The 71,713-nt window shown below is 44.7% G+C and overlaps 2 protein-coding genes and 1 pseudogene across 2 annotated transcripts; all 3 read left to right on the forward strand.

The window, feature by feature from the left end:
- The first annotated feature begins 8,632 nt into the window (after positions 1–8,632).
- Septin14 (septin 14) lies at positions 8,633–31,522 on the forward strand. Its single transcript, XM_051161399.1, has 9 exons — positions 8,633–8,711; positions 12,552–12,669; positions 13,281–13,476; positions 15,829–16,015; positions 18,981–19,145; positions 24,603–24,699; positions 25,675–25,843; positions 29,049–29,181; positions 31,343–31,522. The coding sequence occupies exons 1-9, from the start codon at positions 8,658–8,660 to the stop codon at positions 31,520–31,522; spliced, it is 1,299 nt and encodes a 432-aa protein (XP_051017356.1). The 5' UTR covers positions 8,633–8,657.
- Positions 31,523–37,244: 5,722 nt separating this feature from the next.
- Positions 37,245–37,973, forward strand: LOC127203150 (GTP-binding protein SAR1a-like; annotated as a pseudogene).
- Positions 37,974–55,088: 17,115 nt separating this feature from the next.
- LOC127203373 (zinc finger protein 11) lies at positions 55,089–57,219 on the forward strand. The gene has a single exon (XM_051162144.1). The coding sequence runs from the start codon at positions 55,089–55,091 to the stop codon at positions 57,090–57,092; it is 2,004 nt and encodes a 667-aa protein (XP_051018101.1). The 3' UTR covers positions 57,093–57,219.
- Positions 57,220–71,713: the final 14,494 nt, after the last annotated feature.

A 71,713-nucleotide genomic window follows, 5' to 3' on the forward strand; every position in this document is an offset into this window, starting at 1 on the left:
ATAGGAAAGACTTTACATATGAAAGACCCAAGTTCCTCGAGGGACACTGGGTAAAGACGTCTTGGAGAGGGGCTCGGCCAGAAACAGTGAACACAAGGAGTTGACTGTAGCCCATCCTCTCCCGGGACACTCAGCACTTACCAGGTCTCCAAAGACAAAGGGCACTCAGGGCGGCTCCGCCCCATGATGCAGCTGCCCCTGCAGCTTGGACCCAGGGAGGGAAAAGGTGCTGAGGATGCTGACAGTCCTGACGCTTGAGCCAATGATGCCCTGTGTTTGGGCCCCTGGGGCTAGATTAGCTGCCTGAGGTAGGTCTTTCCACCTGTAGGAGCTCAAAGGCTACCCAGCTGGGGTTTCGGATTTTTGAATGCACATGTGCCCGCGGTGTGAGGCCATGCTCTTCCCACTGTGTCCCAGATTCTAAGGGGCTCTGCTAGGCAAGTCGGCCCTTCCCTGGGGAGCTGCAGACCTCCTAGTCTGAAGGAGGGTCTGCTGAGTCTTCTCCCTCAGCCTTACACAGGAGTTCCTGTTCTGAGTGCCCCAAATGGGTGAGCCCAGGACCTGGTGGACCACCCTTGTCAATCAGAACTGTACCCTTTGCAGATGTCATTCTCCCAAAGTGACAACTCAGCTGTGATTCACCTCATCCTGGAGCCATCCCCACATTCCCCAGCTGTTCATTTTACGTTGATGAAAACTAAATACATGAAACATCTAATTACAGGTCCACTGAATGAAATTCGTGTGTGTGTGTGTGTGTGTGTGTGTGTGTGTGTGTGTGTGTGTGTGTGTGTGTTTTCATGAGCAAGCTTTTGAGGGTTAAGACCAGACCTGAAAAAAAAACTTCTATACTGAATTATATCCCCTGTCCTTTTTTCATTAAACTTTAAAAAGATTATTTATTTAATTTGTATGAATGCTTTGCCTGCATGTATGTGTTTGCACAATGTGCCTGGTGCTTGCTGACTTCAGAAGACATTTGACCCTTTGGTCCTGGAGTTATGGATCCCCATAAGAGCAAAAAGCACTCTTAATTTCTGAGCCATCTCTTCAGGCCCACGATTTGTTTGTTTGTTTGTTTCTCCCTCTCTTCCTCTTCTTCCTCCTCCTCCTTCTATTTTGTGAAATAGGTCTCTCCATGGTACCCAGGCAGGACTTGAACTTGCTATCCTGCATCAGCCGCTTTTTACATTTTTTTTTTCTTTCTTTCTAAGACAGGGTTTCTCTGTGTAGCCTTGGCTGTCCTGGACTTGATTTGTAGATCAGCCTACTATAGGGATCCGCCTGCCTCTGCCTCCCTAAGTGCTGGGATTACAGAGGTGTGCCACTGCACCCGGCTCTGCTTCAGCCTCTTAACTGGCTTTGCGGGTCTGCAGCATCAGGCTCAGCTACAGTGGAATTCTTGCTTAGCTAGAACTCACAGTTAATGGGTCAGTGTTCCTTCTCTATCCTACACCAGCCCCTCGCCCCTTTTCTGTTTGCTCTGAGACAGGTTTTTGCTAACCTAGGCTGGCTTGGCATTCGTGGCACTCCCAAGCACTGGGATTACAGGCATGAACCATCATGGCCATATTAAGCTTAGCACTCTTTATTACTAAAGTCGAATGTAAAGGGTGGCTTGCCAACTAATGCTGATTATAACCAGATTTTACATCTTTCATCTTTGAAAAGCTTTTCAGATAGGAACTGTCAAATACTGGTCCACGGGCATACCATTTAACTTGAGTGTGTTCATTGCTTGGACTGCATTTATGCAGCTCTATAATGTTCTTCTGTGGATGCTCGCCCTTTGGCGTGTCATTCATGCTGGCTAATGACACTCACTTGAAGCTTAGGTGGGAGCTCTTCAGCCACAGAAATGGCTTTTGAAATACCACAATATCTTTTCAATGTCATAGAAGGCTGAAACTGCTACAAGAACTACAGTTTGAGCCTGGGAAATAGTATTTGTTACTTCATCAAGGCAGCCAACTGGAGCTGGCTGGTAGCCATCAAATCCCAGCAATCCTCCTGTCTCCATTCTCAGAAAACAGAATTACAGGTAAATGGTGGTTAGTGGGATCTGAACTCAAATCCTTATGTACGCATTGCAAGCACTCTTATTCACTGAGTCATCACCCCAGAACCTTCTTTTAAAAAGAAGATGGTCAAGCCGGGCAGTGGTGGCACACGCCTTTAATCTCAGCACTTGAGAGGCAGAGGCAGGCGGATCTTTGTGAGCTCGAGGCCAGCCTGGTCTACAAAGTGAGTCCAGGACAGCCAAGGCTACACAGAGAAACCCTGTCTCGAAGGATGGGGGGGAGGGGGAGAGAAGAAGCTGGTCACTTTGCATCTTATAGAGCAGAAGCAGGCGCAGATGAACACTGGGCAACGCCAGACCTGAGGCTGGGGTATGGTGGGCCTTCCCACCTCAGCCGGCATGTTCAGAGGCATCGAGGCAGGCTAACCCTAGTTTCGATAAGCCTTACAGCCTCATCCATTGACTCACTTCTTAGGTATTTCTAGGTGCTGTTGGTTTGACAGTATAAATCATTATGCCCACTAGGACTGAATATACCCTCAAACGTGAGTCAACCCCAAAATCAAAACAAAACAAAGAAACCACCCTTGAGCTGCTTTTGTTAGTCCAGTCTCCCCTCCAACTCCCCCCTAATCCCCCTCCACCCTCCAGCGATGAAAAAATAACTAACACAAGGGGCTTCCAAACAGCAGTTCACCTTGGAGTCAGACCATGGGTTCCTTCTCAAGGCGACTCTGGCTTCAGCACTTTGGAGCTTTTTTGGGAGATAAGTGAGAGACTTTTTCCCCCCAAAGAAAGACAATTGTGCCTGTTTCGGTAACTCCCCAATCCCGGGAGGCTTGGGAAACTTCCCCCAGCTGGGATCTCAGCATCTTTATGGATAAGAATGTTCTGGGACTCCCTTCTAAGCTTATCCCGGCCAAAAAGGAGTCTCCCCCGCCCTCCCAGATAGGGAGCAAGGATGGCAGATGTCAGGATTTTTTGTTTCCTTCTGTATGCGATTGCAGTCCTGTTTCTGAATCTTACAGGTTCCCTCTCATGTTAATGTCCAGTTGTCTTTCAGGGTCATTGGCCTCAGGGTGTGGCCACAGAATTGTTCTTACTATTCTTCCTGGTGGAGGAGGAGGTGGGGTGGTGAAGGATGGGGTGTGTGTCTCTGTTCTGCCCTCTGAGATCCCGTAGTAGTTTTCCTCTTCCTCCAGCTTTGTTCTCATCTGCACCCTCTCCCTCTGGCTTTCCCTTTCTCATCCTCCATTTGTTTTTCCTTCAGAGTCTTGTTATGTAGCCCTGTAAGTACCTCAAGTAAAACTCACTAAATATCTGAAGCTGGCTTCAAACTTGAAGTTCTCCTGCCTTGCCTGATGTGTGCCACTATGTGTGCCCCAGATGTTGCTATTATTTTTCAAGACAGGGTTTTTCTGTGTAGCCCTACTTGTCCTGGAACTCACTCTGCAGACCAGGCTGGCTTCGTTGAACTCAGACATCCACCTGCCTTTGCCTCCTGAGTCCCGGGATTAAAGGCATGTGCTACCACTGACCTGCTCCACCATGGTTTTTGAATCACTGGTGTAGATTTCAATCCAGCAGAAAAAGCAAAGCACATGCCAGCATTGCTAGAAAAAAAGAAATAGAAAAAGAAAACAAAACAATTTCATAGGTACCCTGAAACAAACAGGAATTTCTAAGGGCACAGCAATCATATTTTGAGATAACTTGCTCTATATTTAAAAAGCATTTCCTCTTACTTTTAACTGTGTGTAGATGTGTGTGGTTACACGTGGGCATGTGCATATGAGTGCAGGGTTCCATCGAGGCCAGAGGCGTTGGATCACCTGGAGCTGGCGATAGAGAGGGTTGTGACCTGACTGATGAGAGTGCTGGGAACTGGACATGGGTCCTCTGGAACAGCAGCAAGTGCTCTTATCCACTGACCCATCTCTCCAGCCTCCATCTGCTCGAGATTTACCTACTAGAAGAACACTTTTCTTTGTGTAAGGGACTGGCAATTAGCCTTTATTCGTTTTGTTAATGAGACGTAGTTGGAGTTTTTTGGGTTTTTTTTGTTTGGTTGGTTTGGTTTTTTGTTTTGTTTTGTTTTGTTTTTTTTCAAGACAGGGTTTCTTGGTGGAGACCTGGCTCTCCTGGACTCACTTTGTAGAAAAGGCTGGTCTCAAATTCACAGTGATCCGCCTGCCTTTGCTTCCTGAGTGCTGGGATTAAAGGTGCGTGCCACCACGCCCAGCCCTAGTTGGAGTTTATTAAAACACATTTTTAGCCTAGATTTGTTTTTTAATAAGCGCAAGGATTAAGAGAAAGAGAGGCCACTGGGAAGAAGGTAAGACTCCCAAGAAAGGATAGGTGTGGCCTTCTCAGAGGACAGTTTCAGTCACATGATTAGGAATGCAGAGCTTGCACTTTAGCAGACTTGTCACAATGTCACCAGCGATGCAGAGGCCGCCACTCTTCCTTTTGTAGTTATTGACTTCAACTTCTTCTGTTTATTTTGAGACAGGGTCTCTGATAGCTCATGTTGGACTCACACTGACTGTGCTGGGTCGTTTTGTTACCTTGACACAAGCTAAAGTCATCTGAGAGGCGGGAACGTCAGTTAAGAAAAATGCCTCCGTAAGATGGGGCTGCAGGCAAGCCTGTGGGGGCATTTTCTTAGTAAGTGATTGATGGGGAGGGCTCAGCCCATTGTGAGTTGTGCCATCCGAGTGGTCCTCAGTTTTATAAGGGAACAAACTGAGCAAGCCAGAAGGACCAAACCAACAAGCAGCACTTTTCCATGGCCTCTGCATCAGCTTCTGTCTCCAGGTTCCTGCCTTGTGTGAGTTCCTGTCCTGACCTCCTTCAGTGATGAACAGCAATATGGAGGTATAAGCCAAATAAACCCTTTCCTCCCCAACTTGCTTTTTGGTAATGGTGTTTTGTTGCAGAAATAGAAACCCTAGCTAAGAGAAGTTGGTACCAAGATAGTGGGGGAATTGCTGTCACATACCTGGCCATGTTTCCGGGGGAGGATTTTTGGAAGGACTTTGGAACGTTGGGCTAGAAAAGTCATTGAGTATTGAGAGTGCAGTGAGCTGTTCTGTTTGAGCTTTGAAAACAATGTTGAAAGAAGTACAGGTGATGGAGGCCTGGCTCGTGAAATGTCAGCGGAAACCAAAGGCTCTACCAGTCATGTACCTGAAGAATCTTCGATGTCTGCTCAGCTGGAGCTAAAGAATCAGCTGTTATTAACAAGAGACCAGAACCACTAAAATGAACTCTTCGTTTTACTGGGATCAGTGATGCTTAGAATTCAGCAGCGATTAAAAAGAGACCAGCACAGGTGGTGGTGGCACAGGCCCTTAGCCTCAGCACTCGTGAGGCAGAGGCAGGCAGATCTCAGTGAGTTTGAGTCCAGTTTGGTCTACAAAGTGAGTTCAGGACAGCCAAGGCTACACAGAGAAACCCTGTCTCAAAACAAACAAACAAACAAACAAACAAACAAACAAACAAACCCAGCATCATGGAGGTGAAATCTTCTGGGAAGTGTTTCCTAAGAGTCAGCAACACAGAAGCTGTGTTCCAGAGGCCTCGATCCCGGCAGCTGATCTTGGTTGTAAAAGTCACCCAGGCGGTGCTGGGTTTGAAGGCACGGAGGGGCCACGGAGAGCACAGATGAGGCCTAGCACCGTGAGAGGCCAGGAGAGGCCACAGGTGAAGATGCAGCCTCAGTGGCAGCTGAAGGCCCAGGACTGAAGGAGTCAGGCTGAGAAGCTGAGGCCTGGTACAGTGAAGCAAGACCAGGAGAGGTTATTGGTGAAAGTGCAGCCCAGTTGCTGCAGAAGACTCCAGCATTTTGGAGATGGCAGTACCATGGGCTGACCACCAAGAACAGCAGCAGCAGGAAATGGAGCCTGCTGGACCTTAAAAGACAAGCTGTGTGCTGCAGAGGGCAGAGCTGGAGAAGTGACCCAAGGCCCAAGGTGAGTGAAGGCCAGATATTGGGCATTACTTTGATCTGATTGTGACTGTGCCCTGGCATTTTCCTTTTGACGTAAGGAAATATTTAACTTAGTTTTGGTTTTATAGTAGCCCACAGTTGAGAGACTGAATTTTAAAAGAGATTTTAGGTTTTAAATGAGACTGTTTTTTTAAATAAAGAGATTGAATTTTAAAGGGTTTGAATTTGTAAAGACTGGAAAATTTTAAGTTTGCAGAATATTTTATATGGTGGTGTTATTAATGTGTGGTCTTGGGGACGAATGAGAAAGGAAAAAGGCTGTAGCTTAATTTTGTTGTATTTGCATGTCGAGTGATAAGGGATCAGTTGTGCTGGATTGTTTTATGTCAACTTGACAGAAGCTAAAGTCATCTGAGAGGAGGGAACTCAAGGAAGACAATGCCTCCATAAGATAGGGCTGCAGGCAAGCCTGTGGGGTATTTTCTTAATTAGTGATTGCTGAGGGAGGGCCTAGCTCACTGTGGATGCCATCACTGAGCTGGTGGTCCTGAGTTCTATAAGAAAGAAGGCTGAGCAAGCCATGGGGAGCAAGCCCGTAAGCAGCATCCCTCCATGGCCTCTGCATCCCTCAGCTCCTGCCTCCAGGTGCCTGCCCTGTTTGAGTTCCCATCCTGACTTTCTTTGATGATGAACAGCAGTATGGAAGTGTAAGCTGAATAAACCCTTTCCTCCCCAACTTGTCCCCCCCCCCCCAGGGTGTTTCATCACAGCAATAGAAACCCTAACTAAGATATGGACTAAACATCAGATAATGGTCTTGAACTCCTGATCCTCCTGCCTCTGCTCCGTCCCCTTAAGCGCTGAGATTATAGGCATATGCCACCAAATCTGGCACTTAACTTTATATTCTGAGAATGGGTAATTATAAGAAGTTATGAAACAATCCCCTTTTTAGTTTTTGAACATTATTGATTGCAGATAAGGACTGAAAATCATGACAATGGCCAACATTAAGATTATAGTAGGCCGGGCCTTGGTGGTGTGCGCCTTTAATCCCAGCACTCAAGAGGCAGAGGCAGGTGGGTCTCTGTGAGTTCAAGGCCAGCCTGGTCTACATAGTGACAGGCCAGGACAGCCAAAGTTACACAGAGAAACCCTGTCTCAAACAAACAAAAACAAAAAACAAAACACCAAACAAACCAAAAAAAGTAAATAACAACAAAAAAGAATCTACTAAATATATACAGAAATTTCACATGTGCTAGGGTAACGTACAGTGGAACACAGGCCATATGTGAGAGGATCTTATTTAGCATCAAGGAAACATGAGATAAACTAATATACTACTGCGGAGTAATCTCAAGGCGTGTCAAATAAAACAGAACCACTCTTTGTTTAGTTTCACAGTACACAAATTAAAAACAAAAACAAAACCAACATTCCTTAATGGGGCTTGGAGAGATGGCTCAACAGGTAAGAACATTTGCTGTAAGCTGGGCCTGCCAGTGCACACCTTTAATTCCAGCACTCAGGACTTTAATTCCAGCACACAGAGGCAGGTGGATTTCTGAGCTCAAGGCCAGCCTGGTCTTCAGAGAAAATTCTGGTTTTTTTTTTTCAGAGGACCTGGATTTCCTAGCACTCACATGACAGCTCACAAGTGATTGTAATTCTAGTTTCAGGGCACCCAATGTCATCTTCTGACCTCCAGGGTACCAGGCTTGCACATGGTGCATATGTATACACACATACATGCAGCAAGACACTCAAATGCATGAGACAAAAATACATAAATCCTTAAAAAAAAAAAAGTCTCACATTCTTACTATCTTTTTGCTGTACTCAAAAAGTAGGTTAGCGTGGCCTTCTCATGCCGTCCTCCTTAGAACTCGGGACAACACTCTTTTGTGCCTTAACTCCCTTGTTCCCAATTGTTGCAAACGCAGTTGATATTAATTTGGACCAAATCTGCAGATCCCGAGGGAGAGCACAGCAGTCTCAGAGTCCACTCGGACCGCGCATTTCACAGCCGAGACCCGGATCAAGTAAGTTGCTTGACATTCCTCGGCCTGAAGGTACCGCAGGAGGTAAATTGCCAGGCACAGTGCTAGGTGCCTCAAGCAAGGTGCTTCGTAAATGAACAAAAATTAATGGGTTGGGTTTGGTTCCTAAAGAATGCGTGTAGATTTTTAGGAGCCTGCTTTCCTTTTTACAGTGGTCCCTAATTTCGCCTCTTTTCAAGTCTCCTTCAAACTCCGGCTTCAGGTGTAAGCTCCTCTGGGAACTGAAGTCATCCTCAGTGTCTGTTTTCTCATGCTCAGCAGAGCCGTTTAAATGGAGGACTGAGTATGGTGCTAAGTGTGTACGGAATGTCTCAGTGAAATCCATGGCCGGCTAGAACAACCCACGAAGAAGTTATCTCAGGGACGTCTTGGATTTTGAGAGAGCTTCTCTTTCTCTTCATTTTGGGGGATCGTTGGCTAAGCGATGTTGCTTTATAGGATGGCACATTCTCGAGCATGCACAAGCCAGTTTAGGATAAAAGATCCGACTTCTAACAGGTCAGAGGTGTGACAGTTTGTGGCAGTTTCCATGTTGGATTCTCTAATGCTGTAAGGTTAAGGAATATGACCTCTGCAGGTGGACCTGACAAAGCTTGCTTTCTTTCAGCCTTTTCACTCTGACATGGCAGAAAAACCACCGAACATGCCCACACAAACACCTAACAATGAAGATACAGTTAAGTACATCTTTCATTTATAACTATGCATCGTGTACTTCAGTAAGTAGTTTCAAAATATTGACTTTTTTTTCTTTCTTTCTTTTGTTTTTGTTTTTGTTTTTTGAGACAGGGTCTCTCTATGTAGCCTTGGCTGTCTTGGACTCACTTTGTAGACCAGGCTGGCCTCGAACTCACAGCGATCTGCTGCCTTTGCCTCCCTGAGTGCTGGGATTAAAGGTGTGCGCCACCACGCCGGCTCTGTAACATGTTTCTTGACTCTGTTGATCTCTGTGTGTGTGTGTGTGTGTGTGTGTGTGTGTGTGTGTGTGTGTGTGTGTGAGAGAGAGAGAGAGAGAGAGAGAGAGAGAGAGAGACAGACAGACAGACAGACAGACAGACAGACAGACATTATTCTCATCAAAAAGCAAAGGAGATTAAATCAAAATTTAAAATCTCTCTGGGGTGTTATGAGCTTCATATCACTGTAGCGAAATACTTCATGGAGAAAGATGTACAGGGACCCATTCGCTGTGCTCCGCTCTTCGTACTGTCCCTCCCTGGCCCCAGATGTAAAAGCCAAGGAAGGGTAGGAGACCCTGTTACAGCAGTGTGGGATCTGCCTCTCTGACAGCTACCTGCGTTGGCCACGGGGTCCCTAAGACCGGGGCATTCTAGTTAGTCAATCTCCTGTCAGATGAATAACTAGAAAAGATTTTTTCCCATTCTGTAGTTTGTTTCTCCACGGTCAATCATTTTCTTGGCTTGGCAGAAGGCGTCTAATTTATTGCAATCCTAGCTGTCAATCTGCCTCCCACAGCTCTGGCATTCTGGGACTTAGTTCCCAAAAGTAGCTGTGTGAAATGACTTGCAACGTCTCTTTCTCGCGTCCCCCAGCTGGCTCTCTGAGCTGCCAGGGTTCAAGCGAAGCACTGTTCATTTATGTTGTTCATCACAGGCTGCTTTCTCATCACCAGAGGTTCTCGGTAGGTTCGTATCAGATGTTTCCCACCAAGGGCAAACTGCTGAGGGCTCCTAGTGACAAGAAAGTCGGGAGTCGTGACTCCTAGAGAAACAAGTTCGGGGTCTTCTCAAGATAGTTCCCCAATGTGCCGCTGTGAGTATCATCCTAGAAAACACAGGATTTTTTTTTTTTTTTATATCTTTGAGACAAGGTCCTTCTGTGTAGCCCTGGCTGTCTTGAACTCACTCTGTAGACCAGGCTGGCCTCGAACCCAGCGATCGGCCTTCCTCTGCCTCCTGAGTGCTGAGATTAAAGCTACGTACCATCACCGGCCTCGCTCAAGAACACAGAGCCAACTGAGTGCCAGTTTCTATTGGGATCCCATTGCCAGTGTCTGAAGAGAGAGCATTTCTGCACAGCACCACTCCTGCCATGGTCCACCTAGCTTCTCTCTCATCTCTGGCCATGTTCTCTGCAGTGTAGCTGCATATTCAGCTCTGGGGCGCCCTCTATTCCACTGTCTAAGGTCTCTCCAAGCTTGTCTGAACTTCTTGGCGGCCCTCCAGTTGTTCTGATTCAACCTGCAGGAGAAACTGGTGCATGCTGGGTGCCCTAGTCTGCCATCTTGGATCTAATGTCACTTTGCACTTGTGTAAGGTCTGTTATAATGTATCCCTTCTCATCTTTGATTTTGTTTACCTAAGTCTTCTCTGTGTTTTTCTTAGTCTAGCCAAACCACATAACTAGTTAAGTATACTAAAACATTTTAAAATTCTTTGTCAGACATTTTTTCAATATAATTTTTTTGGGGGGGGTGTATTGCTAGAGAGTTACCATGTCCTTTTGGAATTGCTGGGTTACTTTAAAAAACATATTCCTTACAGCCAGGAGTGGTGGCACACACCTTTAATCCCAGCATTTGGGAGGTAGAAACAGGTGGATCGATGTGAGTTTGAGGCCAGCCTGGTCTACAAAGTGAGTCCAGGGCAGCCAAGGCTGTAGATTTCTCATGCACCTGCATTCATATTTGTGCATGTGGTAGATCAGTTGTCTTGAGCACATTTGTCCCAGTCTATATCTTGGTGTTTTCAATTTGATGTGTGTCTTGGCTTTGGCTCCAGTTTGACATGACACATCCTCTACAGCATCTGTGGCTGTTATTAATGGCATTTGGCGGCGGGGGGTGGGGGGGGTAGTTGATGCTGTGATGGGTTTAAAGAGAACTTGTTGGTGAGGGACACAAAGTGGGGGCATTCTAGCTGCTCAGGCAGGTGTGAGGCTCACAGCCATGAGTGTGTGGTACTCTTTCTGTGGCTAGTTTGACAATGGTAACTGTGGCACTGAGTGTGACCGTTGTGAGTTGAGCTCTGCTCATGGGACAGGTTACCAGCAGCTCCTGCAGTGGCGAAGATTGGAAGCACCTGCCCTCAGTCCCAGCAGTGTCCTGGATGTCCACCAAACTGCCTGTGGAATGAGGCCACTGTGGTCTAGTTTGATAATCACTCTATTGTAGTCACCACGTCAGTGCTAAAGGACAAGCCCAGCTAGGGTTTTTTTTTTTTCCATTTTTTTTAAACCTTCAGTTGATGTCACCTTGAACTGTCTGGGATGTATCTGAAAATGACAGGCTGTCTTTTCCCATAGGCCTCATTATTGGGACCAGGGCCATTCTATCTAGTTCTTTTGACAGTCACCATCTTGTGGGCAGGCACTATAGGATTCTTCCCGGGGATTGGAGTGTTGGAATGTGTGTGTGTGTGTGTGTGTGTGTGTGTTCTACTCTTCTAAACTAGTGATCTTAACCTTCCTACTGTTGCAACCTTTTGGATTTTGAGACAGGGTTTCTCTGTGTAGCCCTGGCTATCCTGGAACTCGTTACGTAGACCAGGCTGGCCTCGAATTCAGCGATCTGCCTGCCCCTGCCTCCAAAATGCTGGGATTAAAGTTGTGCATCACCACCGCCCAGCGACAACCTTTTAATATAGTTCCTCATCTTGTGACCCCCCCAACCATAAAATTACTTTGTTGCTACTTCGTAACTATAATCTTGTTTCTTTTATGAATCATAATGTAAATATTTCACATGCAGGATATCTAATATGTGGGCCCCAAAGGGGTCGTGACCCACAGGTTGAGAACCACTCTCAAGTTCACAGCCACAAGGGTGGCAATCTTCTGTTACACCCTGAGCCCACAGTCTATCAACTGCGCAGCCCTGGAGTAGAACCAAGGTTCATACTGCCGCGGGCTGCCTGGTGTTCAGGCTGATTGCTGACCCAAGATTCCTGCAACAAGTCATGGGTGATAGAACGGATATCTATAGATTGTAGCCACAGGTCTCCTTTTGACCCTGCGGCTTTAATATTTTGATCCAGAGGGTCCATTAGAGGACACTGGTTTAAGATGGGATTGTGGTAATTCCCTAGTGTTAGCTTTTACTCACCTGGCACTGGACTCTAAGCTGGAGTCCTATGCTCCCCCCCCCCACCCTTCCCCACCTTCATTTTCTTAATATAGATACACACTACAGTAATACCAAATTTTTCTTTTAACATAGAAAAGCCATTGCTATTTTACAACAAAACCATGGTGTTTCTCATGGTGTTTTTTCATCTTCAATTTCTTCTTAAATTTAGAAACAGCCTCGTAGAGTATGATCAAAGGTTGGCTTAACTTACTTAGAACAATAGCATCAACATCTGTATGAGGGTTTTTTTTTTTTTTTTTTTTTTTTGGCCCAAATTCACTCCATACATTTGCATCAAGAAGACAATACAGGGATAGCCAGTCCTGTTTTTTTGTTTTTGTTTTTTTTAAAAACATAATCAGTGTTGTCTTTTCAAATGATGTTATTTCTGATTCTAACTAGAATGCTTTTATTTCTGTTTTATCCAAGCAAACTGAGAACATCCGTTGCTTAGCCACTCTTGAACATTTTGGGTTTGAGTGTTTGCCCACTCAGATGGTGAACAGATCCATCCAGAAAGGATTCTCTTTCAATATTCTCTGCGTGGGTGAGTACCAAACGCCACATTCAAATTGTTTCATTTGTCTCCTATTTGTCTAAACTAATAACAAACAGCATGGTAGCGACGATGTGAATTCAAGACCATTTCTCCATATTTATGTTGTTGTTTTTTTTTTTTTCTTCCTCTTAGCCGCACTGTTTAAATATTGAAGAACATTTCAGCTTAGCCTGTGGGCAGTTGTCTTTAATCCTAGCACACAGGACTCTGAGCAGGCAGATAGATATCTGTGTGCCCTAGTCAGCGTTCTATTGCTTTGGAGAGACACTGTGACCACAGCAACCCTTATAAAAGGAAGTATTTAAGCAGTGTTTACTTACAGTTTCAGAGGCTTAGCCCATGGTCCTCACGGCAGGGAGCATGGCATATGTGGGAAGAAGACAAGGAGCTGGGGAAATAGCTGAGAGTTCTTCCTTCCTGTCCACAGGCACCAGGAAGAGAGAGACTCTGGGCCTGGCTTGCACTTTTGAAACCCCAAAGCCGGCTCCTGGTGACACACTTCTTCCAACAAGGCCCCACCCTTATTAATCCTTCTCAGATAATGCCACTGCCACTTAGGCTGCTAAGATTCTTTGATGGTACGTTTATGTTCACTGCAGGAGAAACTGGAATTGGAAAATCAACGCTGATCAACACACTGTTCAATACCAACATGAAAGAGAGCAAGACCTCCCACTTCTATCCAAAAGTTGGACTTAAAGTGAAGACATATGAACTTCTGGAAAGAAATATTCCACTGAGATTGACTGTTGTGAAAACAGTGGGATATGGAGATCAAATAAACAAGGAAGCCAAGTTAGTGGTGTCATATTTTTAAAATTAATTAATAAAGTTAGCATAAAAGGCATTGGGTTTCATTGTGACATGTTTTCTTTAAAAAAATAGGTAGAGATCACTCTTTTTTTTTTTTTTTTTTTTTTTTTTTTTTTTGAGACAGGGTTTCTCTGTGTAACAGCTCTGGCTATTCTGGAACTTGCTCTATAGTCCAGGCTGGCCTAGAACTCATGGAGAGCTACCTGCCTCTGCCTCCTGAGTGCTGGGATTAAAGGCGTGCGCCACCACTGCCTGGCTGGTAGAAATCACTCTTATTTTGTAACCCTTTCCCTTTTTTTGAGATAGAATCTTACTATGTAACCCTGACTGGCCTGAACTCCCTATATAGAATCAAGCTGACCTTAAACCTACAGATATCTGCCTGCCTCTGTTTCCCAAGTGCTGGGATTGAAAGTATGTGCCAACAGGCAATGTTTTGTTACTTTATTTAAAATCCTTCTCATCTTAATGAATTGCCTTCTTTTTGCCAGACTAAGTTGTAATATTTTTTTTAAAATATTTTTTCAAGATTTATTTATTATGTATCCAGTGCTTGCCTGCATGACAGAAAAGGGCATTAGATCATATTATAGATGGTTGTGAGCCACCACGTGGTTATTGGGAACTGAACTCAGGATCTCTGGATGGGTGGTCAGTCTGAGCCATCTTTCCAGTCTCAAATTGTAATATCTTTTTAAAAGATTTACTTTTATCAATTTAATTGCATGTAAGTATCCGTGTGTGTGGGAGCGCGTGCGTGTGTGGGTGTGCGTGTGTGCGCGCACACACACACACTTCAGCGAAGCCTGGTGGCAGATGTAAGGTACCTGTAGAGGCTATAAGCACTGGGGCCTCTTGCAGCTGGGGTTACAGGAGGTTGGGAGCCACCTGATAGGTGCTGGGAACTGAACTTGGGTCCTCTGGAAGAACAGTATGTGCTCCTTAACCACTGAGTCATTTCTTCAGGTCTAAATTGCAATATTCTTCTATGGTAATTGATGTCTTTCCTTCTAGCTTTTAATTCTTCTATCATGAAGTAATACTCTTGTGAAATTGATGGTTTTATATATCTAGTGTAGTTGTATTATTTAAAATGTTTCTTTTATAAAACGGGTGGTTTTGCTTTATGTGTGTCTGTGCACTACATGCACTCCTGGTGTCCCTGGAGGCCAGAAGAGAGTGTTAGGTCCCCTGTAACTGGAGTAACCGAGGGTTGTGAGCTGCCATGTAGGTGCTGGGAATCGAACCTGGGCCGTCTGGAAGAGTGGTCTTAGCTGCGCCATCTCTCCAGCTTGTTCTGTCCTAGCTCTGTGTGTAAATGACATCAGATGAGCAGCCTAAAATCAGCCAGGACAGGAACATTCGGACCACCCAGGCCAGCAAATTCTTTTTATTTTTGTATCTTCCTTACAATGTTTTTCAAGACAGGGTTTCTCTGTGTAGCCCTGACTCTCCTGGAACTCATTCTGTAGACTAGGCTGGCCTCGAACTCAGAGATCTGCCATCTTCTGCCTCCCAAGTGCTGGGATTAAAGGCGTGCACTACCACGCCCGGCTTGATGGAGGCATTTTTTTTTCTCAGTTGAGTTTCTTCTTCCCAGATAACTGTAGCTTGTGCTACTTGACCAAAACAAAACAAAACAAAACAAAAACAACACAAAAACAACAACAAAAAAAAACCAACCGGGACAGCTATAGAGCCAGCAAAAACTCACCCAAGGTGTCTTCTGGGGTCCACCCAGAGGCTTTAGGGAAGAAGTTCTTTGTTTTTTATAGCTTCAGGTTTTCAGCTGTCACTACTGGCTAAGCCCCTCCCATCTGCACCTCCACCCCTATGCAGCAGTCTCTTTGGGTCTTTGTGGTGTCTTGCAGGAGAATTATTACTGGAGGGTTCGGATGACTTTTCTCAAATTTCGGTTCTTTTTTTTTTTTTTTTTTTCTCCTTTGAGACTGGGCTTTGCTATGTATCCCAGGCTATCTTTGAATTCACTAAGTAGTCCAGGCTAGTCCTATTCAGAGCAGTCCTTCTGCCCCAGCCTCCTGGTGTTAGGATGACAGGCATGTGCCACTATGACCAGCTTCAGATTTTAAAAATTATGTCTGTAGTTCCATTTCCCTTAAAAGAAAATCACATTTTTCCCCTTGGATATATGATTCTACCAACGGAGCTATATCCTCTCCAACCTGGAATTATGTTTTATGACCATGAAGTGCATTACTTTTATGAAGTGGCAAATTTCAGTGCACAGTGTTGGTAAACGACCAAGACATCAGATTCTGATCTTATTAAAATGCTGCTAAATGTTTAAATTTATCTTATTTTATTTTATTTTAGCTACCAGCCAGTAGTTGACTACCTGGACGCTCAGTTTGAGGCCTACCTCCAGGAGGAGCTGAAGATCCAGCGCTCTCTGGCCGACTATCAGGACTCTCGCATCCACGCCTGTCTTTACTTCATTGCACCCACAGGGCATTCTCTCAAGTCCCTGGACCTGTTAACGATGAAGAACATCGACAAGAGGGTATGTCTGATGCCCCGTCAGCCTTCCAAGGTTCAGCGTGCCTTGAAGCATTTACGTGCAACTGCCCGGCATCTTATGATATGTGCATATATTTGAATATTTTTTCTCTTGCTCTTGAAAGCATTTGAATGAATTTTCTAGGACGTCCCTAACAAAATGCCGGAGAGTGGATGGTTTAAACAAATTTAAAAAATGTTTTCACATAGTCCTGGGAGCTTGAAAATCAAGGTGCCAGCAATTATCTCCTTGGTTTGCAGAAGGCTGCCTCTTTACTTTTTCTCACGTGGCCTGTCTTCTGGTGTCTGTTGTACAACATTTTTTTTTTTTTTGAGGCAGGGTCTTATGTAGCTGAGGCTGGCCTTGAACTCATTATGTAGCTGAGGTTGGCTTTAACCTCCTGATTTTCCTACCTCAGTTTTCCAGTGTTGGAATTAAAAGTATGCACCACTACACTAGACCAAACCTTCTTCTAAGGTTGGTAACCAAACTGGATTAGACCCCACTATAGTAACAGTCTTAACTTTGACATTTCTGTCTATAAATACTGATACATTTTGAGGTGTAGAGGGTTAAGATGTTAATATATACCATCTAGAGGGAGGGAGATTTAACATTTGATAGAATTCATCTTTAGCTGTCATTCCAGGTAAATTAAATTAAAACAGTGACTCCTTGGAGCCTGGCATGGGATGCATGCCTGTAATCCCAGAATTCATGGAGATGAGATAGGAGGATACCTGTGTGTTTGAGGCCAGCCTGGGCTACAATAGTCTACAGGCAGCCTGAGTTACAGGGAGAGATTTCGTCTCAAACAAACAAACAAACAAACACAATAGCAGCAGTAACCAAAATATGCTCCCCCCCCCCCCACATTTTACCTGTTTGGAGAGATAGAGGAAAAAGACTAAAATATACCCTGATTTTTTTCTGTGATTAAATTCTACTCAGATGACAGTCCTTTGTATATATTTTAAAAATCGAATTTACCATATGGTACTATAAAATAATCCTGTGAACCTTTGGTACCATTGATAAAATGAAACATGAAACTTTTCTGATTCTGGCTTCAGATACTCTCAGAGGAGACTCAGAATAAGAAACATGCAGGTAGCTGCAGCCTGCTATATTAAAGGAGACCTCCAAAACAAAACCCCGAGGGATCCTAAGAGACACGTGGACTTGCTTTGTTCACAGAGGGGCTTGCTTTGTAGCTCAAGTTGTCCGAGAATTCATGATCCTCCTGCCTCAGCCTCCCAAGTGTTGGGACTACAGGTGTTACCATACCAAGTTGGACTTCCTTTGACAGACTTCTTATCCCCATGGTTTTAGAAAAATCTTAATGTTTTTGTGAGTCCCTGGTATAAGGACAAGATAAGAACCTTGCGCTAGGTGCTAGAAATGATGGCTCAGTTCTTGAGAGAGGGCATCCTGTAGTTGGGTGTGGAGGGGCTCTAGGCTCACACCCACAACATGTGTCTACAGCCACAGTGATGTGTGTGACTTTCCCTCTTACCTAGGATGTGCCACAGAAATGGTCAGGTCCTTAAAGACCTCCATGATCCTGTGCTTCTGCCCCAAAGCCCTCAGCCTGTTCTCCAATTTGTACAGGGGGACCATCGCTTTATGGGAGAATTAGCTGAAGGCTAGGCTCACCCTATTCATAAGGAGGGATTGGACAATGGATGGTGGGTGTTTTACCTCATGTTCTCAGTCTCTTTAACACCTCAAGTTTAAAGTTTTCATCTGCTCCTATAAGACCATTAAGTTTTCAATCTTAAAAATAACCACTTATACCAAGGCTTGTGTTACTATGCATGCCTTTAATCCCAGCACTCAGGAGGCAGAGGCAGGCAGATTGATGTGAGTTCAAGGCCAGCCTGTTCTACAAAGTGAGTCCAGGACAGGCAAGGCTACACAGAGAAATTTTGTCTCAAAAACCAACCAACCAACCAAACAAACAAACAAGAATGCCAAACCCCCCACAAAAACATGACTAGTTATAGTTGCATAAAGACACATGCTAAACAGTTATAGCCTTTTCAGAGAGATTTTCCCAGACCAGGACTTTCATTTATGACCGTATACACTTCTCCATTGCTTGAATTTCTTGTGAGAGAGAGAGCGCGCGCCAGACAGAGTGTGTTTGGAAAAACATGGGATTTGAAAAAACTGTGATTTGAGAATTCTGAAATAAAAGCAACTGACTTAAAGCTGATATTTATTCATTTATACCATATTACAGGCTTAAACAGATATAGCTATGAATTAGGAGACAGACAATGGTTAATATGAATTTATGGACAAGGGATTGCTTGAATGACATCCAAGAGAAAAACTCTCCCAGCATTTTAATGACAGGTCTTTTCATCATTCAGTTTGAGAAGTAATTGGGTCTACTGAACCTTACCATTTAGATTATGCTAATTCCAGAGCCATTGGGGGCATGGGGATTTTAGAAATGAAATGAGGGCAAGACTTCTAAAACTAGCCGGGAGTGGTGGCGCATGCCTGTAATCCAGCACTCCGAAGGCAGAGACAAACGGAGCTTTGTGTGTTTAAGCCCAGCCTGCTCTACAAAGTGAGTTCAGGACAGCCAGGGCTATTACACAGAGAAACCCTGTCTCAAAAAAGATAAAAACCAAACCAAAACAAAAAAGAGTTTTAAAAAAGAGTTCTGATAAAAGATGAAGGCTCAAAATATAGCTCAGGGGTAGAACATTTACCCAGAACAGTCAAGGCTTAAGGTTGAATCCTCAGTATTCCCCCAAACAAGAAACTCTTGGTGGCTGAGAATGACAGGGCACATCTGTGGGCACACCCCACACTCTTCACTGAATGCCATAGAAGATCCTGTCATAACAGCAACAGCAGCAGCAACAAACCACATGCATACATTTTTCCCCACCAGGAGTGGAGAGTTTAGGGTGAAAAATAGTGAAATTTGATTCACCTTTCTTCTCAACAGGTGAACATCATACCACTGATTGCCAAAGCCGACTCACTTTCCAAAAGCGACCTACAGAAATTCAAGAGCAACATCATGAGGGAACTGGTGAGCCATGGAGTTCAGATATATCAGTTCACGGCAGACGACAGTGAAGCAACTGCTCCAGAAAACACATCAATGAACGTAAGCTCCGTCTGTTGAGCGTGAGTTTCCCTTCACGTGTGGGGAGGAAGCACAGTGTGTAACATTTCCTGTGCTTTATTGTCATTTGTACCCTGCAAGAGACCGTTGTACAAGAATTGCCACATGAACGACAATGTGATATGGATGGTTTATTGAATGCCTGAACACCTTTTTCAAGGTGATTGTGGTCAAGGCCTCAGAAAGGACTCAGGAGCCTAACTGTCACATCAACCTGTTTTCCAGAGTCAGTTTATAAAGGAAAAAAACCAACCAACCAACCAACCAACCACAATTAGCTCATACAGGGGGCCAGATGGTGGAACAGGGTGGTCAGTTCTGATTCAAATTATTTTTCTAACAAGAAGTTCTAGCTAACCTTGAAAGTGTGCCTGGCAGTTGGGGGCAGCTGTGCTTACAGTTGGAAAATTTCTTGGAACAACAAGGCCACAGTTTCTCATTGAACATAGACATAGTTTATGGTGAACCTGACCTTGTCCAGAGATTCTTTTATGTTAGCAATGAGCTGAGGTGATATGGCTGGTGGGCCTGAAATAAAAATGCCTATAGTTAGGCTACCCAAAAGGAGCAGGCCTCAACAGAGTCAATAAACAATATATTTTCCCTCAAAGTACATGGGGAAGTGTTTTATCCCCTCCCTTCTTCTCTTCTACCTTTCCCTCCCTCTTTCCTCTCCCTCCCCCCTCCCTCCCTCCCTCCCTCCCATCCTTCCTTGGCAGGGTTTCATGTGGCCTAAGTTGGCCTCGAATTTACTGTGTCACATATAAGAGTGACCTAAAATTCCTGAATCTCCTAATTTCACCTCCTGGGTACTGGGATTACTGTTTGAGAGTTGTATTGTAGATGTATTTGCTGGCACTGGAATCCACCACTTAACATTTTTATTGGTATGGTTTTCAGTAATACTCTCTATCTGTTGTAAAGAGGAGTTTCCATGATGAGGGCTGAGTACTACACTTATCTGTGGTTGTAAGAACAAATATTTAGGTGGTAGTTATGGATTAATCTGGTTTAGTAAAATGGTTTTTTGTAAGTTCTCCAAAATCCATGACTTTACTGGCCCTAGGTAGTTGGCTAGACTACCAGACATAATTTCCTTCTTGTTAATCAGATCTGAAGTCCAATTAGAGAGCCATTGGTTATTGCCAAGGTATGCATACTATTACTGCACTTTTAGAGCTATTGTTCCATTCTGGTTTTTGTGGTTCATAGGCATCACAGTTGGGCAGGGCTTTTGGTTGCTTCCTTCCACTGGAAGCTTGCATGGCACTTTCTGGAACCATAAAAGAAAGACCCTCATGGAGGAGGCTTTCAGGTCAGTTCCAGCTCAGGGGACTCTGGACCTTACGTCTGAAGTGCATAGTGTCTTCGGCACCAAGGGCTATAGGAATAGCTTGTAATGTTTGGGAGTTCCTTGAGCAACCCTGGACTAGCAACTCAAAAGAGGTCTTCTCATGCTTGGTATTGGGGTTTTGTTAGATGGTCTTTGGATAGGGAGCCCAGATGGGAAAATACCATTTAAGCTACATATGTATGTTTATGCACCAACTTATGTATATTGTAGGTATACTTATTATGTGTTTCCTCTTCTAGTTATTGTCTTCAATTAGAATAATGTTTTTAAGATTTACAATATTGTACGTGTATCAGTACTTTGTGTGTGTGTATGTGTCCATATACTACATTTGTGTGTGTGTGTGTGTGTGTGTGTGTGTGTGTGTGTGTGTGTGTGAATATACTACATTTGGGGTTATTCCACATTTTGGCTATTATGAAGAACATTATTATAAACATTTAAGTACAAATGTTTGTGCTGGTATATAATTTCTCCACTATCTATAAGCAATATCTATATCTAATCATTTGAAGACCTGCTGTATTGGTTACCAAAGCACCTGCCCCAGGAGTTTCAATTATATTTCTTCACCTTAATTCATGCTATATAAGTTTTAAAATTTTTGACTAAATTACTCAGTATGAGTGGATCCCACTGTAGCTTTGATTGGCATTTTGAGCAACTGCAGATGTGAAATATCTTTTTATAGGCTTGTGCATATTTTTATGTCTTCCTTGAGAGAAAGATATATTCAGATTCTTTGTTCAGTTTAGGTTGACATTTTGACTTTTTGTTATAAGTTACAAGGGTTTCTTATATCCTCTTTTTCTATTTCATTCTGTTTCCTGTGAAGAAGCTTACGTTATTCCACCCACCAGTCTTCTTATCCTCATTATCCAATCTCTCTTTATAGCCCCTGACTCACCCCCTTCCCAGACCCCATCATCACTCTGATACATTTAAATTGAAAAAGGAAAACTCTTTTTGCAGTAGCATGGATTGAACCTAGCTTCACACATACTAGACAAGTAAGCAGTGACTGCTCGCTCCATCTCCAGCCTGAGACTGAGCTTGCTTTCCTCCCTCCCTCCGTCCCTCCCTCCGTCCGTCCGTCCCTCCCTCCCTCCCTCTTTTCCTTCCTACCTTCCTTCTTTTTAAAAATGATTTCTCTGTGTAACCTTGGCTGTTCTGAAACTTACTTTGTAGACCAGGCTGGCCTGCATCTCAGAGATCTGCCTGCCTCTCCCTCCTGAGTGCTGGGTCAAATATGTGTGTTACCATGCCCAGCTCTTGAATTTTCAAAATTCTCGTATAAGAGACTATACAACTCTTTTTCTTTTCTGCATCTGATTTATTTCAATGAACATTAATGCCCTCCAGCTCCATTTGCTTGAAAATACCTTATTATTTTACATGCATGTCGGCTGGTGCCCATGGAGGCCAGAGGAGAACATCAGCTCCTTTGGAACTGGTGTTACAGATTATTGTGAGCCGTTATGTGGGGACTTGGAATTGAACCTGCATCCTCAAGAAGAGCAGACAATGCTCTTAACCATGGGTCCCTCTCTCCAGCCCCATCCAGCTCCCTTTTGCAGTAAGTGATAGGTCTTATTTATCACTAAGAGTGCATATACAGACTATGTTTTCTTGATCCTCTCACCCATCTATGGACACCTTATTTTGATTTGCTGTCTTAGCTATATTTGAATAATGATACAATAAATATAGGTGTCCAGACACTCATTTGCTGTGCTGATTTCTTTTTCCTTGTATGTATAACTAGAAATGAAATAGTTGAATCACATTGTAGATCTATTTTTAATTTTCTACAAAAGTTTTGTTAACTGCATTGGTTTGTGTTTATGCAGTATGTGTTTGTGTGTGTGTGTGTGTGCATGCACGCACAAATGCACACATGCCATGGTGCACATATGGAACTCAGAGGACAAAATTCTCCCTTCCTACTGTGTGTGTTCTGGGGATAGAACTCTGGTCCTCAAGCGTGGAGCACGTGCCTTTATCTGTTAAGCTGTCACACCATCTCAGTTCAAAAGTTCTTTTGAGGTTATTTATAGCTGATAAATAAAACCGTAAGAATCACATATGAATAGGATACCATGTAATATTTGGATGTATTCATATGTTGTATAACATCTAAATCTAGTCAAGAATATTTGGGACAAAAACTTCTTTCAAAAGCCTCCTCTACGGGTTTTGGAAATGGACAGTGTACCTTTGACATTTAAAGTCACTCTATTCTGCAAGGCACCATAGAAAATTTTTTTTCTTCTGCGTGTATGTGTTTGTTAATGTGGGCAGGCAGGTGCTTATAAGTGTGTGTGTGTGTGTGTGTGTGTGTGTGTGTGTGTGTACGCGTGTGCACGTGGAAGTCAGAGCACAGCCTCTGGTGTTGTTTCTTAGGAGTTGCCTGCCTTTTATTTTTGAGACAGGGTCTCCTATTGGCTGGGATGTTACCAGGTGTGTTGGGTTGGCTGACTGGCAAGGCCCTGGATCTGTATGCCTATTCTTATTTCCCCAGTGCTGAGAATACAAACATGTGCCACCATGCCTGGTTTTTTTTTTTTTTTTAATGTGTGATCAGACTCAAAGCCTCATGCCCACACAGCAAGCACTTTATCAATGAAGTTATCTCCCTGGTCCTCCCGAAGACATATATGATACTGGCTTTTGCTTTGTTTTGTTTTGTTTTTCGAGACAGGGTTTCTCTGTGTAGCCTTGGCCATCCTGGACTCACTTTGTAGACCAGGCTGGCCTCGAACTCACAGGGATCTGCCTGCCTCTGCCTCCCAAGTGCTGGGATTAAAGGCGTGTGCCACCACGCCCGGCAACATTGGCTTTTTAAAAAGTATTTATTATGCTGTGCCCTTATTAACTAATAATAATTTTTTGAGACAGGATCTCACTATTTAGCCCAGAGAATCCTGGATCTCATTCTGTAGACCAGCCTAGCCTTGATCCACCTGCCTCTGCTTCCTGAGTGCTGGGACTAAAGGTGCAGACCATTATGCCCAGCTTAATTTATTTTTATTTTTTATTTAGTTATTCATTTTACATCTCAATCGTAGCCTCCTCCCTCCTCTCTTCCCCATTCCTCCCCTTTGTCCCTCCCTCATCCCTCTACCCCGCATTCGCTGCCCCTCAGAAAAGGGGAGAATATCCCCAAACCTGCCCTTGCACTTTGAGTCTCATTAGGACTGTGTACTTCCTCATTCACAGTGTCCTGGCAAGACATCCACACCAGGGTGAAGTGATTGAAAGGTGTGCGACTGAAACCTTGTCAGAGACAGCCCCATCCCTTTCTGGGAGACCCACATGGAAGCTAAGCTGCCTGTTACGTATATATGTATAGAGGGTCTAGGTCTAGTCCATGTCTGGTCCTTGGTTGGCCCAGCTTAATTTTTATTTTATATATATATATATATATATATATATATATATATATATATATATATATATATATATTAAGGATAGTTTTTAGCTGAGCATGATGGCACATGTTTTTAATCCCAGCGTTCAATAGGCAGAGACAGCTAGCCTGGCCTACAGAGCAAGTTCCAAGACAGCCAGGGCTACAAAGAAAAAAAAAAAACAAAAAAACCCAAACAAAACAAAACAAAACAAAAACCCCAAAAAACAAAAAACAAAAAAAGCCGGGGGAGGGGGAGAGATTGATTGAGAGAGAGAATAGTTTTAGTATCAATTAATAAATATTATCTTAGTGTTTAGAGTAAAGATAATGTGAGGAGAAATATGTATATTAACAATTCAATATATATTTTTTTTATCTTTGTACTGCTCACACCAGGGTGCCTTGCTTTAGGAAATACTAGGTAGGTCATTTCTTAATTATATGCCATCCTGAGATTAAGGCTTATAAAAATCAGTTAGCATATATTTTCTGCTAAGTATTGAAATCTGATGCAGGATAGATTATTTGCATGGTTAAATGTATTATACCAGCCTCACCTGTGTTCTTTCTATCAATCACAGAAAGAAAAGAGCAACATAGTAAGCCATGTTGTTTGGAGGGAGTTTAACTTGTATCACTTCTTTAAAAGCTTGTATCATTTTAATTTGCTTAGGGAATATTACCTTTTGCTGTGGTAGGAAGTATGGAGGAGGTGAAAGTCGGAAAAAGGATGGTCAGAGGTCGTCATTACCCGTGGGGGGTTTTGCAAGGTAAATATGAAATCGTGTCTTATGATGATTAAATCCAATATATCCTGCGTCATCTGTAGTCTGAAAACAGCATTTTGATCTGAGCCAGCATTGATAACTCTAGCCAATTTGTAGGTCAGTAGTTGCTAATGAGAAACGCAAATTCCCTTTCATTTAAGCATCCGCTTAAAGCAGCGGTTCTCAACCTTCCTAATGCTGTGACCCTTTCATACAGTTTGGTGAACCCAAACAAAATTATTTTTGCTGCTACTTCATAAACTGTAATTTTTCTACTGTTATGAATCATAATGTAAAGATCCGATAGGTAAGCTGTCTGATATGCGGCCCCTGTGAAAGGGTCATTTGACAACCCCCCCCGTGGGTCGTGACCCACAGGTTGAGAAGTGCTGACTTAAGCATGTCTATGATTCATTCCGATAGGAAATTGTCAGCAGCTGACTTACATCCATATCTACCGAGTCTTCTTGTTTAACCAACGTGCCACAAGCGCACTGACTCTTTCTTCCTGAGTGTTGGGACTCATTTTAACAACACTGAAGAGTACATATTAGGTGTCACATGTACTACCACCTGGGTCCACCTGCCCATCATGGCACCGCCTGCCGTGAGCTGGGCCCTCCTACATCAATTAGCAATCAAGACAATGCTCTACAGACACGCCCACAGTCCAATCTGAGGGGGCAATTCCATCCCATGTATGTCAGGTTGGCAACCAAGGTCAGCTATCACATAAGCTAAATCAATAGGAGGAACAATCAGGAAGCTCAAAAATGTTTTGAAATATGCAGATGAGAGAGAGAGAGAGAGAGAGAGAGAGAGAGGGAGAGAATGGAAATGAATGAGGAAAACTTGGCGACAGCACTAAAAAGAACAAAACATTTGGGTTGAGAACACCAAAATGGCAGAACACTTATTCAGGAAAACAATGACCAGAAACCCTCCATGATGAATTTATACTGGTTTTATTTTGACTAGTGGAAAATGAAAATCATTGTGACTTTGCGAAGCTCCGGAATCTGCTTCTGTGTACTAATATGGAAGATCTGAAAGACCAAACCCACACCCAGCATTATGAATGCTACAGGAGCAACAGGCTGCAGAAACTGGGCTTCCGTGATGTGGGCCCGGACAATCAGCCTGTGAGGTGAGTGAAGACACCGCTAGTGGGCTGGTGAGGGGGCTCAGTCATGGGGAGTGCTGGCTGCTCTTGCATTGGGCCCCAGGTTCAGCTCCCAGTACCCACAGGGTGCCCCGTAGTCATCTGGGACTCCAGTCCTAGGGGATCCAATGCCCTCTTCTGGCTTGTGTGCGCACCTGGCATGCACAAGCTATGTAAACATGTGTGCAGATAAACACCCATACATATAAAATTAAAAGGAAACAAATCTATACAAAGAAACTGCTTGTTATATCGATCATTTGTGCCCTAAAGCCCACAAGGGGTGCTCATTCAAGATTAAGGATGTGGCTCCTCATGCATTTTTAGGGTGGTTTTGTTGTTGTTGTTTGGTTTTTGTTTGTTTGTTTTGTTTTTCAAGTTTTTTTCCCCCCTGTGTAACAAACAGGTCTGGCTGTCCTGGACTCGCTTTGTAGAACAGGCTGGCCTTGAACTCTCAGCATTCTGCCTTCCCCTGCCTCCCTGAGTGCTGGGATCAAAGGCATGCACCACCACATCTGGCTGAGTTTTTAGTCTTTGGATACAGATGGAGACACGAGGAGCAGCATCAATGACAGGGCTTATTTAGATGCTAGGGCAGTAGTTCTCAACCTGTGGGTCACGGCCCCTTTGGGTCAATTTGTAGCAATGAAAAGACATCTTGCACAGCAGATATTTACACTACAGTTCATAACGGTAGTAAAGTTACAGTTAGGCAGTGGCAACCAAAAATAATTTTATGGTTGGGGTCGCAAGGAACTATGTCAAAGGGTCACAGCATTACGAAGGCTGAGAACCACTGCACTGCAGTGTGTCCATATTGCAAGTTTTGAACTGTGAACTCCAGGGAAAACATGGTTTTTTTTTTAAATTTGTATTTGTGCAAAACAGAGGCTCGTGGAGGAATAATTAAGTATTGGCATTTATTAATAAAATTGACAAAGGGTTTGAGAAGAACTTTCTGGAAAGGCAGTTATATAAGGTTGGGCAGGAGGTGGCTCCACAGTTGAGAGCACTGGCTGCTCTTGTAGGGAAGTAGGTTCAATTTCCAGACCCCACATGGCAGCTCACAGATGTTTGTAGCTCCACTTCCAGGGAATCCAACACCCTCACACAGACAAACATGTAGGCAAACACTAGTGCACATGAAATAAAAGTAAATAAAGAACATTTATGTCAGAGTAATAACATTTTGGCTATGAAAGCATATATACAGTTCTATTGGAATATATTCATGTTGTAGCAATATGGCTTTCTGGAGACAACCAAGATTGGACCATCTTTGTCTGTGCATGTGTATCTGTGTGCATGTGTCTTGTGAGACAGATTTCTTTCCTGGAGAGACGCAGTACATATACACATGCACACATGCTGACACGCTCCCATGTGTAGGCATAGACACAGACACTCATGGATGTACACACACGTCAACTCACCCCAGAAAGGGATCCCGGGTGAAGGGTTACTAACAAGGAGCAGGGATAACTCGTGGCCAGAAAGGCTACCCAAGCACTCATGACAGCTCATGGAAATTGCAATGCTGGAGCTCTTGGAGCTCTCTGGGAGCTTGCAGGCAACTCCAGAGTCCAAACATGTCCCTTCCCACAGAGTCTCCACCCCCAGCAACAGGTGACTCCCATTTATATGGTTGGTAGGGGCTCTCAGAAATCTCAGCTTTGTTGTTGTTGTTTGGATATGTGATCTCCTGTTTACCACCCTCATAAGTTCCTGACTCCTTCCTGGGGTAAATATTTCTGTTTGTAGGGAATGTCACAATTGAGAGGACCGTGCTCTACAATGATGTGTTTGTCATTGGGGGCCAGAAGTCCGTGTTGATGGCTTCATCAATCACTCTCTGTCTTATTTATCGAGACAGGTCTTTCATTAAACCTGGAGTTTGTGGGTTTGCCTCGGCAATCTGGCCACTAAGCCACCGCAATCCTCCTGAATCTGTTTCCCAGCCCTGGGATGATAGGCATATACTGCTGAAACCTAGCTTTGATCTCTTGTTTTCATTTGCATTCTGAGGATCCAAACTCCAATCCTCGCGTGAGTGTGTGTGTGTGTGTGTGTGTGTGTGTGTGTGTGTGTGTGTGTGTATGTGTGTCGGGGCCACCAAATAAACCAATGCTTCTCAACCTCCCTAATACTGTGACCCTTTAATACAGTCCCTTATGTTGTGCGACCCCCCCAACCATAATATTATTTCATTACTCCTTCGTATCTATAATTTTGCTATTGTTGTGAATCATACTGTAAACAGCCAATGTGCAATTCCTGCGGGTGTTGAGAACCACTGCACTGAACCAGCTCCTCTTTCCTGAACTGCGTTAAGTGAATGATATTTTAAAGGATACCTTGCTTGCTTTAATTGAATTATTTAGAAAAGAGTCTCATATCTTAATTTTTCTAAAACTCTGTTGTCCAAAGATAGGAACATGTAGCTGGACGTGGTGTCACATGCCTTTAATCCCAGCACTTGGAGGGTAGATGTGGGTGAGGCTCTCAAAGTTGAAGGACAGTTTTTCTTCCTTGCATCATGAGTTCCAGGTCAGCCAAGGTTGCATAGTGAGACTTTGTCTCAAAAACAAAACAAACAGAACAAAAAACCCACCACTATTAACAACAGCAAAACCCCTAGGGAAATAAAATATCAGCTGCAGGACTAAGAAATCACTGATGTAGGGTTTCAATTTTTTGTTTTGTTTTGTTTTTTGAGACAAGGTTTCTCTGTGTAATAGCCCTGGCTGTTCTGCTCTTGCTTTGTAGACCAGGCGGGCCTCGAACTCAGACACCCGCCTGCCTCTGCCTCCCAGATGGGTTTGAAATTTTAGTGGTTCATCATATAATCAAATACTACCAGCTTTCACATCACATCATATAGAAATCTATGGCGTTGCTACACAAAATATTGGCGAGTGTCACTTTGGAAACATAGATATATAGCTTTCATGCTGATTCACATCAGCACTTAAAAACAATTAATTTTTTAACATTTATTTTGTGTGCATTTGTGTGTGCATGAACGCAGAGGTCAGAGGACCACGTGCGGGAGTTAGCTTTCTCTTTCCATGTGGGTCCCTGGGGATCAGCTCAGATCTTCTGGCTCCGTAGCGAGAGTCCTTACCTGCAGAGCTTCTCACTGGCCCTTTATTAGCACTTAAATATAAGAATAACAAACTTCCGTTCTTAGTTTTCAAGACATGTATGAAGCCAAAAGACAAGAGTTCCATGAGCAGTGCCAGCGGGAGGAGGAAGAACTGAAGCAGACCTTTGTGCAGCGAGTGAAGGAGAAGGAGCTGACCTTTAAGGATGCTGAAAAGGAGGCACGTATGGCCCACCTCAACTCCATTCTCCCGAGCTCCGCTTCTCTGGGGATGTATTCGAGAGATTAGTGTGGTTTTTATTTCGGAAGAAACTTTCCATCTCTCTAAAAGTAGCTATTCACTACACAGGATCTTGAGATAGCCTTTATTAAATTATAGGCTGAAATAATATTTTCCCCTGTTGAGCATTTTTGAGTTTGTCTTCTCAGCGCCCCACGTCTCTGACATGATCGGGCAGGCCTGCATGCTCTCCTTTCACCAACATCCTCTTTTGCTTATAGCTCTTCCAGCATGGGGTTGCATGCTGGGAACCCTACAGTTTGGAGATTGTCTTTACTAGTTAAGGTTTTATTGTTGTGGGGGGACACCATGGCCACAGCAACTTTTATAAAGGAAGCCATCTAACTGGTGCTGGCTTACAGGTCAGAGGCTTAGTCTATTACCGTCATGGTGGGAAGCATGGCAGTGTGCAGGCGGGTGTGGTGCTGGAGAGATAGCGGCGAGTTCTACATTGGGATCCACAGGCAACAGGAAGAGAGTGCCACACTGAGTGTGGCTTGAGCATCGGAGACTTCAAAGCCCACCCCCAACAAGGCCACGCCTCCTACTAGTGCCACTTCCTATGGACCTATGGGGGCTAATCTTATTCAAACCACCAAAGGAATCTTGGAGGCTGCCCCATCTTCATAGCTCCATTAGGCATTGTCCTAAGTGGAGCCCCTCTGTAGTAGCTCTGATCCTGTGACAGGCTCCCAGGCTACCCATGACATTCTTTGAAATCTATGTGAAGACTTCTTGGTCTCAGCTGTTGTCTCATGTATGCCCATAGAATTAGTATCACCTGGTAGAACCTATGATTTATAATATGTATGTTCAAGAGCATCCGACGGAGCCGTACCTGGTCTCACTTGATACTGGCTGGGATCACCTATGAATACTGTGGCAGTACACAGCAGTGAATCCTGAGGTCACGGGGACACTTGTCCAGAGAGCTTGCCTCCAGTCCTCCCTCAAGGCTATTCTCCATTGTGTTGAAGAATTAAAGTTGTTTCTAACTATATTAGTCTTTTTAGCAAAGGGTTGCTTGGAAAAACCCTGCTTTCTCATTTTACTACACGCAGTTTCATAAAAGCCATACAACAAACACCTCGTGTGCTTTACTAGTTAAATAGCTCATTTGTATGTACCAGCAAGCCTCAGGACCTGAGTTGAAACCTTGTAATGCACATGATCAGGAAAGAGAGACCTGACTCTTGCGAGTGGTTCTCTGACCTCCACACTCACACTGTAGCGTCTGCTTACCCCACCCCACCTGAGATAACTTAATAAAAAAAAATTTTTTTTTACACATTAGGGGAGGTTAGTTTGATACCAACTTTCTGCATTAGGTTTTAATGTATGAGACCAAGCCAGAATGGAATTGCCCACACTAAATGATGTCTAATCCAATTAAGCTTCAAAGTGGACTGGTTTTGTTCCAGCAGGCAGGCTCAGCAAGTAAGGGTGCTTGATGCTGAGCCTGGGACCTGAGTTAGATCCTGGAACTTCCACAGTAGAAGGACAGAACAAAAATATAGTTAACTAGTGTTTGTTTGCTTGTTATTATTATGTATTACATCTGCAGGCCAAGAGAGGGCTTATAGGTGGTTGTGAGCCACCATGCCATTGCTGAGAATTGAACTCAGGACCTTTGGGATAGCCGGTGGGGCTCTTAAGCTCTGAGCCACCTCTCCAGCCCCTAGTTAACAAGTGTTAGTACAATAAAACTTCGCTTTTAAACCTGTATGAAAAGCAGCTTTCAAACACCTACCTGGATTTTGCTCTTGGTTTCTGCTTTCTGTACCCCTCTTCTGCCTTTAAACTCCCACTTTGTTCATCCCCTTGATACCCTCATTATAGTTTGTGTGATATAAATATTAATATAATAGGCCCATTGCCCAACTGTAAAAACAGAAACTGAAGCCATTTATACTGTGAGGCTTAGGTGACTGCTAATGACTTCCAAACATTGAGGAGTAGAGGAGTGGTACCCTTGACCCCTTTTAAGGGCTTCCGTAACCCCAGCGGAGGCCCAAGGACTGATTGTAAATGAGTGTGTCTTAGGTCATACTCTGCCTTGTGTGACTCTCTGTGACTCCGGGATTTACTTCCCATCCTATAGCTGCAGGACAAGTTCGAACACCTGAAGAGAATCCAGCAAGAGGAGATCCTGAGACTGGAAGAAGAGAGAAGAAAGTTAGAGGAGCAAATCATCGAGTTCTATAAGATGAAGGCCGCCTCTGAGACAACACAGGCTCAGGTGTGTACCAGCGTTAAGAAGGACAAAGAGCGTAAGAAGTAACTTTCTCTTGCTATCCCGCTTGATTTAGAGCCCCATAATCCTCTGTCCATATGCCCACCAGCTTGTCTTCATTGCAGATTCTAATTCTAATTTTTTCAAGAATTATGTAACACATGTCATTCTCCACAAAAGTGTCAAATACTTGGAAGGAAGATAGTTTGTATATCTCATTAGGTGATGCAGCATGGACCAGCACTTAGCAGCACCCAGTAAAAAGTGTATTAGTCAAGATAGCCAAAAGATGTGGTCACACAGAGGGCAGCCCTTTGTCATAGATGTCCTTTGACTCCCGTGGTAATTCTTACAATTCCTGCCTCCTCAGAGTTTTTCCTTTGTGTGTGTGTGTTTTGTTGTTTGTTTGTTTGTTTGTTTTTGAGACAGGCTTTCACTTTGTAGCCCTAGCTAGCCTGAAACTCTTTTATATAGATCAGGCTGGCCTTGACCAGTGATCCTCCCCTGCCTCTGCCACCTGAGTGATGGGATTATAAGCATAAACCATCATTCCTGCTCTGTTGAATTTTCTTCAGGATGCCTTGGCATAAAGCAAATTTATAAAAGGTAATTATTATTCCCTTCCCAAATTCTACTGATAACAATTCTTGATAACTTTAATTGCAATAGAGATTATGCTTTGATTAGAATTCCTATGCACAGGCGTCAGACTTGTAGAAGTATAAAGTGAAAGATTCAAAACCTAGATAGGAGCAGAATATAGTGATAATATTATACATTAAAGATTTTGGCTATATGTAAAATACATAGTTATCAAAGTATGCAGTATGGGATTTTTTTTTTCTGTTTAAAAAAATACCTTTTATATCCCAAGGGATTTTTAGGGCTTAAAATGTTTTTAGTCAGTTACTTATTTAACGTTTTGATTGTGAGCCTAGCCTTTAAAGACCGAACGATCTCTTTAGCCCCATTTACTCATCTGAATGTGGTTGACCCTCACCATGGCTCGTTCTGTTTCAGTGCAGCCTCTGAGGGCCTTTGTCTCTGTGCACTTCAGCTGCATTTAGATCAATAAGTTCTTACAGTCCCGAGTAAAGTACCGTTCTAATGAAATGTTAACATTGCATCCATTTCAAATGCAGCATTTTAGGCTTTCACTATATAGACTCAAAGTGCTTTATAACTTATGCATATAATACCTTCACAGAAGATTTTTATGTGAAAAGTAATGAGAAAACGAAACAAATCCACAATTAGTCTCGCATATGTTGGTAAGTCATCTTAAGATGGCAAAAGAAAGAGATGTAATGCATGGATATCGTAGTGGAAACTGTATAAGAAAACAATCTTTGTTCTGATCATTTATAGGTCCACTCCTAGGCCGAGAACAACTTTTGGCACACAGTGGATACTGTTAGTAGGAAAAAAAAAATAACTCCAGTTATAATGTGCTATCTGTATTCTATGTATAGATAGTTTAATTTAGATAATTGACTTTTAAACATATTATAGTATATTACTGATTTTCAACATGGCTGTGAGTTTTATTTTGCTGAAATACTTTTATATTACCGTTCTCTAATGCAGTGTTTTTAAAATTGGAACCTCCAACATTCAGTAGATCGAATCAATAAAATTCATGTTGTGTCTTTGATATTTTTTTTTTCACCCCTCTTACCAAATTACTTTACGAAGGTAACTTAAAGGAGAAATCCTATTTTAACTCATGGACACGGGTTCAAGCTTGTTATGGTTGGGAAGGAATGCAGGGCAGCTCAGCTTCCAGCATGGCGGGTTAGGAGACAGAGACCAAGACAGAACCGGGCTAAGACACACTCCCACTGACCAAATTCTTTTAATTGCTTCGCATTTCCTAAAGCTTTCTTAACCTCCCAAGATAACATCACCAAGCGTGTCCCAAACATGGAAAACGTGAACATATAGGGGAAATTCCAGATCCAAGCCGCAGCATTCCCCCAGTGGACCAACACAGCACAGTCATCCCATAATACAAGATGGATTCACTCTATTTACAAAAGTCCCCTAAGCCATATCAAGTCTCTTATTTCCCCAAAGTCTAAGTCCATAGTCTCTCCTGTGTCTAAAAAAACAAACTCCTTTCTGTGATCCCCTGTAAAATAAGATAAATAAAAAACAATATTATATATCCAAAGGTAAAATATCAAAGATCAAATCTCTCTAGAGAGAGGAGTTGGGAGCACGGAAAGGAGGAATCTGGCGAAACCAAGACTGAAACCCAGCGGGGCAAGCGCCATGCTCAGCATTTGTGGCACCTGTTGGACTCATCTGAACTCCAGTGGGTGTGGTCAGCCTCATCCCTGTGGCCTTTGCAGCGAGGCCTCCTTCACACCCAGCTTCGAAAACACCCTTTGTTCTCTGCCTCTGCGTCATGGATGTTTTAAAGCTTTAGAGCGCCCCCTTTTGTTTGTGACGTGATCCTGCAACGTATCCCCTACATGGTGTGAAACTGGTCTAGACCAGGTTGGCCTAAAAGCGCAGGGATCTACCTGGCTTTGCCTCCCAAGCACTGGGATTAAAGGCATACATGCGTCATCATGCCCCGGTGTTTAGCTTCACCCCTGCTGCTTCCGTCACTGCCCTCTTCTGTAGTGAATTTGACCCTGATGCACATCGGCTGCCTTCTAAGCCCTTCCTTAAAAATCCCAGTGGGAGTCATAGTGACTCTGCGTGCCTACAAAACCAGCACCCCGTGCATGACATCGTGATCAGCTAGCAGCTGGAGTGGTAGAGAGTCCCTCTTGGAGCAATACCACAGCAACTTCTAAGTCCTTGGGAATCTGAATCCAGAAAAACACTTCACTCCCTTGGGTGGTCTTGTGGTAGTGGGGTGGCCTCAGTGGTGCCCTCTTCTCAAAGAGAAGCCTTTCAAATGAGTTGACAACCTGATATGGAACCTAAGGTAAGGTGGCATTTGACCAATTCCCTAGTGTCCCACACAAAGTGCTTGGATTCTCTTCAATGGACACAAATCTCTTCAGCAATAAACTTTTCATGTCTGTGACTTTTAATTTGAAGCTTTTCTGGCCAGGCACCATGGTTTTCAAATCATTATGTGCTTCCCCCCCCCCCCCCCCCCCCCCCCCGTCCTCATAAAATTCTTACTGCCCACCTGATTAAAAGTAGTCTGCAATTACCATGCCACATTTAAATGTTATGCTGTCTTGAAATTCTCTGGCAAGTTTAATTATTTCAACACTTTTTTTTTTTTAAATCTTGTTTCTGTTTGTTTGTTGAGACAGGATTTCTTTTTTAAAATATTTATTTATTTATTATTATGAATACAATGTTCTGTCCGCAAGCCAGTAGAGGGCATCAGATCTCATTATAGACAGTTGTGAGCCACCATGTGGTTGCTGGGACTTAAACTCAGGCCCTTTGGAAGAGCAGGTGGTGCTCTTATCCACTGAGCCATCTCTCCAGCCCCCCTCCCCGTTGTTTTGTTTTTGTTTTTTGAGACAGGGTTTCTCTGGCTAGCCTTGGTTGTCCTGGGCTTGCTCTGCAGTGAATGTGGGAGTGGCACATCTGTACTCAGCATGATGCTTGCACTCCTTTTCAGTTGATACTTAGGAGTGCGCCTTCTGGATCCTGTGGTGTTTTCATGTTTGTTCAAGAACATGTATAGTATCCTCTCTACTGGCTGTCCTAATTTACAGCTCCACCAACATTGTATAAATGATCCCCTTTCTCCACATCCTTATCAGTGCATGCTTGCATTTGTTGTTGTTATTGTTTTCAAGACAGGGTTTCTCCATGTAGCCTGGCTATACTGGAATTCACTCTGCAGACAAGGCTGGCCTCAAGAGCCGCCTGCTTCTGCCTCCGAAGTGTTGGGGTTAAAGGCGTGCACCACTGCTGCCTGGCTACATGTTTGCATTTTTATATTAGACATTCCATCTGTAGTAAGGTGACATTTTCTTGTGATTTCCTCGTAATTGGTGATGTTGACCATTTTCTTCATGTATATTTTTTGATAGTAGGTCCTTATCAATTTGTATTTGTGCATGATGTGTGTAGTGTATGTGTGGTGTGTCTATGTTGTGTGTGTGTGTGTGTGCCTGTTTGTTGTGTGTCTATGAGGTGTGTTGTATGGTATGTCTCTCTAAGAGGTGTGTCTGTGGTTGTATGTATGGGTGTGTGTGTGTGTATGTGTGTGTATGTGTATGTGTGTGTGTGTGTGTGCCTGTTTGTTGTGTGTCTATGAGGTGTGTTGTATGGTATGTCTCTCTAAGAGGTGTGTCTGTGGTTGTATGTATGTGTGTGTGTGTGTGTATGTGTGTGTGTGTGTGTGTGTGCCTGTTTGTTGTGTGTCTATGAGGTGTGTTGTATGGTATGTCTCTCTATGAGGTGTGTCTGTGGTTGTATGTATGGGTGTGTGTGTGTGTGTGTATGTGTGTGTGTGTATGTGTGTGTGTGTGTGCCTGTTTGTTGTGTGTCTATGAGGTGTGTTGTATGGTATGTCTCTCTAAGAGGTGTGTCTGTGGTTGTATGTATGTGTGTGTGTGTGTGTATGTGTGTGTGTGTGCCTGTTTGTTGTGTGTCTATGAGGTGTGTTGTATGGTATGTCTCTCTATGAGGTGTGTCTGTGGTTGTATGTATGGGTGTGTGTGTGTGTGTGTATGTGTGTGTGTGTATGTGTGTGTGTATGTGTGTGTGTGTGTGCCTGTTTGTTGTGTGTCTATGAGGTGTGTTGTATGGTATGTCTCTCTAAGAGGTGTGTCTGTGGTTGTATGTATGTGTGTGTGTGTGTATGTGTGTGTGTGTGTGTGTGCCTGTTTGTTGTGTGTCTATGAGGTGTGTTGTATGGTATGTCTCTCTATGAGGTGTGTCTGTGGTTGTATGTATGGGTGTGTGTGTGTGTGTGTGTGTGTGAGCCAGAGGCTGACTCTGTCTTCCTCTGTTGCACATGGAGGGTTCTCCTTTGCTGCCTCTGGGCGTTAGGTACAGTAGACTGTGTCAGAGGCACCACCTCGTCTAGCCCTGCACAGTCCAGCCGTACTCCACACGCGGTTCAGCCTCATCCCAGAGCGTGCTCCTGCTACGGGGCCACTGCCCACCTTCCCACCTGCCTGTCCCTCCACATGCAGCTCTTGCTGTAAGCCTGGCTCAAGCTCAGAGGGTGCAGGGCTGTACTCTATCTGTCACGCATGCTGCTAGAGCTGGCTCTTGCATCCTGACAGGTGCTAAGCTAACACCATAGCTCTTTTTTATTTTTATTTTTATTGACTACATCTGGAAAGGGCTCTGGGTTGAGTGAATAACCTCCATACTTAGTATGTCTTTTTTTTTTTTTTTTTTTTTTTTTTTTTTTTTGCCGGTGAAAAATTTGCATAACATACTGAGGGAATAATGCCTGCATCTTTAACCAAAAAAAAAAAAAAAAAAAAAAAAAAACCTTAAAGCTATAATTTATGCTTTTGTGACCCGTGGCTCAGGAAGTAAGACCTTTTAGAAATACATGAGCAAAGCACTTTAGCCCTCTATATATTTCTTCCTTATGAACTCTGGGACACTGAACTGAAAGACTCAAGACATACACACTGGGGCTTCTTTGAACTTAAATCATATCCACTAGTTGTATAGAAGAATGTGGAGGCTGTGGAAAATCCGGCTGTGGTAAAGACATGAGACCCAAGAATAAGTTCAAGGAGGCTGGCGGTCCTGGGTACTGCTGGTCTGTGTGTCCTGAGGGAGGCTTGCACCGCCAGCCACCACCAGAGGAGCATCAATAATGTCTTTCATCTTTGAGTGGACCTACAATGGCTTCAGCAGTGTGCTCCAGTTCCTAGGACTCTACAAGAAATTGGCAAAGGTCGTATTCTTAGGTTTGGACAATGCGGGCAAAACCACTCCTCTTCACATACTGAAAGATGACAGACTAGGCCAGCACGTACCCACACTGCATCCCACTTCAGAAGAACCGACACTTGCTGGAATGACTTTCACCACTTTTGATCTTGGTGGACATGAGCAAGCGCGTCGGGTTTGGAACAACTACCTCCCAGCAGTTAATGGGACGGTTTCTCTGGTGGGCTGTGCGGATCCTTCCCACCTCATGGAGTCCAAAGTTGAGCTTAATGCTTTAGTGACTGATGAAACAATCTCCAATGTGCCAGTTCTTATCTTGGGAAACAAGATGCAATCAATGAGGAAAAACTCTGGGAAATATTTGGGCTCTATGGGCAGACAACATGAAAGGGGAGTGTGACTCTGAAGGAGCTGAACGCCCGCCCAATGGAAGTATTCATGTGCAGTGTGCTCAAGAGGCAAGGCTACGGCGAGGCTCTCCGCTGGCTTTCCCAGTATATTGACTGATGTCTGGACAGTGAAAATAAAGAGTTTTACTTCTGGACTGATCCTATTCACAGCTTCCTCATGGACTTTTCTAATAGAACAAGGAAAGCTCTCCAACCATATCTGGCATTGAGAAGCCACGCATCTCTGTCTACGCCCATTGCCCAGTGGCAACATGTGCTCTTCTCCACTCTCGGGAAGTAACACTGCCTGTTTGCTCGTGCAGGTCAATGTGCGGGGACATGGGCTGGCAGGATTTGCCAGGGAAAGCTGGGTGCCATCATAGGACACCTGAAAAAAACACATCTCACCACTGGTTGATTTCAAAAGAAAGTGATTCTATTTTTTAAAGAAAGTGTTGTTAATGTAATTGGTATCCCTTCTCTAACTTTTTGAGTTCACAATTTACTTGGTCCAGATTTTCTATCCTTTTTTTTTTTTTAACTAGTAAACGAAATTTAGATGCTTCATAAAATTATGAACAGACAGCGCTTTCGAAGCCAGAGCTCTGCTGTGTAACTGCCTTGTTGAAGGTGGCACTTGAGCACAAGCGCCAGGAGAGGGCAGCCTTGTCCTTACCTGGGGGCTTTGTCCCTCATCTGGAGTGGGTAAAGTGTCATTGTCACATTGTCAACTTTACTTGCAGTTACTGGTTCCAGCAGGCTTTGCTTTTATACTGTTGTGGAATTTCATCTCTTTGTGTAGCACCTTCCTTTTTTCACCGTAGGGATAAAAAGTAACTTTTGCCTTAAAAAAAAAAAGTTCAAGGAGCAGTATGATTGGTCAGGAGACAGAAGGACAACCTGAGTGCGAGTCCCAGAACCCATGTAAAAGTGTGAGTGTGAGGGGAGAATCAACTGGATGCTGTCATCTGGCCTACACACTCATGCATGCGCATGCAAGCGCGTGCACACACACACTGTGCACTTTCAATATACTAAGAAAAGAGCCAAACTCAGAATGAACGTGAGGTGTTTCTTCCAGTGCCAGCTCACATTTCCTTGTGTGGCCTGGCGTCAGCGTCAGTCCTGGATTACAGCAGGACCATTTTCACTGCACCTGCTGTCATGCCAGCATCACCAGTGAAACTACCTGAAGCGCCTTGGCTGCTATTCAGGATGGAAACACGGGGCTGTGAAGATGACCCAGTGGGGAGAGGGTTTGAGTTTGCACATATGGGCTGTGAAGATGACCCAGTGGGGAGAGGGTCTGGGTTTACACGGATGAGGACCTAAGCTCAGACTCCCAGGTCCCAGGTCCAAAACTGTTCTGCTTAGGTTTCTGGTGATGTGATGGGATTCCATGACGAAAAGCATCTTGGGGAGGAAACAGTTTATTTCACCTTAAAACTCTCAGGTTGGGCTGGAGAGATGGCTCCGTGGTTAAGAGTACCATCTGCTCTTCTGGAGCTCCTGAGTTCAATTCCCAGAAACCACATGGTGGTTCACAACCATCTACAATGAGATCCAGTGGTGCCCTCTTCTGGCCTGCAGGCACACATGCGGGCAGAACACTGTATATGTAATAAATAGATAAATCTTAAAAACAAAAACAAAAAACCAACAGCCAACTCTCAGGTCACACTCCGCACTGAGGGAAGCTGGGTCAGGAACTCAGGCAGAAACCCAGATTCAGGAACTGAATCAGAGGCCAGGGAGGGGTGCTGCTTACTGGCTTGCTCTCTGTGCCTTATTCATCTTCCTTTTTTTGTGCTACCCAGGGGTGGCACTGCCTCCAGTTGTCTGGGCCCTCCCAAGTCAAAGATTAATCAAGAACATGTCCCACAGACTTGCCTACAGACAATCTGACAGAGGCCTTTTCTCAATGAAAGTTCCCTCTCCCCAGATGGTTTTATCTTACGTGAAGTTGAGAAAAGCTAACGAACTCAAATTCCCGTGCAGTGATGTGGGATGGTTATCTGAGGGTGTGATGCCAAGGCAGGCAGAGCCCTTGCAGCTCATGGGCCAGCTAGTCCAGCCTATGGGCTGACGTTCCAGGCCAACAAAGGACTTTGTCTCCATCGGGGAAGGGCAAGGTATAATGTCCCTGAATAGAGACATCTGAGGTTGTCCTCTGACCTCCATACTCTCACAGTGCACCTATACATGCATAACACACACACACACACACACACACACACACACACACACACACACAAATATTGTACGTTATAAAGTATGGATTTTTTACTGCACACAGCATTTTTTGCTCTTAGGAAAAATAATGGTTTTCTGGGCATGGTGGTGCATGGCTATAATCCCAGCACTTAGGAGGGACAGGCAGGTGGATTGCTGTGTGTTCGAGGCCAGCGTGGTCTTCAAAGCAAACCCAGGACAGCCAAAGGCTACACAGAGAAACCCCATCTCAAAAAAAAAAAAAAAAAAAAAACCCAAGACCCAAACCCAACCCCCCAAAAAAAGATAGATGGGAGAGAAAAACAATGGCTTAATTATTATGGAAACAAATTTTTAAAAATGTTTTCAATATGTAAGTATCAGAGCAGTACCTCTTTGAGTTGTGTTGTGTTAAAGTATTCCATTTTAAAAAGTCTCATCTTAGCTGGGCGTGGTGGCACACGTCTTTAATCCCAGCACTCGGGAGGCAGAGGCAGGTGGATCACTGTGAGTTTGAGGCCAGCCTGGTCTACAAAGCAAGTCTAGGACAGCCAAGGCTACACAGAGAAACCTTGTCTCGAACCCCCCCCAAAGTCTAACCCCCCAAAGTCTAACCCCCCCAAAGTCTAACCCCCCCAAAGCCTAACCCCCCCAAAGTCTAGCCCCCCCAAAGTCTAACCCCCCCAAAGTCTAACCCCCCCCAAAGCCTAACCCCCCCAAAGTCTAACCCCCCTCCCCAAAGTCTAACCCATCTTGCTAGATATGGCGGTGCACACCTTTAATCTCAGCACTCAAGAGGCTGAGGGAGAAGAAGGTGGGTTTGTGTGAGTCTGAGGGCAGCCTGGTCTACATAGTGAGTAGACCAGTGCTACACAGTGAGACCCTGTCTCAGATAAAACAAAAATAAGATAAAATATTAAAAACTGCTGTTTGGGCTGGGTATAGTGGTACATGCCTTTAATTCCAGCACTTGGTAGGCAGAGGCATGTGGAACATTGTGAATTAAAGGCCAGCCTGGTATACACAGTGAGTCCTGGACAGCCAAGGCTACACAGAGAAACCCTGTTTTGAAAAAAACAAAACAAAAACAAAAACAAAAACAAAAAACTAATAAAATTGCTGTTTGGGCTGCTGACTTGAGTTTTATAAAAATTTGTTAAATGAATTTTTGATTAGCATTAGGGCAGAATTTCCAATGATTTGTGAAAGGCCCCGTGTTAGTTACTGTTCTCATTCCTGTCAGAAAATACCAGAGAAAAAGCAATATCCAGAAGGATGGGTTCATTTTGGCTCACAGTTTGGTGGTCTCGTCCATCAATGCTGGAACTGGCTAGAGAAACATGGGGAGGCTGGCCTGTAAGTGGAAGCTTTGGTACCTTTAAAAACTCAGTTATGTTGTGTGTAAACATGTTTTTGTTTTAACCCCAAGTGTGGGGTATAGGGCTGCCTCTAGTTTGTCCACAGCCTTGTGCGGCTCAGAGAGGGGCCATGGTTTTCACCAACTGCACTTGGTTTAATTCTGAGGACATTGAGAGGATATAAATACCAGGGCCCAGAGAGAGAAAGGGATGCTTCAAGGGGGGGGGGGCGCTTCAAGGAGATAATTGGGGAAGAAAGCCGCTGCTTTGTTTGCCGTTGCTGGACTGCTAGACATCTTGATGACTGAGACTGGCATTGCCCCCAAAGAACCAGACGACCCTAACAAGCTGGAATTAGTAAAGAGAACGCAGCCCTCTCTCCCCACTAAGCTTTCTCTCCTACCTAGTGCTGGAGTGGGGGTGGAAGGGAAGTAGAAGTATAAGAAACCTAAATTAAAATAAATAGAATTTTTAAAAAATTAGTGCTGGGGCTGAAGAGATGGCCCAGTGGTTAAGAGCACTGTCTGCTCTTCCAAAGGACCTGGGTTCAATTCCCAGCCACCACATAGCAGCTCACAACTGTCTGTAATTCCAGTTCCAATGGCTCTGACACCCTCACACTAAAGTAAAATTAAACAAATTATTTTTTTAAAAAAGTAGTGCTTACACTGGCTACACTAAACCCAGAGTCAGAAGTAGAGAAATGAATCCTTGCACTTAGGGTTTCTATTGCTGTGAAGAGACACCATGACCATAGCAACTCTTTTTTTCTTTCTTTCTTTCTTTCATTCTTCCTTCCTTCCTTCCTTCCTTCCTTTCTTTCTTTCCAAAGGCAGCATTTATTTTCCCAAATTCTTTCATCTTAACAAGGACTGAGAAATTACATAAAATGAATGGCATAAATCTTTAAATAAATAAATAAATCTTAAGAAAGAAAGAAAGCAAATGAACAAACATGAAGCTGGTTGTGGTGGTTCATGCCTTTGATCCCAGCACTCAGGAGGCAGAGCCAGGCAGATATTTGTGACGTCAAGGCCAGCCTGGTCTGCAAGGAGAGTTCCAGGACAGCCAGGGCTACACAGAGAAACCCTGTCTCGAAAAACAACCAACCAATACAAAGCAAAAGCACGAAGTTACAACTTTAAAAGTTAGAGAAAAAGAATGTCAATATAGGATTCTGTATTCATCAGAGTATTCTTTTCAGAACAAAGTGGAAGTCATGTAGACATGCCAGTTGCTTATCACAAGGCCAGAAATAAAAATTGAATTTTGCAAATACCAGATATTTCATAGGGATTTGAAGCAACTATAAAGACATACAAAATATACGTTGGTCAAAATACATTGTATGAAATTCTCAAAGGATTGCATATATATATATATATTTTTTTTTTTTTAAATATCTGTGCAGCAAAACCCTGTCTTGAAGTGGTAACTTGCACTGTCAGTCAAGGCTGCGGGTAGCCGGGAAGTCTTCTCCATGTAGGCCCTCTATATTGAGAAAAGGCCCTGGTGACAAGCTTCAGCCTTGGAGGGCTTTGTGTGGGGCGCTGCCAAGGTGGAGTCTGTTTCCTATCAGCACTTCCGGGACCCTCCTCGCTGCTCAGCCTGTGACCTCATCACTTGGACTCACAAGAAGGACTCCAGGCGTCTTGGAGTCCAAGACACTCCCAGAACACAGGTCACCGCGGAACCCGGACACCCCGGAACGAGACACTGCGGAACCCAGAGACCCGGGAACCCGGACTCCCCGGAACGAGACACCGCGGAAACAACCGTTCTGGAATCCGGCCATGGTGAGTCGGGGTCCTGGTCTCGGAGTAGCGTAGCAAGGGCTGTGCGGCAGCTGCAGCCAGTGCAGGGTCGGCGGCGAGTCCCGGGTCGAGTCCTTCTGGGGCGGCCCTGACGGCTCTCAGCGAGGGCACAGGCCTGGCAGCCCAATGGCGGGATCTTGGGGATACCCGGAGTCCCCGAGTGCTGGTCCTTCCTGAGAGGAGCTCTGAGCTGGGGCCCTCGCTCCCCATTTCTCCTGAGCATCCTGAATTGTTGGGCAGCATCCAATCAGGATAGTAAATTCCTAAGAATTTCCCACGCCAGCTTCGTTTCTTCACATCAAACCGCCCCGCGTAGATTTCAAACGGACTCGGTGCCTTTTATTACCCCGCCCCCGCCGCCTTTTACCCCTGCACATCAGGTGGCAATTTGAAAGGACTTGTTTTGTTTTCGTGGACTTTGCCCCAGAGCAGAAAGCACAGGGTAGGTAGACTCCTGGTAAAAAAACAACAACAAAAAAACAAAAAACATTTTCACATCCCACTTCCCTCATCTTCCCTAGGCACAGGCACTTTATCAAGCTTTATTTGGGTTGAGCTTTCCGCTGACTGACTTTAGAGGTGATGTGTCTTCATCCTCCATTTTTAAAATTTTATTTATTTATTTATTGTATTGTATTGTATTTCAATACTTCCTGACATCAGGTGCTGATCCTCTCTGTTTCTGGCCGCCACGTATCAGGATAGGAGTTGTAAAGGTTTCTGGATTCTGTCCTAGGGAGGTTCCTTTGAGCATGCAGCCTTTAAGGGGGATTCCAAAGAGATAGGGGACCCTTTGGTATATGTCTGCATTTGTTTACAGATCTTGACTACTTTAATATTCTAACTGTGTCCTCACCCTTTTGTAACTTGTGGGTCGTACAGTAAGTCAGTTTTAACTTTTCTTCTGAAGAGATTTTGCATTATTCTTTAAAAATTCTGATAGCTGAGTGTGGTGGCACACGCCTTTAATCCCAGCACTTGGGAGGCAGAGGCCAGCAGATCACTGTGAGTTCGAGCCCAGTCTGGTCTACAAAGTGAATCCAGAACAGCCAAGGCTACACAGAGAAAACCTGTCTCCAAAAACAAAAACAAAAACAAATAAACAAAAAAAATTCTGACAGTCAGTTTGTCATCTTGCCAGTACTACCTAAGTCCCCCCTTTATGTTCCCTGAAACACCCCCTCTGGTTTTTTCTTTCTTCTCCTAATGACAGCTCTTCAGGTAGCCCATATTGGCCTAGAAGTTTCCTTGATTTTTGCTGATGCTTCCTGAGAGTTGGGCTGTCTTTTTGGTAACAGGCCTCCTAAAGGCTGTGCCCAATCCTGGGTTAAATTGCTATTGCTCCTGGAAATATATATAATAAACACTTCCTAGAACTGTGATTTTTACCATTTCTACCTTATGACTACCCCATGTCTGTGCTCACACATGTATTTATAGCTGCTCACTGCCTGAGGTCTAGGGAGAGTTTTCACCTCCTCTGTTCCCAAAGCTTGGCAGTTCATACATAGTCCCTTCAATGAGTGATGGAAGGTTTGGGTCATACTGGTTTTTTGTTTGTTTGTTTGGTTTTTGTTTTGGTTTTTCCAGGTCTGACATCAGGGCAGTAGGCGCCCATTGTATATGTATCATGCATATTCTGAGTTTCAACATGGTCTTCTTTTTTGCTAAAATGTATCCTGCCTTCTCCGAGCCCATTTACATGCTAGGTTTCTATTGCGAGCCGTGATTGCTTCAGCAAAAGTGTAATGTGCTTTTGTACAGGTTGGACATCCTGTCATCTGAGGGTGAGGCTAGCACCCATTCAAGTGCCTACTTGAGTAAACTCCATGAAGTTTAAGAATGCCGTTTCTTACAAACAAACAAAAACAAAACAACAACAAAAACACAAAACCAGAAGATCTGAAATTTCCTCTTTTTGTAATAATTTATCCCCTGGTCAGCTCTGTTACCCTGTGTTCTTTGATGTGGTTGGTCGCATGTGCGTGCAGTTGTACATGCCTGTATTCCTAGCGGTTGGGATGCTGCCTGAGGGATTGAGTTAAGGGCAGCTTGGGCTGCACAGGGGGTACCAGGGCACCTAGGTTACATTGAAAGACCCTGTTTCCCCCAACAAGTCAGTCAGTTATCTGTGCGCAGTGTGAAGCTGAGATCATAGTACGCCAGGTTCTGTTTTGGGCACTCTTTCCATTTGGCAGGATGACACTGAAGGGAAATGTATGTCACTCTTTACCGGTTTTTCTTTTCTCTTAATTTAACTTCTCATACTATAGATATCCAGGAAACACCAGCTGTCACAAAGTGAACATTGTCCTGTGTGTGACTGTTAGCCTTGGTTGTCAATTTGGACCTGGAATCAAGACATAAGCTTCTGGGCACAGTTGTGAGAGATTTTCTTGGTCACTATTTGCGGTGACCAAACTCTTTCTAAATGTGGGTGGTATCTTCGATTGGCAGCTCACTTAAAAGGAAGTCCTAGAGGAAAGCTTTGCCTTTTTGCTCTTACAGTCTTGTTGGTAAATTCACCTATGCTGTTGCTTCCTTTGCTACTGTTACTGCTGCTTCTACATTCCTTTTCTGATATAAAAACCCAACATCTTTGGGCTTCCAACATGGATGGAAGTGTAGTTGGTCTCCAGGGATCCTCTAGGCCTTCAGCATGAGGTTAGGATTACAGAGGTATCCAGCCATGTGAATTGAGCCACTGTGGGCTTCTCAGTCTCTCTGGTGTGAAGACAATCATTGCTGTACTAACCCAGAGTATAATGTATGTACTAGCTAGTTTTGTTTGTTTGTTTGTTTGGGTGGTTTTCTTTTCTTTTTTTTTTTTTAAAGATTTATTTAAGTATACAGTGTTTTACCTTCATGTATGCCTGCCCACCAGAAGAGGGCGCCAGACCTCACTGTAGGTGGTTGTGAGCCACCATATGGTTCTTGGGAATTGAACTCAGGACCTTTGGAAGAGCAGCCAGGGCTCTTAACCTCTGAGCCATCTCTCCAGCCTGTTTGGGTGGTTTTTTTGGGACAGGGTTTCTCTGTATAGCTTTGGCTGTCCTAGACTCGCTTTTGTAGGCCAGGCTGGCCTCAAACTCACAGTGATCCACCTGCTTCTGCCTCCTTAGTGCTGGGATTAAAGGCTTGCACCACCACTGCCCAGGGTGTGCTAGCTAGTTTTGTGTCAACTTGACACAAGCTCAAGTCATCTGAGAAGAGGGAGCCTGCATTGAGAAGATGCCTCCTTAAGATCTAGCTGCAGGCAGGCCTGTGTGGCATTTTCTTAATTAGTGATTGATATGGAAGGAGCCAGGCCATTGTTGGGGGGGCACCCCTGGGCTGGTGGGTCCTAGATGATATAAGAAAACAGGCTGAGCAAACTACGAGAAGCAAGCCAGTAAGCAGCACCTCTCCATGGCCTCTGCATCAGCTCCTGCCCCCACGTGCCTGCCCTGTTTGAGTGCCTGCCATTACTTTAGAGAGAGTCTCTGTAGTGTAGCCTGGCTATCCTGGAACCCTATTTAGATCAAGCTAGCCTGGAACTCACAAATAACCATCTGCCTCTGCCTCCTTAGTGCTGAGATTAAAGTCATGTACCACTATGCCTGGCAATTTTTTTTATTCTTGTTTTTTAAAATTAATATCTGGAATTAATATGATTACATATTTTCCCTCTCTAATCCCTCTTGTGTACCCCCCCTTCTCAATTGATAGCTTTTTCTTTGTACACACACACACACTCACACTCAAACACACACACCCTAAGTCTGTATAATGCCACTTGTGTATACATGACTTCAGGGCTGACACCGGTATTGACTCATGAGTTAGAGGCCTCTTCCTAAGGGAGGGCTGTTTCTCCACGCCTTAGCAATCCTTACTAGCCTGTGTCTTTGTCTAGGGCATGTCTGTTAGTGTGGTTCTTCATCGGTCTTGTTTAGAAACTGTCCTGTGGAGGCTTCCTGGGTGGACTTCCCTGACACTCCTGGGAGACATCTAGCCGGCATCTGGCTCCTCTGGTCCCTACCCCACCACCCCTGTGACATTCCCTGAGCCGATGTATTGTGGCTGAAACAGTCAACTATTTCTGCATTTTGATCAGTCTGTGTATGTGTGGTTTTTTTTTTTTTTTTTAATGGTCTCCATGTGTTTCAAAGAGAATATTCTTTGAGGAGGAGTGAGAGCTACACTTGTCTGCAAATACAGAGATGACTGTTTAGAATGTAGCTGGAAACTATGCTGGCCTAGAAAAGTGGCAGTTGTAGCTTCTCCTCCACGATCTGTGGTCTCATAACTCTGGGTAGTTGGCTAGGTTTCCAGTACCAGGCATGGTTTCCCGCTTGGTTAGCATTAAGTCCAGCTAGAGAGTTGTGAGTTACCCCCCGCCCCAGCTGTTCTTGCACGGGCTGTCATGCCACGTTGGTCATTGGTGCGGGTCGTAGGCATCATAGCTGGGTAGCACTGTCGGCGGTGTCTCTCCTTTGGAAACCTGCACGGCAGCTTCTGGTACTGTGAAAGCTAGTCCTCCGAGGGGTCTTTTGGATCAGCTCCTCTTCGTCCTGTGTCTGAAGTGCATAGTGTGTTCAGCAGTAGGGAACCAAGGGCAACGGCTGCAGCCTATCAGTTTTGGGGAGTCTCTTGGACTTCCCTGTAAATTCTCTCTCAATATATATTCATTCTGTTCGTTCTGTTCTTCTAAGGAACCCTAACTAACACAACATGTTAGGGTCCTTTAAGGTAGCAATATGTCTTTGGCCTTTCCTGTTTCCAAAAACAAAGTCTCAAAGACAGCTCAGAATCAGGGAAGCCACTAAACCAGTGGTTCTCAACCTGTTGCGAGACACCTTTGGCAAACCTGTCTCAATATATATATTATGATTTAGGACAGTAGCAAAATTATGGTGATGAAGTGGCAACGAAAATGATTTTATGGCTGGGGTTACCACAACAGGAGGAGCTGTGTTAAAGGGTCGCAGCCTTAGGAGGTTTGAGGACCACCTCTACCAGTGTAGTTTGCACTGGTTACCAAATTATAGCTGAAGTAGAAATGGTAGAGATTCATGCAGTCCCTTGGTACCCACAGTCTGTAAATACTCCAGGAGTCTATGTGTCGTGACAGCATTCACAAATAATCTACAGACATCCTCTAGTACACTTTATTTTAGATTTCTCAGAACACTTGCTGTAATAGAAGTACGGCATCGCTAGTAGATTCTCTGCACTGTAGCAGAACGATGGCAGGAGAGGTGTGTGTGCTTAGCTCAGGTGTCTTCCCACGGTACTTTCCATCACCTTGTACTGGGTGAATCTGCAGATGTGAAACACAAGAAGAGCCACCTATATTCTTTTTTTTTTTTTTTTTCCCAGAACTGAGGACCGAACCCAGGGCCTTGCGCTTGCTAGGCAAGCGCTCTACCACTGAGCTAAATCCCCAACCCCGAGCCACCTATATTCTGATTGCAAAGACACTACAGTGGTGGTGACTGTCCACTGTTTCTTAAACTGTCATCTCGTAAACTTAGGACTCTTTTTGGTAGTAGCGGGAGGTTGGACGTTGGGCAGCATGTTTATGAGGTGGCTGCCTTTTCACTGAGCTACCTCCCGAGACCCAAAGTTATTCTGTAAAGTGGAAATATTATTGGCGTGCAGACCTAACTCCTGCTTTATTCATCTCTGATGTGTTGAGGTAGGGTTTTACTATTCTGCCCTGCCTGTGTGAGAATGCATTGCACAGCATAGGCTGGCCCCGATGTCACAGCCCTCTTACTTGACCCTCTCGGGCTGGGAGCCCAGGCACCTGCTGTGTCATCCTCTGATAGAGTTTGAATATCTTCATATCCTTAAAAACACAGAATGTGAGCCGGGCAGCGGTGGTGCAGCCTTTAATCCCGCCCTCAGAAGGCAGGGGGAGATGGATCTCTCTTTGTGAGTTTGAGGACAGCCTGGTCTACAGATCAAGTCTTGAAAATAAACAACAAAAACCCAAACCAAACAATAACAACAACAACAACAACAACAAAAAGTCCCATAGAATGTATGGTGGCATTTTTCCATTCTGGTAACCTTGCCTCTGCTTTGTCTTATAAATACAATTGTAACTTGTTAGTGAGGTTACCTGTTTGTGATGTGATTCTTTTATTTCGTAAAGATTCTTGTGTTTTAAGTTTTGAACTAGATACCCGGAGAAGTCTCCATTTCTTCTTTGACTTTTGTTTATTTTTTGTGTGTGTGCACTGTGTATGCACACTCACATTTGTGGGTTCACATTTGTGTGTGGGTATAGGTGTGCATGCACAAAGGAGTGCACGTGTGTGGAGGCCAAGTGCAGGTGTCAGGTGGCTTCCTCAATTGTTTTCCATCTTACATGTTAAGACAGAGGCTCTCTTGAAGCCAGACTGTGCTGACTTGTGGAGCCTAGCTAGCCACGTGGCCTGAGAGTTGGGATCCCAAGGAGGCCCGCCTGACATTCCCACGAGTCCTGTGCAGCAGGTAATTACCCACCAAGCCATCTCCTTTCCCTAAGATCCCCATTTTAACTTGTATGACTTCCTGGCACTTAGTTTCTGTCCTCAAGGCTCTGAACTGTAAACACTGTGGTTTGTCATGTAGTTCTGTGGTTTCTGTGCACTTGGTGCGACCTAGGAACTCACGTTTAGTGCATTCTGTTGACTTGGTTACTCAGTGCTACTTACCAAGAAGTAAATGGTTCTATAACAAGGATTTATGGTGACATCTATGTATTAAAAATGCCCTTTAATTGATTCACTTTTTACCCACTTTCCCAGGGTAAAGGTATTCTCATTAGGTGTAATGGGTCAGCTCTGTAATGAGTTGTGCTCTGTCATAGCCCCAACTTCTGGTGAGTTTAGACACCTATGGTGTCCGTCTGTGAGGCTGGGGCTGGTCACCATGCCTAGAACAAAGAAGAGCTGGCTTCTAGTGCTAGTAAGATGTGACACAAACGACTTCTGCCAGCATCTCATGGGCCTTCCCCAAGTTTCTCTAGGGTAGGTGTGGGGTATGTGAATGTCTCTCAAGAAAGAACACTGATAATCCAGACACTCAAATTTGTTCTCCCCCACACCTGTCTCAGGTCCCAGCTCTTGGCAGAGACAACCCTAGGGTGTATATACTTAATTTTTAAAAAAAAATACAATCTCAAACCCCTGTCACTTCTTTGGAGAACTTTCTGGATGCAGAGACCTCAGAACTGAAAGAGTGCTTTCAGTCGAACCCACTAAAGTTAGCTAGTGTCCATCAGACGAACTTATTTTCTAGTATTATAGTGATTTAGTCTGTGTCTTTTGTCTTCCCATATAACCATAGACTTCTTATTTTGTCTTGAAATTTAAACTTTTTCATTACATTTAATTTGTATCTGTTTGTGTGTGTGTGCACATGCATGTATTTGTGTGTATGTGTGTCCACAAATGGGGCTGTACATGTCTGTGCTACAGCATGCTTGTGGAGGTCAGAGGACAGCTTGTGGGAGGAGTTGGTGCTGTCCTTCCACCAGGGAGCCCTAAGCATGGAACTCAAGCTGTCAGGCTTGGCCAGAAGTTAACCACTGGGCTGTGTCCCCAGCTTCAACAGCATTACTTGCTAACCAGGACACTTGTGTCTTTGTTCTTGTCAACTTGGCCCAAGTGAGAGTCATCTGAGAAGAGGGAAGCTCAGTTGAGCAAGTGCCCCACCAGAGTGGCCTTTGGCAAGCCTGTGGGGCATCTTCTTCATCATGGTTGATGTGAAAGGACCCCATCCACTGTGGGAGGTGCGTCCCCGGTGATCCCCCTGCTACCTCCATGTCACACACGTTGTGCTGCCCCTCCTCTGGTAAGGCCTCACCCCATTCAGTGGCCCCTGTCTAGCTTCCTGACCTCCACAAACATCTGAAATGTACAGACCCGAACATTCAAAGCTAGCATAGTATACTAGGGAGAACGCGTGCCATTTGCCTTTCTGGGCCTTGGTTACCTAACTTGGTGTAATTTTCCCCTCCAATTCTATCCATCTTACAAATTTCATTTTTCTTTGTGGATGAATACAATTCTGTTGTGTGTGTGTGTGTCACATTTTCATTGCCCACTCTTCAGTTGATGGTCATCTAGGTTGATTGATTTCCCAGCTATTAGGACCAGAACAGCCATGATCTGCAGTAGATGGAGCTCTCTGGCTTTATGCTGGGGCATATGATGGTCTGTGCTTAGGTTTTTTGAGAAACTACCACACTGATTTCCATAGTGGCTGTACCAGGTTACACACCCACCAGCAGTGAATAGGTAGGTGGTCTGCGTTCCCGATCCTGTTGTTGTTTGCTGTCATTTGTTCTCTTGATTGTGCCCATTCGGATGGCCGGGAGTTGGACTCTCAGACTGCTTTACATTTGCATATCCTTGGTGTCTAAGGATGGTGAATCATTTTTAAAGTATTTATTGGCCATTTGAATTGCTTCATCCGAGAATTCCCCGTTCCGTTCCTTAGCCTATTGATTTGATTAGGTCGTTTGTTTTTTCTTTGTTTAGTTCTTTGTGCTATCAACTTTTATTTCAGGAGCTGTTGTCGCTCAAGGATGTGTCGGTTGATTTCTCTCCAGAGGAGCGGGAATGCCTAGACCCTGCTCAGTGGAGTTTATATAGAAATGTGATGTTGGAGAATTACAGAAACCTTGTCTCCCTGGGTGAGGATTTCTCATCTACAGAATTCTTCATTCCCTCTCGCCATCTGCTCTCTCTCTGTAGACTCTATCTAGGGGGGTTCCATTTTGTATGAAGGCCGTTCACATTCCTTTGTATAAGGGAATTATGTAGGGGTTTGAAGGTCTAGAGGAAATCATTTCAATTGTATTTATCTTGAAATTGCCTTTCTTGAGGAAGTGTGTCGTCTTCGCTGTAGGTCAGTGTTTCTCAACCTGTGGGTCTCGACCCCCACAGAGGTCACATGTCAGACATCCTGCATATCCTGTATAGTCGCGGCTCAGCACAATATGACAACTATATTAAAGGGTCTCAGCATTGAGAAGGTTGAGAGCCACTGGTCTAGATCCGTGGTAACTCCTGACACTTGCTGGCCTGAAGTGCTGTGGCTGGATCTTACACCCCATCTCCCCTTTTGCTCTGGAGTTTGGTCACGTGTGCAAGTGAAGCTTAGCATCTCCAAGGTGAAAATCCCTCACACATATTCTAATGGCTGTGCCAGGGAGTAACTGGAGAAATCATTTCCTCAACTCTCCTCTTTTACCTCTTCTTTTCTCCCAGCACAGTGTGGTCAGAGACATGCTATTACATATCAGGGGACTCTTAACTGAATGTATCAGGGGACTCTTAACTGAACATCGCTCTCTCTGGACAGGTCTTGCTGTGTGTAAGCCCTCCCTGGTCACACTGCTGGAGCAGAGATAAGAGCCTTGGGATGTGAAGAGCCGAGAGGCAGGAACCATGTACCCAGGTAGGTGGGAGGGAGGCAGACGACAGAGGAGGAAGAAGCCTTGCTGTCAGATGTGGATTGGGAAGCTCTGGCTCAATGGAGATGATTTTTCAGGAGCTGGAGTTTCAGGCAGTTGTGAGCTGCCCTGTGGGTGCGGGGGCCTGAGCCCGGGTTCTCTGGACTGGTGAGCCATCTCTCCGGCCCTAGATGCAGTACCCTTTACATGTACAAATAGCAAATTAAAACAATAGAACTATAAAACCTACCATCTTTTCTCATGTCTGTGGACCAGTACCATCCAGATAACATACAGGAACTGCGTAGAGCTCATTAGAGCCCTTCAAATATGGTTGTTTTCTGTGTGGTTTAGTTTTATCTTTTCTATTAGAAATGGTTCTTCATATTTCTGCCTAGGACTCCCTGGGCTTGGGCTAGAGAGAAGTCTCTGTGGTTGAGAACAAGTCCTGCTCCTGCTCAGATTTTGTTCTCAACACTCAGGTTAGGGAGGAGAGGCTGACAACTCCTGTAATCCAGGGCCTCCATTGCCCCCTCTGGAGTCACTGCCCGCAACATGCACATACTGTACACAAACACATGCATACATCAAAAGAAAAACAAAAAAAATTTATCTTGGTTTTTCTTTTATTTATTTATTTATTTATTTATTTATTTTTTATCTTGGTTTTTCAAGGCAAGATTTCTCTGTGTAGCCTTGGCTGTCCTGGACTTGCTTTATAGACCTGGCTGGCCTTGAACTCACAGATCTGCCTGCCTCTGCCTCCCTAGTGCTGGGATTAGGCATATGCCACCACCGCCCGGCAGGAAAAAAATCTTAAAAAAAAAAAAAAATTCTACCTTCTGTGGCTGACTGTCTGAAGTAATGGCATCTTCCTGTCCTGATCCTGCCGTCCAAAGTATGCCTGTTAACCCCCTGCAGAGCAGGCTGTACTGAAGCTGCCTATCAGACAGCCTTCAGCCACTTCTCAAGTGTACACGTCTGCTTTCTCTTTTTCTCTCTCAAGAGAGCAGAATGGTGTTCGAAGGTTTCTGTTTGTTCGTCTGTTTTGGGGTGAGTGCTGTTTTCAGAAAAGAAGAGCTGTGGGCGATGATGGAAGTAACAGACTTTCCATCCAGTGCCCGTAGTTTTTGTGGTCACTTGGGGCGCATCAATGGGTTAGCCACCTTGGGGATTTGTCACCAAGACAGTTGGTTGTTATCTTTTGGTTAGTTTCACATTCCTGTGGGGAAATGAAGAGGCTTTTCTGTTTGCTGCTCTGCTATCCGGAGGACATGTCCTCGTGGCATTGACTCTAGATTTGGAAATAACTCACCTTAGTGAGGCAACTGAGACGGTGGCTTGCTGGGACTCCCTGCGGGTGTTTCTTCTCATTGTGCCCTAGGCTTTTCTTTAGAGCAAGAGAGAAAACATTTATTCCAAAATATGATAGGGAGAAGATTGGAAATTGTGACCATGACAATTTTCAGGAAAGAAAGGTAGGCATATAGCAAAGCCTTCATCTATCAACTGGCCCTTACTCGACACCAACTGTTCACACTGGAGCAAAACCCTACAAATGTCAAAAGTCTAGGAAGAGCTTCAGTAACGGGTCAACTCTTAATTGACACCAGAGTTCATATAGGAGAGAAGACCTACAAATGTCACTGAGCGTGAAGACCAGAAAGCATTTTACAGTCACTCTGTGACAACTGTGTCCAACAACAAACAAACAAACAAACAAAAAACTATTGCCAACTGAAATCAAGAGCACACAGCATCCCAGAAAATCACTGTTAAGAAACTGTATGGTTGGTCAAATGTCCACATCAGGTTTGGGCCCATGACTTTCCTCTTAAATGAAATTTGGGTAATTCTTAAAAAGCACCCATTCCATGCTTGAATGAAGAGCTTGAACAGTTGAAATGCAGCTGGGCTGAACTGAACCAAATATCCCTTTAGACAAGAGGTGTGAGCCGGGCGTGGTGGTGCACGCTTTTAATCCCAGAACTCAGGAGGCAGAGGCAGGTGGATCGCTATGAGTTCAAGGCCAGCCTGGTCTACAAAGGGAGTCCAGGACCGGCAAGATAACATAGAGAAACCCTGTCTTGAAAAAAAAAAAAAAACAAACCGAGAGAGAGAGAGAGGTGTGAGCATGGAGGGCGCATTTTGCAGTGTGCTAATCTTTTTGAAGAGCTCATTATTCAGTCTCCAGCAAATCCATTTCCTATGTACCAAAATACACAGTTTAATAAAAGCAGGAAGTGTTGTTGCTTCTTTGCTTTGAGACAAGGTCTCATTGTGTAGCCCAGGCTATCCCGGCACTTGGTATGGAGCCCATGCCCACCTTGAAGCGTGATGTTTCTGTTTCACTCTCCTAAGTGCTGAGCTTCCAGGCAAGTGTGAGCTCACTCTGTCCTCAGTTAGCCACCATCCAACTCTTTTCTTCATCCATATCCAGATCTAGACACTTAAGAGAATCTGCTACATGTGCAGTGAAACCAGGAAGGTCATTAATGAGACCGGGGAGTAACGTATTGGAGAGAAAATGCTGTTGGTATGATGAAACTCAGAGCTTTAGCCATGGTTGAAATTGTGTGCCCTCTTTTCTCCCCAGAGAACCTTTGCGACTGCAACAACTCTATCAAAGACTGTGATCAACAGGCAGCACTTAGCATCCCCCAGTGTGCGCAGAGCGAAGAGAAGCCATGCAAACATGAGGAACAGGGCGGAGCTTTTACTGACAACTCAGCTTCTGATCAGCATCTCAGGGCGCACGAAGGAGATAGGCCCTACACATGTGAAGACTGTGGGAAAGCCTTCAAGTACCGCTCCATCCTCTACCAACACCACATAATCCACACTGCGGCAAGACCTTATACATGTGAAGAGTGCGGCAAAGCCTTCAAGAGAAGCAGAAACCTTACCCAACACCAGATAACTCATAAGAGCGAGAAACCACACAAGTGTAAAGAGTGTGGCCGAGCCTTTAATACACTTTCTGTCCTTACCCAACACCAAATAATTCACACTGGAGAGAAACCCTACACATGTAAAGAGTGTGGCAGAACCTTTAAATATAACTCAACCCTTACTCAACACGAAGTCATTCACACTGAAGTGAAACCCTACAAATGTCAAGAATGTGGGAAAGCCTTCAAGAGAAGCCACACGCTTAGTCAACATCAGATAATCCATAAAGGCGAGAAGCCATACACGTGTAAGGAATGTGGCAAGGCCTTCAGTAAACACTCATCTCTTACACAACACCAGGTCATCCACACTGGAGAGAAACCCTACAAGTGTAAAGAGTGTGGGAAAGCCTTCAGGTATCAGTCAACCCTTACCCGACACCAGATTGTTCACACCGGAGCGAAGCCCTACAAGTGTCAGGAGTGTGGCAAAGCCTTCAATAACAGCTCAACTCTTAGTCGGCATCAGATAATCCACACAGGAGAGAAACCCTACAAGTGTCAGGAGTGTGGCAAGGCCTTCTACTGTTCCTCGTTCTTGATCCAGCATATGAAAGTTCATTTCGAGGAGACGCCCTATCGATGCAAAGACTGCGGTAAGCCCTTCAGGCTTTCCTCACAGCTTATCCGACACCAGCGAATCCACACTGGGGAGGAACCTTACATATGTAAAGAGTGTGGCAAGACCTTCAAGTACCACTCAAACCTTACTCGACACCAAATACTTCACACCGGAGCGAAGCCCTACAAATGTGAAGAATGTGGCAAAGCCTTCAATAACAGCTCAACCCTTACGCGACACCAGATAATCCACACAGGAGAGAAATCCTACAAGTGTCAGGAGTGTGGCAAGGCCTTCTACTGTTCCTCGTATCTGATCCAGCATATGAAAGTTCATTTTGAGGAGATCCCCTATAGGTGTAAAGACTGTGGTAAGCCCTTTAAGTGCTCTTCACAGCTTATTCGACACCAGAGAATCCATAGTGGAGAGAAACCCTACATCTGTAAGGACTGTGGCAAGGCCTTCAACTGCACGTCCTACCTTACTAAGCATCAGAGAACCCATACTGGAGAGAAGCCCTATGTGTGTAAAGAGTGTGGCAAGGCGTTTAACTGTTCTTCCTATCTTTCTAAACATCAGAGAATTCACATCGGAGACAGACTCTACAAGTGTAAGGAGTGTGGTAAATCTTACTACTTTTCCTCACAGCTTAATCGGCATCAGAGAATTCATACTGGAGAGAAACCCTACATATGTAAAGACTGTGGCAAGGCCTTCAACTGTTCGTCATACCTTAATAAGCATCAGAGAACCCATATTGTAGAAAAACCCTACGTGTGTAAAGAGTGTGGCAAAGCATTTAGCTGCTCTTCATACCTTGCCAAACACCAGCGAATCCATACTGGAGATAGGCTTCACAAGTGTGACGAGTGTGGCAAAGCGTATTACTTTTCCTCACAGCTTAATCGGCATCAGAGAATCCATACCAGGGAGAAACCCTATAGATGCAAAGACTGTGGCGAGGCCTTTATTACTTCTTCCAGCCTTAAGCGGCACCAGGAAACTCATACTCTGGTGGAACCCAGCAGTGTATTGAATTTGACAGAACCTTAATAGTAAGATAGTTGTCGCTGGATATTTCATAGAGGAGAAAAACCTATTTGTGCAGTTAATGTCTTTAACAGCTGTGGAATCTTCAGTTTGCACAAGAAGGTCATACATGAGGGAGACACTACAAGTCCGAGGAATATGGTGCACCATTCAGCAGCGGGTAGCAGTCACTCCATACTAATCAATCCACAGTTGAGAGCAATCACAGATGGGCTAACATGGCCTGGCCTTTGATCAAAGCTCTTCTTTATTGGACACTAGCAAATCCATTTTTTGTTTTTGTTTTTTGAGACAGGGTTTCTCTGTGTAGCCTTGGCTGTCATGGACTCATTTTGTAGACCAGGCTGGCCTTGAACTCACAGCGATCCACCTGCCTCTGCCTTCCAAGTGCTAGGATTAAATTGGAAAGAGCACTGTCCTACATGTAGCCCCCAGAAGAGTAATACTGTACTGAAATCCCCTCTTAAATTAAAAAAAAAAAATAGCATAGCTTTCACTGATACCTCAAACAATTGTTTAAGACAGGGCTGTGTAGCCCTGGATGTTCTGGAACTCACTATGTAGACCAGTCTGCCTTCAGACTCACAGAGATCTGCTTGCTTCTGCCTCTGGAATGCTGGGACTAAAGGTGTGCACCACCGTGCCCTGCCCATACCTCACATCTTGATATACGCATAGGAGAGACATCTTAGGATTATGTAGAATGTGGCAGCATTTTGAACTTCTCCTTAGCTTTATCAGTGGGAAAGAAAAAGTCAACCCAGGTGTCAGAGTCACTTGAACTCAACTTTGAAAGGATGCAATGTATTACACATCCGAATTTACTAAACAACCTCATAAAACCTATACAAAGCATAGCCCTCCCGCCATCTTAGCAGAAGAACCAGCCTGTTTTTGGAGAAGTTTTAAATGTTTCTCCAGAGAGCATAAAATGTATGTTGAAAAACTATTTTATGTATGAACTTAAGTACATACGTGGAGAGCATGGTTCTTGTCTTTGGTATGTACTGCTTGACATGTTATTTTGTCACAGATTAAATGACTTTATTGAAGCCTGTCCATAACATCATGGTAACTATTGTTGAGGAATAGGGAATGACTGAGAATTCTTGTTCCCACTGCCCTTATCCTCACATACATGTCCAGACTTGGAGGTTTTCTTGTATGTGATATTTTAATCCATCCCTTTTGCACTTACCCAGAAATTTTGAGGGATGTAAAAGTGTAATAAAGTGTTGTAGATCTCTGGATCTTAAGTTATTTATAAACTTTTTTACCATATGGTTTTTATCCACACATTACCTCGTCAGTGGCACAAAGAACACAGAAATGTTGATGTCATTTCTGTTGACTGTGGCATGCACATCGCAACCTAATGGCAAACTAGGACTAGAACTACAGAAGTTCTGTACGTCCATGGGTAATGATTAAGAATAAAAAGAAATTATAGGAACCAAAAATAATTTTAAGGGAGTTGATAATTTATGGCAAGATAGAAATCTTGTGTTTTGGGGGAATAAAGTCTTTTTTTGTCTAAATGAAATGCCTTTAAACAACGTCATAGGTTTTTTTTTTTTTGTTCAGAATAGTTACTTCCTGATTCTGTTAGGCATGAAGGATGTATGTATGAGTTAAAGTTTATGACTGTGTTTATGTGACCATTTGTTGGTCATGACTATTTTCTGAGCCAGTCGCTAACCTCAGGAATTCAGCTGCGCCTGCTTGCAAAGCGTCATCCCAGCTGGCTTTGTTGACTGACCCCTCATAGGAGGAGCGTGGGGAAGGTCATGGAACCTTCATCTGAGATTGCAGCACTCCATACCATCTGTTGTATGCTTTTTTGCCCTAATTGCATGTGGTCTCCAGGGAGGCTAGGACATGGCAGATCAGGGAAGACTGGGAGGAGGAACTTCATCTTTGTTGCTATAGGAAAGCCATCGTAAGATTTCTAAGTCAAGACTTTCTGGTGCAGCCTTTTGTAGGGGGAAACAGCACGTCATAAGTAACCCCAATAAATTCCTCTGTGCTCCAGAGTGTACTTTGGTGGCATTGTGCCTCTGTTGTTGGGACTTTAGTGAGAAGGGGTAGATGTTTACATCCTCCCCCAGAAAGGTTTTAGCAACATTTGGTGTAGCTGCAGAGTAAACAAAACCAACCATGCTCTGGGGAAAGTGCAATGGTGTGCTTGAAACAAGAGTGAAGTTGTGGGTTCATGCATGCAAATATGAGTGTGTGTGTGTGTGTGTGTGTGTGTGTGAGAGAGAGAGAGAGAGAGAGAGAGAGAGAGAGAGAGAGACAGAGAGAGAGAGAGAGAGAGAGAGAGAGAGAGAGAGAGAGAGTTTGCAGAGAAAATTAACATGGTGGCTTGACTCTACAGGGCTTGGGATCTAGTGGCAGGACACAGACAGTGCAGAAGTATTGAGCCATGTAACTAAGGGGAGGGCCACCTGGGCAGGAGCTGTCAGTTGGGGGATGTTCCAGGGTGGCAGTCTTCTTGTAGGTTGGTATGGAGTGGCACACCTGAGTGGGGGAGCCTCCCTGATGGTATTGAAGGATTAGAGCTGTGCTGGCTGGTTTGGTGTTAATTTGACACAAGCTAGAGTCAGTTGGGAAGAAGGACCTCAGCTGGGACTCTGCCCCACACTGGGTTGGCCTGCGATGTGCCTTCTTGATGGAGGATTGGTGTAGGAGGAGTTAGGCAGTGCCACCCCTGGGCTGGTGGTCCTAGGTTCTGTAAGACAGCAGGCCGAGCAAGCCCTGGAGGATGCAAGCCTGTAAGCTGCACCCCCTCCTCCACGGCCTCTGCATCAATATCTATAAATGCTTGCTCTCAACCTTTCTGGTAGAGTTTAGGAAGTTGCTTTCAACTTCTGTATTTAGTGCTTTCAGCAAATGATACCCATGCATCTTCTGGGCCAGGGGCTTCAGAGAGTATGCAACTTAAATTTACAGCTGTGCGTTTAGCTTGCATTATAAAGGTTGATTATATGGGCAATCCAAGGCAAGTGAGGTTGACTGTTACATTCTTTTCCCTTAAAGGCAGGTCAAACAAGCAGTTTGAGTACACAGTAGGCTCGAAGTCTTAAGTGACTTCAAGATACATATTAACTCTGGCTGCGAGGGGCCAGCAAAAAAGTCCCAGCCTCTAAGGATGTAAGAGATATTTTCAGACTATTGCATCGCCACGGTCTCCTAAAGCAGCACATGGCTGACATTGCAAAGTTCAGCTACCATCTTGGGATGGACCCTTCGCCACTTGGACTACAACCGAAGCTGTTTCTCTGTTTTCTAAGAGGAGAAAACTCCTTAGGCTTATTCCTTGCACAGATTTGAGGTAGGTGGTATCCCTGAAAGTCTTCATGTCTCTCTGATGCTGAGCAGGTCATTCATTCTAATGATCCTAATCTCCTTAACTACTGCCTCATGTTTAGCACGTGGTCTCACTGGGCTCTCAAGCATCCTTCCCTGTGGTCCTCTCCTCTCCAAGCTCCACATTTGGTATTCATTTCGGCCTCACTTGTTGCTCTTTTTCACTGTAGACTTGCCTAAGCATAAGCAGGAATGACCATACCACAGACTCGATGTCATGTTGTCTTGAAATTTCCTCTGCAATAGATCTTAGGCTGTTCCTCTTGAGTTTAGCCTCATACAGATTATCGGGGCATGGGCAGCATAGTCCCGTTCTTTGCCAAGACGTCATACAAATACAAATGGCCACCAGCCCAATAAACACAGTCCTCATTCCTCCCCCTGCAATACCGTGAGCTGGCTCTCCATGGTCTTATTATTCTCAGCACTTCTGTCTTCCAGGATTGGACTGCTGTTCTAATTCAAAGTTCTGAAGTCTTCCACATTCCTTCAAACAAAACAACAACTCAAAAAAAAAAAAAAAATCACACAAAGAAACATTCTACTCATAGCAACAAGGTGGTGTCAACTGGGTGTGGTAATCTGACATGGGGTGCACTGTGCATGTGCGACATGGGGTGCACTGTACATGAGCAACATGGGGTGCACTGTGCATGGGCGACATGGGGTGCACTGTGCATGTGCGACATGGGGTGCACTGTGCATGTGCGACATGGGGTGCACTGTGCATGGGTGACATGGTATGCACTGTGCATGGGTGACATGGGGTGTACTGTGCATGGGTGACATGGAGTACACTGTGCATGGGCAGCATGGGGTACACTGTGCATGAGTGACATGGGGTGCACTGTGCATGGGTGACATAGGGTACACTGTGCATGAGTGACATGGGGTGCACTGTGCATGGGTGACATAGGGTGCACTGTGCATGGGTGACATGGGGTGCACTGTGCATGGGTGACATGGGTGCACTGTGCATGGGTGACATGGGTGTACTGTGCATGGGTGACATGGAGTACACTGTGCATGGGCAGCATGGGGTACACTGTGCATGAGTGACATGGGGTGCACTGTGCATGGGTGACATGGGGTGCACAATGGAACTTTACCACGCACAACAGAGTATTGCGATTCCTCACTTCAGTTCTGTGACTACACGGAGAGAATTGTCATTCAAAAGAGGAACATCGTGTTGTTACAATTTGGCATTAAGATGTCACATCACTAGTGGAACATTGTGATGGCAAAACTCAGCATATGGGTCATTGTAACTGTGGAGAATTAGACATCGCAGCACTGTGACGTTACAATTCAACATTGTGATGACACAGGGGAACACTGTAATGGCACAATGACTTTTTATGATGGCACAACGCAGCATTGTGATGGCGCAGTTCAGAATTTTGATATTATAGCTCAGCATTGTGATGACACAATGCAGCTTTATTATGGAAATATAAGCTCTAGTGACAGCACAGTGGAATCTTGTGACGTCACAGCCTAGCAACACTGTAACATCAAATTTCAACATTGTTTATGGTTAAATGGAGCAACATGAAGCCACCAGAATGATGGCATCACAATACGGAACTGTGTTTTGTTTTCTTTTGTTTGTTTGTTTGTTTTGGTTTTGGTTTTTAGTTTTTCGAGACAGGGCTTCTCTGCGTAACAGCCCTGGCTGTCCTGGAACTCATTCTGCTGTCGTATGAATATTGGTTATTAAGTGCATATAATTATTATGGCAGTTAATATTTAACCCATTATCATATCAATAGAAGACACAGACACCTGTTAGATGTTGAATATGCCTTAGACTCTGGGGCTGGGCAGATACAGACCCACTAGGCTACCTTGTTCCCTCCCGGCCCCGCATCCCACGCCATTTGCTTTAGTTATCCTTGTTTGGGCTGCTTCCTGCCTATAATCCTCATAAGCACTTGCTTATGCTTTTCATCTGCACTGCTTCTCTCCAACACCGGTCCTCAGAGCAAAGTCCTTCCGGCCACGTGGTTCTTTTTCATGCTAACCCACAGTGACCCTGTTTCCTCCTCTCCTGCCCTCTCTCCTGTCTCCCCTTCCTGTGATCCTTCTGTGCTCCCAGCCCTCAGACCTTACCTCCAACCTCTTCTCCCCTGCCCAGGTATTTTATTGGCCAATCAGGGATAATTTTGGAGGTAAGGTTACACAACATGACTTGGTATGTCTGAGGGTTTGCACAAAGAACAGCAAAAATCTTTGGGGTGACAAACAAGTAATTAAATACAAAGCACCAGACCACGCTGTAACATTCTGTAGACCAGGCTGGCCTTGAACTCAGAGATCCATCTGCCTCTGCCTCCTGAGGGCTGGGATTAAAGGCGTGCGCCACCACTGCCAGCTATAGTGCAGCATTGTTGTCATGAGGCAGCACTTATGTCACGGTGGAGGACTTTGCCATCACATCACAAAACAGCATTGCCATAGCACCAGGTAGAAGAAGAAAAGAAAGGCAAAGCGACCCCTCGGCTGTGAAGACAGCTTTACTTTGGAATAAACCTGAGAAAGGTTCTCATCAGATGTGAGACCACAAACGTCTCCTTCAGGCTCTGTTTTAAAAGTCAGGGCTGGGGGCTTTGGGGATTTAGCCCAGTGGTAGGGCGCTTGCCTAGCAAGCACAAGGCCCTGGGTTCAGTCCTCAGCTCTGGGGGTGGGGGGGAGGGAAAGCTGTTCAAAAGGGTTGAGGCCCAGCGCAGCCAGGTAGTGTTAATACTGAGTAGGACGTGCAGGAATGGGATTAACGCTGTTGACTTTAGGAAGTTGACTCTGAGAAGGTAAAAACTGCTAGTCCCGGGGAGGGGTGATGTCCCAGCTGCATGGAGTTCACAGGGGGTGGGGGTGCCATTCTAGCTGGGGTGGGGGGGGCCTTGAAGTTGTGTTCTTGTTCTCTCTCAAGTGCGCTCTGGGACGGCATGGCACAAAGGACAGTTTCACGGCATAGTGAGGCATTATGACCAAATACAGCATCGTGACATTTACAGTTCCACATGGTTACTGGTACAGCAGCACCATGACGTCACAATATAGCATCCCATGATGTCACAATATAGCATCGTGAAGCCACAACTCAGCATTATGTTAACACTACTGGTAACTGCAGTGTCAAGATGCAGCGTTGCGACGTCACAATGGGGCTTTGAGCAATTTAACATTGCACTGAAGGACTGTGACATTTCACATAGTGTTGTCACATCACAAGTGGGAATTGCCACCACCCAGTTCAGCGTTACAAACCACCTGGGTGCTGCCATCCAGCAACGTGACATCACGATGTAGCAGTGTGATGGTGCTACGGATTATAGTGATGTCACAAGTGAAACGTTTGGATGTCACAAGTCACCACTGTGATAGCGAAATGCAGCATTGTTCGAGACTCATGTGACCTACTGGTGGCACAGTAGAGCACTGTGATGCTTCGCTGCAGAATTGTAATAGATTAAAGCGAAGATGCCAAAGTTCATGTTTGTGAAGACATAACGTAGGATTATAATGTCAAAATTCAGCATTGTGACGGAGCAGTGTAACAGTATTATGTCACTATTCGGTGCTAGCACAAAGGTCCATTGATACGGAATAATTTCGCATTGAGATGACATAATAAAGCATTATGGGGGTCACAATTTAGCATTATTATGGCGTAAGTTAGTGTTGTGATGGCCAAAGAATATTATCATGGCATAAGAGAACTGCCATGGACCACCCCAGCAGGATGTGGGGTCCCTGGGACGAGGGTCCTCGAAGAGTAGGTGGGTAAGGATTTGGCAGTAACAAACAGAAACAAACACAGAAGCAGTTTGAATCTGAGTGTATTTTGCAGCTCCCGAGCAAGGATTTTTATACACGATGAAACAAGTATTACAACTCTTGGAAGATGTGTTCAGTGGAGCAATCACGAATAGAACACAGAAGATGTGTTCAGTGGAGCAGTCTCGGATAGGACAGAGAGCATCATTGTTATTTGGCACAGGAAAGTACAAATTTATCCAAGGTGAATGGCATAATTCCAAGAGCACGTTAAAAATTCTTATGGGCAGTAGTATCTAATCTCTATTTCTGTGAATCTTCAAGGTGTGATTTTAAACTATTTTAATTTTTTATTTAAGGCTCTCTTAACCATATACCAAAGCCCACTTCTGACAACACACATATTTTGTTGTTGGGAAAGTTTTTTTTTTAAATCAATCATAATACTATTTTGTAATTTTATAAATGATTTATAAAGTGAAGCACTGCTTTTCCCAGAGATAAGGTCATGGCTAGTGACTCCATCTCAAGGGACGGTCTCTTATCCAATTTCTCGCTAAAAATCTCAGGAACATCTTGTAGATAAGCAGAATAGAATAGATTAATTGGCTGTGAGAATAATGGCTCAATGTTTTTTTTCTCTAGCCAAGAATTCCAAAACCATTTCCAGGAGAACTCCTTTCTTTGAAGCTAACGCCTCAGTCTGTGGAACTTGTCACACAGAATCTACTGGAGTTGGTGTGGCATAGAGCATTGGGAAGGACACTGCAGCTAAGTGATGCCAAAAGCCATCACCGTAGCATCATAAACAACATTGTGGTGGCAAAATAGTGCATTGTGATAGCACAACTGGATACTGCAGAGCCCCAGCGTGGCTTCATTAAGGCGACCTTTGCTGTGATGGAACACCGTGACCAAAGCAACCTGGAGGAAAGGGTTTATTTTCCTTGCAGTTCCATATCCACTGTACATCATCCAAGGAAGTTGGGACAGGCACTCAAACAAGCCAGGAACCTGGAGGTAGGAGCTGAGGCAGGAGGCTGTTTCTCAGTTAGGGCTCCCTCCTCTGTGATGACTAGCTTGTTTGAGTTGACATAAAAACCAGCCAGCATGTTAGTGCAATAGTGTAATATCACCATGGTGCCTTCTGGTGTCACAGTGCAAACTGACATAATGGGACACAATGATGGAATATTGTAGTGGGGTAATGCAGCATTTTATATATATATATATATATATATATATATATATATATATATACATACATACATACACACACACACACACACACACACACACACATACACACGCGCACGCGTGGTGCTGTTGGCTTTATGTCCATTTGACATGAGCTAGAGTCACTGGAGAGGAGGGAGCCTCAACTGAGAAAAATGCCTTACTAAGGTCAGCCTATAGGAACCAGGTGGCAGCGGCGGCAAAGGTCTTTAATCTCAGCACTCAGGAGGCAGAGGCAGGTGGATCTCTGTGAGTTCGAGGCCAGCCTCGGCTGCAAAGTGAGTTCCAGGACAGCCAGGGCTACACAGAGAAACCCTGTCTCGAAAACAAAACAACAGAATAGCAACAAAAATTGGGCTTTAGGCAAGCTGGTAGGGCTTTTTCTTAATTAGTGATGGATGTAGGAGGGCCTAGCCCATTGTGGGTGGGGCCACCCTGGGCTGGCGACCCTGGGCTCTATAAGAAGCAAGCTGGGCAAACCAGTAAGCGGCACTCCTCTGTGGCCTCTGCATCAGCTCCTGCCTCCATGTTCCTGCCCTGTTTGAGTTCCTGTCCCAACATCCTTCACTGATGAACCCTGATATGGAGCTGTGAGCCAAGTAAACCCTCTCCTCCCCAACTTGCTTTTGGTCACGGTGGATAGAAACCCTAACTAGGACAAGATGGTGCCAGGATAGTGAGGTATTGCTATCGCAGACCTGCCCGTGTTGTTTTGGGAGGATGGTGAAAGGACTGTGGAACTTTGGGCTAGAAAAGTCATTGAGTGTCGAGAGCCCAGTGAGATGCTCCCTGGGAGCTTGGAAGATAATGTTGAAACCAGTGCAGACAATGGAGGCCTGGCTTGTGAGGTTTCAGGCTCTACCAGGCTTTTTGTGTAAACAAACAAACAAACAAACAAACAAACTTTGGTGTCTGGTCAGCTGGAGGCGAAGAATCAGCTGTGATTAACAAAAGACCAGAACCACTAAAGTGAACCCTTTGTTTTACTGGGATCAGTGATGCTGGTCGGCTGCAGCTGAGACATTAGCAATGAATTAAGGAGAAACCAGCACTGTTGAGGTGAAATCTTCTGGCAAGTGTTTCCTGAGAGTCAGCACACAGAAGCTGTGTCCCTGAGGCGGCCAGTGTTGGTCCTCACAATGGCAGCACAACTTGGTGAACTTGGTAGCTTAAGAGTCACCCAGGTGGTGCTGGTTTTGAAGGCACGGAGGGGTCCACGGAGAGCACAGCTGAGGCTTAGCTCCGTGAGAGGCCAGGAGAGGCCACAGGTGAAGCAGCCTCAGTGGCGGATAAAGGCCCAGGATTGAAGGCGCCTTGAGGCCTGGCACCAGGAAGAGAGCGCAGGAGAAGTTATTGGTGAAAGTGCCGCCCGGTTGCAGCAGAAGACCCCAGCGTTTTTGGAGATGCCAGCATCTTGTTTTGGGCCGCTGAAAACAGCAGCCGCAGGGAGGGGGGCCTGTCTGAGCCGAGAAGACAAGCTGTGTACGCTGCAGAGGGCAGAGATGGAGAAGTGACTCAAGGCCCTTGGAGGAGCCCAGAAGATGGTGAGTGAAGCCCAGATAACGGGACATTAAGTTAGTTACAGTTTTGGAATTTGGTTTCGCTGTTTTGGAACTCAGACCTAAAAGATATACAGGAAGTAGGAAGGCAGAGCAGACCCCAGAAAGAGAAGAACTTGGATTAATTAGTAACTGAGGAAATCTGAAGATTTAGTTCTAGAAAGGGCGGGGGGGGGCAGGGGCTAGTGGGGGAGAGGAGGGGCTGGTCGGGGAGGGGCCGGGGGCTGGTGGGAGAGAGGGGTCTGGTGGGGGAGAGGGGGTCTGGTGGGGGAGGGGCGGGGGCTGGTGGGGGAGGGGGCAGGGGCTCTTGATGAGGCTACTAGAGAAACCTGCACGAGATGTATTGTAAAAACAGCTAGAAGCTTGTGCCTTTGAAGCCAGAAATAGTATTGAGTATTATAAATAACTCTCCCTTTGAGAAAAATCTTCAGACAGCAGTGTAGGGAATCAAAACGAGCTGGAAACATTTTTTTGTTTGTTTGTTTTTATTATTTTAGAAAAGGTCTCGAAGAGAGTGGTGGCACAAGCCTTTAATCCCAGTGCTCAGGAGGCAGGGGCAGGAGGATCTGTGAGTTTGAGGACGGCCTGGTCCACAGAGTTTCTGGACAACCGGGACTACACAGAGAAACCCTGTCTCGAAAAACAAACAAAAATGTTAAGACAAGTTACTAAGTTTCTCATGCTGACCCTGGTCCGAGATCCTGTTAGTTTAACTTTTCAAGCAACTGTGATTAGAGAAAGATCATTTTGAGGGCTTTTTTCTGGTCATTCAGGTGAAATTGCTGATTGCATAAGTGACAATTCATCTTGTTTAAACTGTGGGTTGTGATCCCATGTGGCTCTGTAGATCAGGCTGGCCTTAAACTCAGTAAGATTTAAAGGAATGTGCCATCATGCCTAGCTGAGACTGGTGTGTGTGTGTGTGTGTGTGTAAGATTTATTTATTTGTTATGTATGTAGTGTTTTGCCTGCATGTACACCTCCACACCAGAAGATCTCATTATAGATGGTTGTGAGCCACCATGTGGTTGCTGGGAATTGAACTCAGGACCTTTGGAAGAGCATCCGGTGCTCTTAACCTCTGAGCCATCTCTCCAGCCCCCATGTGTGTGTGTTTTTTTAAGAGACTAAAATTTTAGGTGTTTGAATTTTTTTGTTATTATACTTTATTTAGATTGTCTCCCAATTGTTATCCCCTCACTTGTATCTTCCCGTTCCCCCCCTCTCTCCCTTTTCTGCCCCAGTCTCCTCTCCTAGACCTCTGACAGAAGGGGGACCTCCTCCCCCACCATATGACCACAGCCTATCAAGTCTCATCTGGGTAGCCTGCTTCTCTTTCCTCTGTGTGCCCAATGGGCCTCCCCACCAAGAGGAAGTGATCAAATTGGGGGCACCACAGTTCATGTCAGAGGCAGTCCCTGCTCTCCCCACAAACATGGAGAATGAGCCGCCCATTGGCTAGATCTGAACTGCGGGTCTTAGTTTATTGCATACATTGTCCTTTGTTGGTACAGCAGTTTATGCAGGTTCCTCTGAGTCCAGATCTGCCAGCCTTGGTGGTCTCCTTGTGGAGCTCCTGAACCCTCTGGGTCCTTCCATCCCCCCATAATTTGGAATGTTTTATACTGTGATGTTCCTATTGATGTGAGATCCTGGGGATCCTGGGAATCAATGACAAAGGAAAGATTGTGGCTTAATAGGGATGTTTGTGTCTCAAGCTGACAAGGGATCAATTGTGCTGGCCAGTTTTATGTCAATTAACACAAGCTAGAGTCACTGGAGAGGAAGGAGGGAGCCTCGGTTGAGAAAACACCTCCATAAGATCTGGCTATGGGTATTTTAATTAGTGACTGATGCGGGAGGGCCCAGCCCATTGTGGGTGGTGTCATCTATGAGCTGGTGGTCCTGGGTGCTATAAGAAAGCAGGCTGAGCAAACCAGTGGTGCAAGCCAGTAAGCAGCACCCCTCCATGGCCTCTGCATAGGCTTCTGTCTCCAGGTTCCTGCCCTGACTTCCTGTGGTGCTGAACAGTGATGCAGAAGTGTAAGCCAAATAAACCCTTTCCTCCCCAACTTGATTTTGGTCCTGGTGTTTCATTACTGCAATAGTGACCCCAACTAAGACAACCATTCACCTTTTTTTTAATGTCAGAACCAATCATTGTGATGTCACAGTGGAAACTGGGATGCCACAGTAGAGAACTGTGATATCACCATGGTAATTGGGAGTCAGGGTTGAGCGTTGTGCTATCACAATGAGGTATTGTGAGGACATAGTGGGGCTTGTGATGTCACACTGAGATATTGTGGTGTCACCACAGAGGACTGTAATGTCATAATTGGATTATGTCGCAAAAGAACAATGTCCCTCATTATACCACATTATGTTGACATAATGAAGTATTGTGATGTAAAAACGGGCGTTATGATGTCACAATGGCACATTGTGGTGACCCAGTGGAGCACTGTGATCTAACAATGGAGCATTGTAATGGCATAATTTATGTTCTAATGGCACAAGTGGGTGATGTGATGTCACAAATCAATATGATGGCACACTGGAACATTGTGATTCAACAACAGAGCGTGGAATTTGATAAAAATTGTCCTTTGTGATGTCACACACAGCGAAGCATGGCTATTCACAATGGAGGACTGTCGTGACACAATGGGGGCACTTTGACGTCATCTTAGGAGTCTGTAGTGGCACAATGGAGAACTGTGATGTCAGAATGGGGCATTATGATGTCAGAATTGAACCTTATAATGTCATAATTCAAGTTGTTGTGATCCAACTGTGCACCGTGACATCACAATACAATACTCTGATGGTACAATGGAGTACTGGAATGGTACATTGGATCATTGTGGTGGGACAATATTTTATCATGGTGGCAGAAGGCTGCACTCTGATGGCACAGTAGATCTTTATGAGGACATACAACAGTGATGGCAGAAAGCTACACGGTGATGTAAAACTTGAGCATCACGATGTCACACTGCCATATCGTGTTAAGTATTCCTCCGTAGCTGTGATATAAAATACCATGACCAAGACAGCTGATGGAACAGTTTATATCAGCTTACATTTACAGCTGGTTGGAATCTGTGATGACGGAGCGGGGTCATGGCAACAAATGTCAGGCATGTCAGCAGGAACAGATAGGTGACAGTGCTGTCTTAGTTAGGGCTTTATTGAAGAGTCATCATGACCACGTATAAGGCCACTCTTATGAAAGCAAACATTTAATTGGGCTGGCTTACAGTTTCAGAGGTTTACTCCGTTATCTTCATGGTGGGAAGCATGGGAGACCTGATGCTGGCGGAGCTAAGGGTTCTACACCTTGATCGGTAGGCAGCCAGGCTTCTACAGGCTACAAGGAGGAGGCTCTCTTCTGCACTGGGTGGAGTCTGAGCATAGCTGTCCTCAAAGCCCACCTACACAGTGACACACTTCCTCTAACAAGGCCACACCTCCTCCAGCAAGGCCACACCTCCTAATAGTGCCACTCTCTATGGCCAAGCATTCAAACCCATGAATCTATGGGGGCCACGCCTATTCAAATAACCACATTTCACTCCCTGTCCCCCATAGGTCTGTAGCCGTAACATAATGCAAGATGCATTTAGCCCAACTTGAAAAGTCCCCATAGTCTATCACAGTCTCAACAATGTTTAAAAGTCCAAAGTTCAAACTCTCTTCTGAGATTCATGCAATCCCTTAGCTGTAATCCCCTATAAAGTCAAAATAAAAAAGCAGATCACGGGCTGGAGAGATGGCTCAGAGGTTAAGAGCACTGGCTGCTCTTCTAAAGGTTCAATTCCCACAACTGACATGGTGGCTCACAACCATCTGTAATGAGACCTGGTGCCCTCTTCTTGTGTGCAGGCTAACTTGCAGGCAGGGCACTGTATGTATACATACATACATACATACAGAGCAGATCACATACAGGATATACATTACAATTCCAAAACATCATAGTGAGAATACCAATACCAAAGCAATACCAAAAACCAGCTAGGAAAACTCCAAACTCTGTATCTCCGTGTCTCATGTCCAACTCTTTTCAGCTTTGTTGGCTGCAACACATTCTTTCTCCTGGGCTGGTTCCACTCCCTGTTAGCAGCTTTCCTTAGCCGGTATCCCATGGATCTGGCATCTCTAACAACTTGGGGTTTCCAAGGCAACTTCAACCTCACAGCTTCTTGTTCCATTGTCTGGGATCCACACATGATCTTCGGGGCTCCTCCAAAGGGCTTGGGTCACTTCTCCAGCTCTGCCCTCTGTAGCTCCCCAGGCTCTCGCCACCTCTGCTCCACTGCTGCTGCTGTTTTTGGTGTCATCCCAAGGTCCTGGGATCTCTAATATGCTGCGGTCTGCTGCTGGGACTAGGCTGCACTCTCACCAATAGCCACTCATAGGCTCTCTTCACAGTGCCAGTCCTCAGCATCTTTGCATGATTCCTTTATGCCTACCAAGTCCAGCTGCCTGCACAGCGTCTATATCTGGAACACAGCTTCGTTGTATTCTCAGAAAACACCACTTCTTTCACCTCTTCTTAAGTACTGCTAATTTCTTAGCTCCAGATAACCAGCATCAATTGCCCCAGTAACCTCCTCTATTCTTGACTCTAAAGCCAGAACTGCATGGCCGAAGCTGCCAAGTTCTCCTGCTTGC

The sequence above is a fragment of the Acomys russatus genome, chromosome 19 (genome assembly GCF_903995435.1).
Source record: "Acomys russatus chromosome 19, mAcoRus1.1, whole genome shotgun sequence".
In the NCBI taxonomy this organism is placed as follows: Eukaryota; Metazoa; Chordata; class Mammalia; order Rodentia; family Muridae; genus Acomys; species Acomys russatus.

What these genes read in the sequence shown, in the direction of transcription:
- Septin14 (XM_051161399.1), top strand. Translation starts at nt 8,658, where the DNA reads ATGGCAGAAAAACCACCGAACATGCCCACACAAACACCTAACAATGAA. An exon ending in TTTCAATATTCTCTGCGTGG is followed by an intron (nt 12,670 to 13,280) that starts GTGAGTACCAAA and finishes TGTTCACTGCAG; the next exon opens with GAGAAACTGGAATTGGAAAA. An exon ending in CAGAAAACACATCAATGAAC is followed by an intron (nt 19,146 to 24,602) that starts GTAAGCTCCGTC and finishes TAATTTGCTTAG; the next exon opens with GGAATATTACCTTTTGCTGT.
- LOC127203373 (XM_051162144.1), top strand. Translation starts at nt 55,089, where the DNA reads ATGGTTGAAATTGTGTGCCCTCTTTTCTCCCCAGAGAACCTTTGCGAC.